At 42.9% G+C, this 52,595-nt stretch overlaps 6 protein-coding genes across 6 annotated transcripts; 3 read left to right on the forward strand and 3 right to left on the reverse strand. All coding sequences in view use genetic code 11, as the record gives it.

Annotated features, from left to right (window-relative positions):
* Positions 1–4,656: 4,656 nt before the first annotated feature.
* EGR_08691 (Heat shock cognate protein) lies at positions 4,657–6,504 on the forward strand (the record flags this gene model as incomplete). The annotated part of the gene is made up of 1 exon (XM_024497940.1): positions 4,657–6,504. One exon carries the CDS (start codon positions 4,657–4,659, stop codon positions 6,502–6,504), a length of 1,848 nt encoding a protein of 615 aa, XP_024347622.1.
* Positions 6,505–14,250: 7,746 nt separating this feature from the next.
* EGR_08692 (hypothetical protein) lies at positions 14,251–17,681 on the reverse strand (the record flags this gene model as incomplete). Its single annotated transcript, XM_024497941.1, has 5 exons — positions 14,251–14,340; positions 15,567–15,714; positions 16,876–16,942; positions 17,045–17,181; positions 17,578–17,681. The coding sequence occupies 5 exons, from the start codon at positions 17,679–17,681 to the stop codon at positions 14,251–14,253; spliced, it is 546 nt and encodes a 181-aa protein (XP_024347623.1).
* Positions 17,682–19,624: 1,943 nt separating this feature from the next.
* EGR_08693 (Zinc finger CCHC domain-containing protein 7) lies at positions 19,625–22,316 on the reverse strand (the record flags this gene model as incomplete). Its single annotated transcript, XM_024497942.1, has 6 exons — positions 19,625–19,806; positions 19,899–20,025; positions 20,471–20,563; positions 20,635–20,670; positions 21,591–21,764; positions 21,870–22,316. 6 exons carry the CDS (start codon positions 22,314–22,316, stop codon positions 19,625–19,627), a joined length of 1,059 nt encoding a protein of 352 aa, XP_024347624.1.
* A 2,986-nt stretch (positions 22,317–25,302) lies between these two features.
* EGR_08694 (40S ribosomal protein S2) lies at positions 25,303–26,134 on the reverse strand (the record flags this gene model as incomplete). Its single annotated transcript, XM_024497943.1, has 2 exons — positions 25,303–25,439; positions 25,480–26,134. The coding sequence occupies 2 exons, from the start codon at positions 26,132–26,134 to the stop codon at positions 25,303–25,305; spliced, it is 792 nt and encodes a 263-aa protein (XP_024347625.1).
* Positions 26,135–28,586: 2,452 nt separating this feature from the next.
* On the forward strand, positions 28,587–30,062 carry EGR_08695 (Agamous-like MADS-box protein AGL11; the record flags this gene model as incomplete). The annotated part of the gene is made up of 4 exons (XM_024497944.1): positions 28,587–28,610; positions 28,656–28,712; positions 28,761–28,955; positions 30,030–30,062. 4 exons carry the CDS (start codon positions 28,587–28,589, stop codon positions 30,060–30,062), a joined length of 309 nt encoding a protein of 102 aa, XP_024347626.1.
* Positions 30,063–34,991: 4,929 nt separating this feature from the next.
* Positions 34,992–52,100, forward strand: EGR_08696 (Serine/threonine-protein kinase SIK1; the record flags this gene model as incomplete). The annotated part of the gene is made up of 10 exons (XM_024497945.1): positions 34,992–35,222; positions 35,267–35,447; positions 37,033–37,194; positions 38,256–38,386; positions 40,393–40,516; positions 42,449–42,732; positions 45,315–45,458; positions 49,472–49,543; positions 49,622–50,410; positions 51,294–52,100. The coding sequence occupies 10 exons, from the start codon at positions 34,992–34,994 to the stop codon at positions 52,098–52,100; spliced, it is 2,925 nt and encodes a 974-aa protein (XP_024347627.1).
* Between the last annotated feature and the right edge of the window lie 495 nt (positions 52,101–52,595).

Genomic DNA, 52,595 nt, shown 5'->3' on the forward strand with positions numbered 1-52,595 from the left:
TTAGTTTGACTATTCTTTAATTAGGAGCTAAAACGGGTCTCAGATTGAGAACATCACGATGGTGGAGATAAAAATGACCGCATTCGAATGGGTCTACGAAAGTGGATGTTTTTGGTTTAGCCCATGCTCCAAACAAAGCTTCCCTGCCTAATTAAATTTATAAAACTAGTTTTTGACTACTTTTTCTTTTCTCCTATAAATATCGAGGATGTATCTCGGAGATCTGGAATTAATAGTAAGGCTGTAGCTGTGGAGTAGCGCTACTTCTAACAAGGGTCTGGTTGGAAATGAAGCCAAATGCTCACTTCTATTCAAAGTGGGAATGCAAACACGACGATGCGAGCTTTTCCGGCCGAACAAGAAGGTATAGCACAACATGTGCACGTCTTTGGAGACTCCATAAAGAGTCTTTTATCTTGTTGTTTTGGGCTATTTTTGCCTAATGACATCTTCAGTACCCTCCCACTTCTACACTCGACAAACCGCCAGAATTAGGCAAACTCTCATTTCACTTTCCACTCCTGCTGCGCTCCGCCATACAACTGAAAATTAAATCTGTTGTCTTTACTTCTCTCACCACAGCTTACTGTTCTAATTTATCCATTATGAAAATGTTACACCACAGAAGTGAATGAAGTTCTACACAAGCAATTATGGAAAAACGCGTTGTCAGGGTTTTGTTTGTTCTGCTATTTGAGACCTCCGCTTTATTTAGAGGATCAAATGAAAACAAGGATAATGTTTGGCGGGACTGAAAGCGCCGTAGAGTGATGAGAAAGAATAGGAAGCAGAATTTTAGGGCGCATTTTCATAGTTTGCGCATAACTAGATTTGCTTTGAGAAATCAAACCTCTGCCTCTACTTCATTACCAGCAGGATTAGTGCAGGTTGAGACCAAATTCGATTAATAATGTTAAATCGCATTCTTCTGAGATTTTCTTGGTAACGTAATATAATGTAATAAATCAAAATCACGTTTACTATGGGAAGTAAAACAAGCAGGCGGAAAGTAGATATTAATCGGTGTGCTGTGGGGCTCTTACATTCATCACTGTTAGCTACTCATCAGTAGCCTATGCATAAAGAGAAGTGTTTGCTCAGCCACATTTAAAATATGTATTTGTGTGCAAAGAAGACGTTCACGGGGGAAAACGAGGCGATCCTACAGAACATTCCTGAGGATAATCATGGTTATGTTTTGTGATTAAAGTAAGTTAGGTGGCAGGATAGATACTTTGACTACTCTAGGTTTTACAACAGACGATTGCCCATTACTACTGAACATTTTCAGCAATACCCCTGCTCTCCCTCCATTCAAGTGGCCACTCTCCTATGTCCACTTGTGTTTTCGCTTTCCAGCCGTCTCCTCCGGTCTCTTCTAAATACTCATCGCGCATTTTTTATTTTTATGTCTTCCACTCTATACCCGATTTTCTCACACAAACGCATTTGTATTTGAATTGAATGACTGTTGATGAAAGGAATTCAATGTGATGGCCCTAATTAGCCAATAAGCATGTGGTTCGCATGCTTTCCACACCTACTTTTTAGCTACCGATGTCTGGCATCATTCAATTTGGGTGTGACGAAGGCGCCTTCAAAATCGCAGTGCAAAGATTATTGTGCGGGAATGCATTCTACAAGCGCAAGTGTCTAAAATCACATTCAGTTAGCTTATGGTAAGTGGTGTCGGGAGACATTTGCGCAAGTATCAAATGCACCTCTTTATTGTATTCGCCTGAGTGAATTTGTCTCTTACTATTGTTTGCCGAGTCTGTGTGAATCGCGTGAGACATGGTTGCGAAGTGTCGAAGAATTGAATTTAAAGGAATATTTGTGAATTGAGGCTATAAATAGCAGCAAATCTTTGCCAAACTTCATGTTCCACTTGTTAAGGGTGTAAAAATGCGTTGAATGAGGTCACCTTAACAATGCTTTTGAGATCTTCCAGCGGCATATTCATTTGAGTTGACACCACTGCGCTCACCTCATGCATCCCTTAATAATGGGAACAAATCTTCTTAGTTTTTAACTTTACATTAACCTTTTCCACCTTTGAGTTTATGTCAAGGCAGATAACGTATGGAAGCGATTTTTAATGGAGTTTTATGCTCCTACGGGTCTATTTTCTTCCAGTAGGAATAGCTTCTTACACCTGCTCAGTGTTCTTCATTGCCCCAAAGCGTCAGAGGCAGTGCTGCAAAATTTATTGCCAAGGTTAATGTCTCAAATCTACAGCTGGTCGGCGAAGTTGACACTGGATTACTTTCAACTGTTTGTGAAACAGGTAAAATGCGGAATGACACACACCAACCCTTCATATGTCGACCCACATCTATTGCTCCCACCCTTATCCAAAAGTTTTCTAGACACTTTATAGATGCACCTTTCTGCCTTATAACCAATCTCAATACAATTACTGGAGGTACACCATCCTCCATTGCAATTACTACGTACTCCGCTGAGCTGTCCGCTATACGCTTAGGAGCAGGTCCACTTTCCAGAAGTGGGGCTCATCCCTCGCGTCTACACGGTACAGTTGAAAGGACTGGCGTGCTTGTATCCATCGCTAAACAAGGGACAATAGAAGACCAATTCGCAGTCACGAAAATAACTACATCATCATTGCTGTTAGTAATATTACTGATAATATTGACAGTCAACATGCCTCAATGGGCAGTTCACAAGTGGACTTACACTGTTCGCGCATCATGCATCATTCAAGACTTTGAATGAACACATTGTTACATCTTGGTAAACACATTCTGTAGTTTTGCAGAATACAGTGGAAGTAATTTGCCGTGCGTTAATCCATCCAAAAGCAGCGACCTACACACAACACAAGTCACACTTTCCCCCAGCTACATTTCTAGCTGTCGCTGCGATTCGCCTCGACCTTCAAAGGGATAGTTTATAACCCTTGACCCTGATTGCGTTGTCAATACCTTTCACTCTGAGAAGAGCATCTTCTTCACCCAAATTAGTGCAGTTATTTGAATGACCGACCATTCGGACGGCAGGTTAAATGATGTGCCTGTATGTGCAGATTATTTCCCAAGTTGTTAAGGAATGGGGAGAGGTAGAAGACGTAGGTGGAAAGGAGGATGAAATAGTGTAAGATTAAAAAAGCATATATTAGGCATCTTCTACCGTACGTGTAGCAGTGGACGAATTTGAATAAAGGTCATTATAATGTCTTTGGCATGTTACTGCAAAATGCTCGTGGGAAGGAGATAAGTGGTGAGCAAAGTCCAACTGAGTCAATCCCCTCAATTAAGTCACCAAACATGTATATACCGTGAGTTATAATAAAGTATTCGGTGATTTTGTGCCTCCATAAATGTGTAAATATGCTAGCACCTTGAGGAATGAATGATCTGAGATGGTATCAATTGTTCTACGACCATGCTGTAGGGTTAGACGCACAGACAGCCATCGCATGGAAATGAAGAGGAGTAAAATTATCACGTAGGGACATCACCCACAAAGACAAGACATGCCGACGGCAGATTGTTTTTAAAATTTCTTGGTACAATCCTAACCTGTGACAGAACGCTATAGGAGCGGTAATTATTTTATTTACGAAATCAGATCACTGCTTAGGGAAGTTAGTGTCGTGATGTCTAGTGATGGCAAGTTTGATTGACATTTTTTTTCTGATTGGAAAGAGTCACAAAATTTTGTGTGTAAGTGGGGCAAATTGCATATTGTAGAGCATCACAATTAAAGTAAGGAGAAAATAGATCAGCATAAAGCGTGGCAGGTGAACGATGACGGTGAAAGAGATGGTTGTGTAGTGGCACAATACTTCAACTCCTGCAATTCACCACAAGTATGATTTTAATGCAAAGGGAAATAAAGGAACCTAACTAATGCGTTGCATTCTATTTACTTTGCACTCTTGACCTCTCACCTTGCAGCGGGTTCCTAGGCCTTTTAAGAGTCGTTGTAAGTGATGTCAAGTGCGGACTAAACTAACATGCATTTTAATTGAATTCCATGAAGTTGCCCTTAAAAGCCACATTTCTTGACTAAAGCAAGGATACACAGCCCACTTTCAGGGGAAAATCTAATGTGCTTGAGGGAAGAACCAACTGGCTGTCGCTAAGGAATGTGCCTGTAGGTACTCGTATGCACATGGGCAATGCATGCGTGCAACACGGTAGTCGATGCTAAAAGGATTAGGGAAAATAAATCTTACATCCTACTATTGACTTGACTAATTCGTGGTAGAGGCAGCTGCGTCAGTGAGGGAGGTGATAACACTCAGGGAGGACATTCCCAACACATTATTCAGGACCGCTTAGCTATTAGGATATTTCCGTTCATGATTTTCGCTAAATTAGCTCCTGCCCACTGCTGCCTCTCTACCACGCACAACTCAGCATAGAGCAGGCACCACCGCTCTCCTCAGCGCTCCAACAGAGGCCTATTAGAAATAAGGGCTGGCACTGTGCCTGCAGTCGCCAACTGCTAAGCAAGCATTTAAGCATGTAAGGGTGGCACTTTCTGGTTGGATAAAGCATTCCTTGAATGTAGCACGCATCGTGAAAATGCTCTGGTAGACTAACTGTATTTGGTATAAAAGGCTGAGGCAATCATGAGGGTTATCATTATCCAACTGTACGCGTAAGCATTTGCGCATCCCACAAAAGCATGTCAACAGCTCCAGCCATTGGTATTGACTTGGGAACAACCTTCTCTTGCGTCGCAGTCTTTCAATTCGGCAAGGTAGAAATCATTGCCAACGAACAGGGTAACCGCACAACGCCCAGTTATGTCGCTTTTACGGATAAAGAACGTCTTATTGGTGATGCCGCAAAGAACCAGGTGGCCTTGAACCCCACTAACACAGTGTTCGGTGCAAAGCGTCTTATCGGGCGTGGCTCTTACGATAAGGAAGTGCAAGACGACATAAAACACTGGCCATTCAAAGTGATCGATTCGGAAGGGAAACCGACAATCGAGGTGGAATACTGTGGCAAGACAAAGCACTTCGTTGCAGAGGAGATCTCGTCCATGGTGCTGCTGAAGATGAAGGAGACAGCGGAAGCGTATTTGGGCAACAAGGTGACAGACGCCGTGATCACAGTACCCGCCTACTTCAATGATGGCCAGCGTCAGGCAACAATAGATGCAGGAAAGATAGCAGGCTTAAATGTGCTCCGCATCATTAATGAGCCAACTGCAGCTGCTATTGCGTATGGTATGGACAAGAAAATCGACAGACAGCGTAATGTGCTCATCTTCGATTTGGGTGGTGGCACCTTCGATGTATCCATCATGTCCGTTGAGAATGGAAGATTTGAGGTGAAATCGACTGATGGTGACACTCACTTGGGTGGTGAGGACTTCGATTCTCGACTCGTGGATCACGTTGTGGAGGTGTTCAAGCAGAAATATAAGGGAAAGGATTTGACGACCAGCAAGAAAGCCATCACTCGTCTGAGAAGGGCTTGTGAGGCGGCAAAGAGGACGCTGAGTTCGACTGGGTACACAGACATCAATGTAGACTCATTGTTTGAGGGCATCGACTTCAATACGAGAAATACGCGGGCCCGTTTTGAGCAACTGTGCGCTGATCTCTTCAGTAAGACACTGGATCCGGTAAAGAAGGCATTGTGCAATGCGAAGTTGAGCAAGGCTGATGTCCACGAAATAGTGTTAGTGGGTGGATCGACCCGTATTCCGAAGGTCCAGGAGCTATTAAAGGACTTTTTTGATAGGAGAGAGTTGAAGAAGTCCATCAATCCAGACGAGGCAGTGGCGTATGGCGCGGCGTTGCTGGCGGCCAAGCTGACTGGTGGCAGGTCAAATGTGATGCAGGATTTGATTTTGCTTGAGGTGACGTCGCTCTCACTGGGTTTGGAGACCGGGGATGGTGAGATGACGACGTTGATAAAGCGTAACACGCCAATACCGACAAAGCAGACAAAAATCTTCACCACGTACTATGACAATAGACCCACACTGCTGATCCGGGTGTATGAGGGTGAGCGTGTTAAGGCGAGTGACAATCACTTTTTGGGCGAGTTCAAGTTGTCAGGCATTCAAATGGCCCCGCGAGGTGTGCCTCAGATCGTGGTAACATTCCTTATTGACGAAAACGGCATTCTCAATGTGTCAGCGGTGGACACGACAACGAAGAGGCAGGAGAGCATCACCATCACCAACAATAAGGGTCGTCTGTCTGCGGAGGAGATCAAGCGAATGGTGAATGATGCAGAGAAGTTCAAGCAGGAGGATGAGGAGAAGAGGAGTAGGATGACAGCGAAGAATATGTTAGAGGACTACATTTACAGCATAAAATCGAAACTGGAGAAGGAGGAAGTAAAGGGAAAGTTAATAAAGGAGTCTAGGCAAACTCTACTTATGACGTGTGAAATGACGAGGAGGCATATAGACACCGATCCGGAGGCCACAAAGGAGAAATACGAGCAAATGTACAAAAATTTGGAGACATTATGCAGCATAGTTATGGCGAAGAATAATCTCCGTTTGTGAGTGCAAAGATGTGGAAAGTGAAGCGAACGGATTCGCACATTGAACCGCGTCCTCTTTACCCCACTCTGTAAAACACAAAGTAACAAGTCTCAGAAATGTGTTTTAATGGATGCGCTTATTTAACTCTAACCCACTGAATTGTTACACGTTCAGCATTTTGACGGCTACCCATACAATGGCATACATTACCCATCCATATGCACCCATTTATTCATAATATGGCACCCGCCTACTGAGCTCCCGAAGCAGACGACAGAGATTATTCCACTTCATAGTTTTGCTTGACCACAGCTGACATTTCCGTAACTGACCTTGTCATGACATTTTTGTTTGAGGTACTTCATTCTGAACTGTCTTTTTGAAGATATAGTTGTAGCTGCTTCGATTGAAGCTAATCACTGTAAATAACTAACTTGGTGCAACCATCCTGAGATTTCTCATTTAATGAGAGAGTAGGGGATGGGCCAGCAGCTGAGCACCGTCACACACAGCTCGTCATCGTTGCAGTTGGGGGTGCCTTTCGACCTGCACGCAACAATGCGATCCAAGTAGAAATTCACACCAAATGGACTGATCAAGTAGACATTAGCGCCTCAATCAGTGCTTGTACGAAATTCTTGTATCCGAGTGAGCGATTGCATATAAATTCCCCACAATTTTGTCTTATGCCACGGCAATGCCCCTATTGATGATGGTAAGTGTGCCATCAAACTTGTCCGAGGTAATCCTAGTAAGAAATCGTGATCTCAAAAACAGCCTATCTAATTGAGATTCGCTTTAAGTGCTGATGATTCTTTAGAGGATTTTTTCGTAAGCTTTGGAGAAGATGAGGACCAGTTCACTCAATAGTGTTCTTTGTGGAGCTTAAGTCATTGATGCTGTGCTTAGGTTCAGGGTTATAAAATATTCTCTTAGAAATCCAAGGTAAATCACTGTCTCATGATTAGGGTTAGGGTAATTACACTCATTTACCACCCTCAAACACTGTAAGTGAAAGGGCTAATTTCGATGGGACTGTGAGTTTTGTTGGTTGGCATCAGTGCACAAAAAATAAGTCTTGAAGTTCACTCTTTCGCAAAAATTCAATAACCAACGTAAAGGAGGAATTGACGCAAGTCCAATTAGACTACTTGAAAGCGCTCGTCTTGCATTTTAAGTAAGACTAGAAAATTACTCACGCCTCATCAAATGTGGATTTACTCACTAATAATAGTAGGCCTCAGTGGTGAAGTTGACGGCCAACTTCGCACTATCAGTCCTTGAGACTGTCACAAATTGTGAAATTGCGCAGTATATGATTGAAGGAAGAACTATTTGCTTGAAACGAATTATTGGTGCCCTTAAGACTTAAAAAGTGTCTTTGTCTATCTGAGGCTTGTAAAGTGCACCGCTAGAGATGTTTGATTATCTGCTTGCCTTTTGAGTGAAGTGTTTGTACAGTGAAAGCTCCTCTACTCGGAGGGCCAGACTAACCTACCTGACCACTCCTCAGCACTGTTATGTCTCTCTACACCACCTCTCATCATCTTGTTACTTCTGCCTTCACTGACACATCCTTGCCTATCTTTGCATTTCTCATATAAAGGCTCCTCAACCGCTGGTGATGAAATCATTTCCACTTGTATGCTGTAATGCTTGTCATGCGCTTCGGATCCTTGCATTTGTGTCGTGTGTGGTTGGCACAGCTCAGGGCACAATAGTAGGCGTCACCAACTGACAAGCTCATGTGGTGAAAAGATGCGAATTGAGAGATCTGTACAGGTGGAACGCATTCCCTTGCAATGATTACGGCACCCTCTCAATAAAGGCATCTTTGCCACATCCAAATCGAACGAAGCCAGCCAACGGTACCTGAAACGTAGGAGTGGATGTCATACAAATCACAGGTTGATTAGCTACAGGAAGCCATGTTATTCAACAAATTTCGTCAACAGTCATCGCATTCTCTGTGGCTGTTTGAAAATTTTATCCTTTGCCTTGCCTTTCACAACGTCGTAATATGCAAGAGTGTGGTTGGCAAACGTCAGCATGGGTAATCCAATCGCAGTGGTGGCGCGTTCAAGTGCGCGAATCTGTGATGAGCCTTAAGAGGGCGATAGATTACATGGTGTTTCTCTTTGTTATCTTTAAATCACATAAAAATGCAGTTAAGACTACCGTAATTCATAAAAAGTGAGCAGCAAAGTGCATGGATAAGTGAGATACCAATCCGCAGGGAAATGTTTGGCGTTAGGTATTAAAGAGACCAAGGAAATGCTGTTTGTGATTTGCCTTGGCTATTTCCCATGTTGTAGCTTCCGAATTTTCTACTTGCCACTTTCGACGTCGATGGGAATGAAGTTGTCTGCTATTAATTTCCCTTTGCTAGGTTGGGAGGTTGTCGGGCCATTGTTGTGGACAACGGTCCTACAGGTACATTCCTCTAGGGTAAAGGCTAAACACGAGGCAAAGACTACACCCACACCCCTGGATCACACCAGCATGTATTAAGCTCTTAGAAATAAATAAATAAATGGCTAAGTAAATAAATGCTTGAAATTGAGAATTGTATGTAACATTTGTGTAAAATAAGCGATTTCGATTAGTCATGTAAGAAGTGCGCTCAACTTCTTCAAATATGAACCATATTGGACTCAGCTTGGTAATAATCCACATGCTGGAAACGCGCCATCGTGGACCATTTGGCCGAGGTTTAAAACCAAATGGACTGATTAGTGTAGCCTCGTACATTAGAAGAGTAGTTAATTCAACAAAGAAGCAATGAATTGGATTGACAGTCAGTTTTTGACTGTACAGCACCGTAGAAAGTGCTGTTGCATCTGAATTTGATCTGCGTGTGAGGCAATACCTTGAATTTTCACCTCGAAGAGTAATGAAGTACGGTGAGGTTCGTTGCAACTGGTAAATCAGTAACTGCTCCGTGCTCTGAAAAGTACACACCCTATAAATCAAGTCACCAGATTTCACACACAAATGGCTCCTGTGTCTACCAGTGAATTTCCATATTGTGCCTCAGTCATTTGAGCAACACCAAATTAAGTATTTCTCAAATCTCTATAAAAAGTTGCCCTACGATATTGCCACCTTAAATATATTCACTCTGTAATGCGATGAGATATGCTACGGAATAAAGCAAGTCTTTGGATCATAAGGAGAGGCATATCATTGCATCAAAGGCGATATTCTCTATGCTGCTTGAATAATTGAAAGAGTGGGTTGACCACTGTCGAGCAAAACTGAATGCTAACTCGTCTACTTGCCATTGGGAATGCACCGATTCAAGTAGCCACCTTTTAACCAACTTATGTTCTTCAATACTACCGCTCATCTTCTTCATGCTCCTGTCATCATTAACACCTCCCCGTCCAACTGTGCGCTACTTATAGGAAGCCACCTCAACTTCTAGTTATGGGATCGTTTCCATGAGTGTGCCGCACTGCTTGTTCTGCACTTCGACACTTTCTAACCATGTTTTATGTAACTGACACAGCTCAGTGAATAATAACAAGCGACATGACCACTCGTTACACCCAAATCGAATGAAGCCACTAAATGACTGATGAAATGTGAAGGTAGATTTCAGATGAATCACATGCTGATTGGCAGCACAGAACCACCCCATCGAAATGCTCTTGTTGACAGTTGTTGCATTAAAGTGCAAATGCCTTTGTGTAATGTAAGAAATTTGAGTACGTGGAGGGGACTAAATAAAATTTGCATGAATGCGCAACATGTACTCAGGAGAGGCTGGGAGGGAAGAGAGGGATGTAGAAGCACAAAGACAGGCGATTGGGCAAGTGGGTGGAGAGATAGCAGTGGTAGTGTTGCAAATTTTCAGCGGTAATGAACAATCATCTTTTGTGCACTCGGGCATATTTCATGTAGCTAACATTCTAAATAACTTAGCTTGGCTATGAAAAATTTAGGACAGGCCATCCTCAAGGGTACTCTGTCGCATTGCCTCATCCGCTCCCATGTACCTCTTCTTTCCACGCAAAAGTAAGCTTTGTATGCATAGTTGAGCAAGTACTTCTCATTGCATATGGGATACTGTTAGGTAGGTAGTAGTGATGGATTTACAGGACTTGCTGTACGCGATTTGCGACTACGATCGCTACGCTCTTTCTTCTTTTTACAACAAATCATTACTTTACTTCACTATATCATTAAACTACACCAAATAAAATATAGAATAACTTAAGTATAGCACCGTTATTCGAGGCTGGTCCTAGTACGCAATAATCCCACTGATTATTAAGCAGAGACAGAGGCTTGACTTAGGAAAGAAGTTCTAGGGAAGTACGGTCTATGAAATGGTGCCTTGATCTTCTCGTTCCTGCTCCACCTCGCCTCTACATCTCATTGAATCCCTCTAATCAGATACTTTGATTTTACTTGATTGCTTAAATGAAGTGTAGGACTCGAATAGCCCAATAAACAAAACCCTGACAGCATGCTTTCCCATATTGGTGCATACAGAAAATCATTCCCTTCTCTATCCTCCATTTTTACATAACATTAAAGTCCGGATCACAAACTGGGGAGGTGCGAGGAGAAAACATCATGAATTACATTTCCATTTATTAGGTAGAGTGCAAACGACGTGGAGAAGGAAAATGGGAGTGCATTTAATTTTTCTGCTTTGGCGAGTTTGGAAGTTGCACAATACTGCTGGTGCATTAAGGAAATGGTGTGTAATGCAGGGAGAACCAGGGCGATTTAAGGAGTATGTGAGCCTGTACCAATGCAGCTCACTGGGGAGTGTGCCTGTGCCACACATTCATAATCGGCGGCAAACACTCACCACGTCCTGTTTTTTTTGCCACCTTGAGTAGAAGTGGACATTCAACTGCATTTCTAACCATCCCATGTTGAGGGCAGTGCAGACTTAGCAAAGAGCTACGTCAAGTCTGCCGTGATGTTCAGCGCTATAGGCTTGGTGCTAAGCTCAAACCATAGATATAAATTTTAAATAGATGTCAAGAAAGGGATAAAACCATCAACCAATGCCAACACAACTTACGTCAAGCGGTGAAACTTTGTCTAGAGCCTTTCTATAACCAAAAGTCTACTTTCGTAAACTCATTCGGATATCATCAATTCAATCTCCCCCATCACTGCGTCCCATCAACGAAGACCGAGGAAGAGTTATACCGCCATTTCTACCATCACATCGAGTGCACAGCAATGAAAATTATGGTTGAAGTGAATCTCACTTTCATTTGGTGTTTGCAGTGACGCAAACTCACCTGGCAGCATCGGCTTTGAAGGTGGTTGACTATTTGAACCTCAAATCTGGCTGTTGCATTACCAATGCGTGTCACTGGATTATGGGCGGTGGAGATGAGATTACGTGCGCAGGCCAGAGAAAGACCAAGCGTCGCATTTGTTGGATGTCTTGTTTTATGGATTTTGCACAAGGTCTATTTAGTGGCAAAGGAGATGTTACTGACATGGCTTCTTTCTAAGCCGCATCGTTAGAGGAGGTGGTGGATAAACCACTCCTCCTTCCACTACGCAAACGAAGCTATCCGGTCTATTCAGAAGGGCAGGTTGCCAAGCACGCCTGCTCATCCCAGTTTATGCTAGTGAACGTTTGATGATGCGAGTTCAGTCGTGTTACGTGAGGGTTTGACAGCAGTCGGAATGTAGAGTTCTCTTTTACTATTTTGCTGAAGGTGATGAATTATTTCACCCGGGTTACTTACCCTTCCGTAGTGCAATTTTGGGGAGAATCAGAGTAACATTAAAATTAGTACAAGAAGGATGCAGACACCGATGGCACTTTAATCCTCACTTTTATTAACCAGACGAGGGCGGTTTCCAAGACTAGCTAAAACACACATTTTTGTTCTTTTATGTAATGGCATCAATATCAGTCAATTTTGCAGACAAGTAGAGATCCATTCGTCATCAAGACTCGAACTAAAGTGAATGAGAAGACAGCTCTTCCAAAAGGAAGAAAATAATGTCAAGCAGTGGAATTCATGGATGGTTAACGGCCCTTGAACTTGCCATTTGAAGACATTTTAAATTGGACCAAACAAAGTAAAATGGATTACAGTGCCTAAAAGTGGTCATTTTTCACATTCCTTAGGTGGCGTAGTGTTCAATAGATCTCCAAGATTTCGTAGCTCTTTTGTCTCTTGGCAGGATGGTCAGGGATGAGGGAGGACGAGTGAGGCATGATTTATGCTTTTACGCATTACATGAATACTTGCACTTCCTCGTCGAGTGTGCCTCTGGTTGTCGACATCTGGAGCACTTTCTCTAGGCCGGAGATATTGAGAGACGAATGTTAAAAGGCTCACACCTTTTCCCTCCTCAGCTCAGCTTACTGCGAGTGTCGAAGTTTATCACAGTTTACCACACTTCTCCCAGCGGCAGCTAAAGAGCATAGTAGCATTACCAGTCCCAATTTTTTACTGCTGCTTGAGGGAGGCCTGTGAGAGGAAAATGTATTAACCTCAAGTATTTTTTATTGTTACTGATATCACAACATTCATGTGAGAAAGGTGATCTCATAGTGTCCATGATGTTTCAACTACAAAATCGAAATAATGGGGAAATTGTAAAAGTAGAGCCCCATAATCAGACTTGGTTTGACTGTCTACCAGCCAGTTAATGGAGAAGGCAAAATTTGCTGCAGTATTGGAAACATTGGAGAAGAGTATATGAATGCTGGCCACCAAAATATGCGAACGTATGCCAACTCGAATGATAGTAGTCAAGGTAGTTTATGGATTCACTGGTCACGTCTGAATTCTCTGTGTAGCACTGCACAGTGCAAACGGCCTACATGGAGATGGAAAAGGGTGGGAAGGAATTGTGATAGGCGTCGCAGGAATGTGGGCCTCTACTCCGGAAATTTGTCAACGGATTGGCATCGTGTATGCTCAGGAATGCTGCATAGGGCCGAAAATTTATTCAGGTGGGTAATGAGGCACTTACGCACTTACGCCACAGCCTTAAATGTGCGATGGTCTTCGCACAATGTTGCGGTCCCAACATTTGTTTGCCGTACGCTGTGGAAAGGTGACAGCTAGGGGCTGTTGGAAGATTACCCTGTACCCAAGGTCGGCATGTATTGAAAGTGTAGTTTGGCTACTTTGACTTTAGTAAGAGGGAGAAGTCATCTTCCAGTTGATCGGCGAGATCATTGACTAGAAGAATGTGATGCGCAAGGTGGTGTTGCATTGTCACAAAGGACATTGGATGCACGAGGCTGGTGAAGTGAGTAAGCAGGATAGGGGAATCTTAGTGAGTCTTGGAAACCGAAGGAAGGCCAATCGACTTGGTCGATTTGTCTAAAACAGTGATTGCAATAGCACTGTTGGGGAGCTGTCACACGTGAACACGACGCAGAGGCGTGAGAGGAAGTAGACACAAAGGTTGGGATGATGGATAATGAGGATTAAAAGCAGAAACAAAGAGGGGTGCAGCGGACTAATGTAAAGAGAAAAGCCTTTGTTGATGCCCGTGACCAATGACAAGTGATAGGCTGATGTGTGAAAGAGCGTTTTACTCTACGCCTAGAGAATGTAGCCTATGAGTATGAGATGGCATTGATTAGGTGCAAGTGGAATAGCATTAACTTTGTCACCAGCGTTGACAAAGAAATTCTGTAGGGTACCGATATAATGTAGATGGAAGGTGCAGCCGGAGATATGGGGAGTGGCATCCGTTGCCATCACAGATTTTGCTAATGTGATTGCTGAGTTCGTTTACTTTGGCTCGTTAGACCGATTAGCTTATTTCGGCTGGTTGCTGTAGAAGCATAGTAGTTGGCACTTCCTGCCTATGTGATTGAAGCGATGCTGATAGTAGAAGACCTCTCTGAAAAAAAAGAAGAAAGGGCTAAATAGACGGGTAGTGATTTGCTCGGCCGAAGAATCGCAATCTGGAATAAGACATAGAATGCACTAGTGTGTACAATTGAAATGCTTGTGCACTCACCCTCACTTGCAGTACTTCCAGTGTGGTGAGTTTTAAAGGCAGTTTAAGAAGTAACGACACTTGATGCATTAAGGAGGAAAAAAGGACCATTTTCGTATATCGTCGGCAAATACCTTTCAATAGGAATATTAACACTCTGTCACTGACATTTTTCTTGCTGCATGGAAAATATTCTTTGTCATTGTTGAACTTAAGGGTTACGGTGATAGGCAAAGTACCAAAGTGATTACTCTATTTCTCATAAATAAACAAGCCAGTCCTTCTTGTTGAAGGTTGGATGTAGTGAGCCTTGCCTCAATGGTAGCAGAAAGAGAAAAATTGTGTAGGTTTGTCACATTGACCGCAAACTAAGCACTTCGAATCTTTCTCTTATCGGTAGAATAAAAGCAACTCGTCTGCTACAGCTAAAGTAAGCGCGCCGAGATATCCCGGTTCCAGTTGCACGACTAAATTTCATTGTCATTTTATCATCTGAAGGGACGCTGAGACCCATCTGCCTGATTTATAAAAGCCGTGTCTTACAAGGGTGGGCAAAGTTATTTCTTCTTTTACATCCTTCCACTAAATGAAGTTAGAAGTCTTGGCTCCAAACTTCAATGTGCATCACCGATTCCATTGCTGGTGGTCATCTCATATGAGCAACTGGGGCCCTATCCGTATTCATTCGTATGGCCAGGTGGTTAAAAATAGATGCGTGTGGGGAGAAATCCACCAAAGCAGCACACTAGTCACCCACCTCCACAACTCAATTACAGAAGACTGTCATATGAGGTAACGACATTTCACCTAAAATGGCTATGACACCTGACTTCCTCCATTGTTACGACCCAAGTTGAGCAGCAGCAAATGATCCTTAAAAGTTCAAATTTATTTCAAGCATTATTACTAATGCTGAGTTTCCCACATCGAGAAGCCTAATATTTCTCGAAGTGTGTGTGAAGACTTCAAATCATCGGAAGTTATATTTGAAGACTTTAAGTTCTAAGCATCTGTGAAAACTTCTGCTGTAAACATGGTATGAGAAGGGTTTATATGGTTTAAATTTACACCTCTTTAAGTAACCCCGACTCCAATTCATTAACCAGTGGCCACATTTTTTGTCTTACTCCACCATAAACTGACAATGGATTTTCTAATCCTTGACTCTTTCCTGATCCATTCATCCACCCATGTGCCTGTTGTGAAGGATTCACTAATGTAGACTTCGTAGGTGGGAGCTGCAGCGATTGACGAGTGGTTGGATGGAGGGATGGTCTGAAAGTATTGTGATGTAGGCGAAATTTTTCCCGCATATTACAAGTGAGAGTCAATGAAACTGTGAGATTAGCGCGGTCGACAGGTCCAAACAACAATTTCAAGCCTCAGCTAAAAAATCAGCTGCACGATGGTCACTGTTAAAGGTGTATCAGTTTCTTCGGAGCTGAAGTTCTCTTGGTTTCAGCAAGAAAGAGGGTTGAACAGAACTTGGGAATCAGCTACTACAAAGTGATCCTGAACACCGATTCCCACAGCGTGTCTATTTCCGATCCGCTAATAAAATGCGTATCACAACCTCGAGATATCGGATGGATAGTTTGTTCCCTGCTGCAGTAATCCTGAAACATATCAACAAGCAAAGAGACGTTGCCTTACCTGCCTCTATAATTCACAAATTGCATTCTTCTCCCCACATATCTGTGACGATATGCCACTAGTCTTAGACACATCTGGGAAGAATCAGTCTACTTTAACTCCAATTATTTAGTTACTTGGCTCCATTTGAAGAAGAAATACTTCAAACATCCCTGAGTGATGCATGCGGGAATTAAAAGAAAGAACTTTAAAAGATTTTGTATAGAGGTATAAATTCGCCCACACATATGCCATTAGGCCAGCAAAAATAAAAAAGATGAGAGCAGACACCCAAAGTAAGGGGGTGGCTAAGGGATATGAGAAGAAAACAAGAGATTCTGAGCGGAAAGCAGAGGAGAGGATTTGTATTGCAACTTTTCCACAACTTAACCATTAGAATTAAAAAAGGAAGCACAATTGGCGAAACTACAATAATCGTAAATATTTTGTTGAAAAATAAAAAAATAGCTTTAACACGCTTTTTTAACAAAAGATGTCTTGTTTTATTAAACCGTGGAAAGGCCCTTGCCAGATATCGAGGTAGTTTTGGCTCCCAATCAAAGTAGAATGAATGCAGCACGGAGGGAATAATCATTGGTTAAAACATTAATATGTAGATTAGCATTGATAAAATAGGAAGAGGTCGTTTTGACTTAAAGAGACTGTATGATGTCGGCAAAGAAGGTTGCATCAAGAGACAGTTCCAAGACACGAACCATGGACAATGTCCAAATTTGCTGAAGAATCCAGGGCTTCCGTGTCAGACATTGATAGCACCAAAACTACACCTTGCTCGACCATCACCTTGGAATGAAAGTCTCCTGATTTATACAGGGTTGATCGCTATTCGCGTTGCTCTTAATTTTCATCACTGTATAAGGTACATTTTATGAATTATTCATCCGTTATTTGCATATCCTTCCCTTTACCTTTCTCTACCATATTGCCGCCGGCTTGATTGAGCAGTTATTACCAGCAATTGTGATGGGCATCTCTGAGGTTGTCGAAAAAGGAACTTGATCAGTTGTTGGTGGACTGCCTACTGTAACTTTCATCAGGGTGACCGTACGGTTGGCGCGAATACTGTCATTATAGGAAAATGGCTGTTGCCTAAACACTGTTTATTTTTTACGAAATCTATAGAATGAAGTCGTAAGGAATTCAAGCAAGACAAATCTAGGCAGCTGGCTGCACAAGCTACACTGACGCTTGCAGTGGGTCTTCGGAATCTCGCTAGGTCTGGTTAAGGCAGCTCTACCGTGACGTTTCAGTAGACTTTTTTTGCTATTTGAGGTTGGGAACATGCTGGTCCGAGTAGAGCATTGTCGCTTAGCATACCCAGCCCGGAAAGCCTAATGTTTCGTCCTACTTCCTCCTCCAAATGGCGCAGAATAATTTGGACCCAAATGAAGGTCATTTCTCAGTTGAATATTCTTCGATTTGGAAGTGCATGCTATCTTTTGTTTTCCGTGTCACCTGAGCTACGAATATTGTATCTCAACATACCTTGCATCAACGGTACATTTTTTTGCGTCCGCCATATTTCCTTCCATTAGTGTAGGCACTGCAGCCTGTTCTTCATATTTCTCTGGGTATGATTTGGCAGTCATTTCCTACACGTGGGCCAACGAACATTGAGGTAGCCATCGCAATAGCTGTGTGTTGTAGTTATCTGTCCGTGATTTTACGCGTAGCTCTGGTAACTAACTGGCCTTGACCTTCCAGTGGTTATCAGTAGAGTTGCAGTAAATCTCTGCTTGATATGCACCAATCAGGAGGGAGTAAACCGGCAAGAGGATGACCTTTTCGAATGTTTGGAGTTTAGCCACCAAGATAATCGTCAAGAGAATTGAGAAGGCGCTTAAACCTGCGGATGCTAGTGTCTCCAGTAAATTGCGGTGTTTTGATCATTGTGCTAGCTTCTGCCACAGTGATTCCATGTGAAGTTTGCCAACGATACTGAAGACCTTCCGATACATTTTCTGATATATCAAGACCCCCTCTTATTTCCCCATCGTACCATAGTATGTAATACTGTCTACTATTTTTGCTCTATTTTTTATATTCTAAGTGCGTGATTGTAGTTGAAACCTACGGACATAAGGCATTGACCACTGCACCCTTCCGAATTGAACCTATGCGAACAACAGGGAGGAAACTTAAGGCTAAAGGGCATTGATTCTAAATATTTCGCTTAGGCATTAGACTCCACCTCCCCAACTTCTCGGCCTGATTGAAGCAATGGCGTATGCAGACTTACAAGATGAGTGACCTTTCGCGACATTGACCATTCCCTTCGCCACAGGCCAAGTACATGGCTAGTCTACCCGCACCATCACACGAAGTCCCCAACCTTTCTCAATACAACTTGTTGTTCAGCTCATTGAGGGATCTCTATCCTTCCTAAGCCGGACACAAATTCTGCTATCTTTTAAGAGGCTATACTTCTTCCGTTATCGCTCTCTTCGCAACCAGCCTGAAACTTCCGGATTTCACTTATCTGGTGAGGACTGAAGCAGAAATACGAGCAGACTGGTGACTGTGTATTGAAGCTGTTTCCTGTAGGGTGTACAAAAGACCAAGATATGGCTTATTACTTCGGTCTTTGGCGTTTAGTAGTATCTTGAATTTAAATGTGATCTTCCTGCTTTGCGTATGCTGGTTTGCTACAAAGTTGGGGAGTGGGAAAGAGTGCTTCCATTGGTTACTTCAAGTCCACACGCTGTATTGCCACGCAAAGTAGTTTTAAGTGAAAATAATGATGATTGAGGTCTGTACCCTAAACTCAGAACAAGCGTGGTTTCCAAAAGCTCTTACTGCATGACATCATTTTCCCATCTTATGCGATCTATTCCAACCCTGTCGCATTCTGTTGGTAATGGCATATTACGCTGCCTCATTCTCCATGCCATATTTTTAACCATTTATACCAAGGAAATGTACTTCTAATCCACGATGACTCTACTAACCTAAATTCAAACACCTGGCAACGCTATTTAAACTGCATATTCTCGATGCCGACTGGCGTAGGTGGCTCAATGTTTTGTGTAAAAATTCGGGGGAAGTAGGAGGAATTATACGGGTACTGAAGATGTTTCCCTTGAACCTATGCAGCATCTCAACACCTACAACTGGTTGCCAAAATGAATGAATATTGAGGATTGCATTTGCAGGTAAATGTCTAATTCTTTGATCAGTAATAGAAACACATTTGCTGGAACTTATGACAAACCACGTTGATTAAACGCCTACATGAAATAAGTGGGATCCAGATGTGAAGACAATATGGTTCGATGTCAGAAACTGTTGTTAGCCACCAAGTGAGAATAAAAACAGACGTTTTCCATCATTTATTTGAAAGTGCTATTAATGCAAGAGAACTATACAATGAACTGGTCTTTTATTGTGAGCGTGCGTGCGAATCAGTCGATTAAATCAAGTAACCAAAATAAGAACCGTGATTACCTAACACTTGTCCAAATCAATATGCTGTCACTCACGCCAAACTATTACAAATCTTAATATAAATTAATAGCCAATATAATGGTGTGTATCAGAGGTAAAAATGACATGTGCGCAAATCAGATTGATCAGTTAACAGACCATAGGCTCGTGCTCCAAATGTGCCATAGGTCATCCACTCGGCATCCATCCATTCTCCATCCTCAGGTTGGCAGCTACGCTTAGTAATATCACCGTGGCTGCTTTTGGATAATCCAGCTCTCGCTGCCTCCGCTAGGAAAATGCAGAGAAATAGTGTAAAAGTGTGTTAAAGCAAAGAACGACGATGATACGAACCCCTGCTCCCCAACCCAATCAACACTCACCATATGTGTATGGCCCTATTTTTTTAGGCCTGTACAATCCATCCCGACTGTAGACGTCGTGGTCATCAAATTGACATATCGACGAAAGTGGCACGGGGCAGCGGGTCACACAACTTTTCTCGCAACTCTAGAAGGGTGTATCAAAAATGCGCCTTTAGAGACTGCTGTCAATTCACTCTATGAGCTGTTGAAACAAGCAGGTTGCTTCTTAACAGAAGTCTCCAGTCCATCGGATACACTTTGCTTCCTCTTCTTCCTCTCATGCAGCCCACACTGCTAAATGTTTCACTTATCAGGCTATTCTCTCTCCAAGCTCGCCATGTCCAAATGTCTTCGTCTATCACTCTGGAGTCGAATCAGAAATAGGCCCACACAAGTGATATTTCTGGAGAATTTGACTTTAATTTGATTAACTATCATTTGATGAAGAATATTTCTCCACCATTGAATCAGAAGTCAATTCTCTAGTCATACGCAGTTTTATCATTTTGAAGCAAAAGCTTCTAGTCGACTTCGAATTAAATGAATAAATAAGCAAATAGATAAATGAATGGCAAAATAAATCAACGTACGTCTCCTGTATGAGATGAGCTACCGCAGTTGCAGCAGGTTGTCGCTACAGGCTTACGAGGAGAATCTACCACCACTGGTTTACCGGGTTTCGTCTAATGCATATTTTGTAACAATTAAGCAGTCTCCACTAACACATTATAAAGGTGGGTCAAAGTTTACATACCGTGTGTCTGTACTGCCGCCAGATGTCTGGACAAGCCTAAAAGCGAGTAAGAGAGGGACACAGAATAAACTTGAGGTGCACCGCCGCCTCAGTTTCCCATATAAGAAAGAAAATATTTTGGGGTGACCTCGAGCCACTGTTGCCATTTAGGTTTGATCAAATTATGTCCATACAAATGAGCAGATTTGATTTAGGTAAATAATGCGTTAAGCACAACCGACAACATCTGCGTGAAGCGAACAGCCTGGGAATAGCTACAGATGGCCGTGAAATCATAACCGCGTGACCCGAAAATCATGTTGTGAAATGACCCCCTAACCTACCCTCCTTACTGCACAATGGATTAGGAATTAGCTTACATCCTGATTACATGAATGAAACAGTGGCAAGACACGAATGTTATGAATGACTGAGGGAAATTACTGACTGGTCATTTTATTTGCTGAATTGTAGTAAGCATTTATAAGCAGACCAACTCCGTACCTGTCCTCATAAAAGGCAGCATCATCTAAACCTAGACTATCTAACAACCTCCAGCCTAGAACCAACACCAACAAAAGCAACAAACAAGACCTCTGATATCATGTCATGTCATGTCAGTAAACAGTAGTCAGGATTATTCCAAATCCTGACTGATAACCGTGCGCCTAGATGATATATGGTATGTAGTCACCAGGTGAGAATAAATGTTTATTGGAGCATGATGTTCCCTCATCGGTGAATGCGTCTATAGTGGAAAGACAGTCTTGTAAGAACAAAACCATCACAACATAAGGGTGGTGTTATCTTTTGCTGTTAATAATAGACACGCATTTACATCCTACTGCTGCCGATCATGGACATTACCCACGTTTGGGAGGAAAGCCATACGCGATGCGGTGGTGTAAGTGAATCTCAGCTAGTTCAAATGAAAGGATAGCTCAGAAGAAACAAAGATGAAAGGCACATGAACTCACACTGCCTGTATGGCCCCGCCGTTTACATCGGCGACAATTAATTTTCCTCAGGAGTTTCCTATTTGGGCAGCAATAATATTCGTGTCCAGGTGAATGACATATGTCACACAATAAATACGTGCAGCAGTAGGAACTGTGGGTCGTCCAAGCGCAGAAGTGGCAAGGCTGGGGACCCTATTTTAAATAGAGAGAAAGGCAAAAATAAATGGCGACAATGGACTGCACTACAACGCTCTCCAATGCAATGCGAAGTGCTGCAATGGAATATGGCTCGCTTACCTTAGTACAGAACCTTGCTATATGGCCATCGCGAAAGCAACTGTAGCAAGGGCCTCTGTGGAACTCCCTGTCGTGCCTTTTAAGTGATGGATCCATGTCGCAGGGGTCCAGCCTCCATTGTTTTGGATCTGAGGGCATATCCTTGCATCGCTCTTCGAAAAATTTCTTTGTATCATCAAGGTCGACCATCGAGGATGGATTTCGACAGCCTATAATTACATCTAGTCCCTCCACTTTGATAAAAGCATTTTCATCATCAGCCTCCCATCGGCTTTCACTTACGTTACATTTATTACTTTCGTTCACGACGCCATTCACTCTTTCTTCAGCTTGTTTTAGCACATGTTTTGGAGCAATGCCGCTGAAGGTAAGGTAGAGAGCATCCATCAGACACGACTGACTGTCTGAACCACCTTCGCTGCTATACTTTAGTTCGTCGCTATACATTGCCAACCCAAAGGCCACAACACTGTGAAGCACAATGCGAACTGAAATGACCCCATCAATGGCAGTGTATAAGTACCCCGACTCATTGCGACCTCACCTTCACATTCCCAAATGATCGCGAATACGGTCGATTTAAACAAACTGTCCGCATAGTTACACAATAATTACCCACTTCTTAAGCTCACTGGTAGAAAATAACGTTTCGTTTTTGTTATAAAGTGTCACCATAATGTAGTGTCTATTTTTGTTACCACCTTAGCATTTGTCACTTTGTGCAACGTATACGCATTTCTAAGGTGTGCATTACAAGAGTAGTCAAGCAAAGCCGGTGAATCCCTTGAAATTAAATAATGAAGCAATTTTAAAGCACTTAACTTGATCGTTTTTAATCTCAATATTACACATGCTTGTTTGAATGTACACTCTAGAGTGGGCCAATTCGGTGACAAAGGCGGTGTCATCAATTGGCCAGTAGGAAAAGGAGGAGCCGGGCTCTGCTTCTTCCCTATAGGTTTGCTTATGTAACCCCGCGTCTCTTCAATGCATGATGTTTTGCTCTATCCACGACACTCTCGATCCAAGGTTATGAAATCGAGGGTAGGGGTGTGGCGTTCCGCGCCTTCACTGGGAGACTACTAGCACGGCCTAAAGACTAGTGGCCCATGAAATAGCGGGAGTGCATCCCGCAGGCTGAAGTACCTGGGTGGTTAAAATAATTGAACGTTTAAAATTGATGTCAAATTCTTACTAAGTTTATCTCTTGTTTTTATGCTGTCCACGACGCTCGTCTTGGTCAGCCTCCTACGCCAGCCAATTGATCTTTGTGTATGCAGGAAGGTAGTTTTTCCCAACGTCACTGAGGCCTCTCAACGAATTCGCTGTAGCTGGAGTTTTGCTCTATCTATGAGCTGAATTTTGGGAATGGAATTGCAATAGCTTCATAGAACTCAAAGTCGGACAATGCTTGACAGCAAAGGCGTAGTTGAGGTGGTATCTTCTTATGTAATGTACACCAGGAGATGCTCGAGGCCCTACAATCCGTTGCATTTGCGTCAACAATATGGAGGCTGATGGAAAAGCTTCCCTTTCTCCAGAAAAAGAACGGAGTCCTCCCGTTATTTTTTAACAACTTAATCGCTCCGCATAATTAGGAATAACACTTTGTCCATGAGTGTTGGATACCTAATGGCATGGTTACCGTTTTCAATACGGAACTATTCACTTGATGGAGAAAATCAAAACCGTCGGCGTCATTTCAAACATTCACTTAATTTGTACATCCCCTATTTTGTCGAGGTTTATCAAAACTACTATTCGCTCTTCTTTTTCCAGGTAGCAGAACTTCTGACAAAGACGGTGTACAACCCGCCACTTAAAGTTGCATGGATTTAGCACATAAGTAGTATATTCTGCATGTGTGCGTTTGTTCTTTTGCACAGACCGCAAAAGGATTTCTAAGCGCTCATCACGTGGACGGCGTCACCGAGCCTAGAGCTGATAACTGGCAATACTTTTGTCCTAGTCGTAAAGTGGAACTTCTGGTCCACTTTCGCATAGCAGAGTGGAAAGTGTTTTGGAGACGAAATGAGAGGCGGAGTGTTACGACAAGTTTCAATCGTTGACTACGCGACGCATAGTGTCTGCGCCTCTAGGAGTGCAGAAACCTAGTTCAAACCTACATTGAAGGGACTTTTATGGGGACCGGATTGTTGTACACGTCCTCCCAATCCTAATTTGTTGTGGACAAGCACTGCCACCCAATTTAGACCCTTTGCACTGTTTTTCTCACCCAAGGCATCATAAGACGAATGGGTGTGTGCGTCAAGATGGAGCTCCATCGTGAGTGCATAGAGGGGCCGCTAGACTGTCCGCAGAAATAACATGAAGAGAACCAAAATACCAAAAGAAATTTCGAAACCACGAGAAATTAAGAGCCCACATAACTACCTTAATGCTAAGCGTGACCAGCCTTCCGTTCGCGCGTCAACCACCACACTGTAATCTTTGTTGCTAAAACCAACGGTAGTCACGAACGAGCAAGACACCCCGGCGTAAGCGTGGGAACACTATTCAAAGTGGCACCGCCCCTATTCCGTCCACCCTCCTTTTTTTGATACCGTCCAGCCCTTTACATGGGTACTAGTGATGGACCAGAAACGCACGGTGGTAGCTGTTATCCCGCGAAACCCACTTCCCCGCACACATTGCCAGCAGTAAATGACCCAACCGCAATACCACTTCAGTGCCTGACCGATCCACCGTGAAACACATAAGACTTTTCAACCAGATACAGCCCCGACAGAGCTGTCCCGAGCATACACGAAGCTGGCCATCGGAACCACGCGCCCCAAGGGGGTAGCCCGAGCCTGGAACCCAACCATTAGATTCAGAATTTTGTTCCTTTTAGCTAATTCCGTCCAAAGTCATCACTGATTAAGTAGTCCGACGTCCCCAGCGGCGAGTAAACCCAGCAGGAACCTAAGAAATATGCTTTTTGCGGAGGGCGCATTCAAAGCAGAAACAACGCGAAGACCGAAGACCCACTTACCTTGCTTCACCGTCACTCCAAGAGAGGCCGAGTAACACGAAGCAATTAACCGAGGCGAACAGCTCGCGAAGAGAATCGGCACCGGAAACCAGATAAATCTCTCTAATAGAGAGAACGAACTCAAGAATAGAAACTCTAGCCATCTATCCTAGAAACCAGTAGCCCTGGGCACATCTCCGCTGCCGACTACTGAGCCGATACCTACCTCCAGAGTAAGAAAAGTCATGCATAAGACCAACTCAGAACTCATACATCAAAGACGAGGCCGACACAAATGGTAGACACACTGTGCACACCGACTCACATAACTGGTACGAAGACGCTTCGTTCTCGTTTGCATAAAGTGAAAAATTACCGACAATATAATAACTTTAGCAGCATAAACCCGTGATCTTAAGGAAACAAAACCACAATAAAGAATATATTTCCACTCCAATTTTACGCAGTCTGTTTCCCGATATTGCGGAGATACGCCTCATGCTCCACGAAAACGTGCTTCTGGGTCGGGACCACAGACCACAGATCAGGCGTAAGGTATTCGTAGGTTTTCCTAATAGCAACATAGGTGGCCTTGGCTAAAGAAATGTTGAGGGAATTAGTAGAATTTGATCATACCGAAATTGCCAAGAGTTGCGGTTTGTCCACGAGCGCTGGTGTATACATCTTCAATACCCGCCATCGAAAGCAGTTTTTTGGGAACTGGTGCACTGACTATCCCAGTTCCTCTAGGTGCTGGGATCAGTCGCACCAAGACAGAACCACATTTGCCAGTCACCTTGCAAGGCACGGTGTGTGGCTTGCCGATCTTATTACCCCAATAACCCTTGCGAACTGGGATAATTGAAATCTTGGCTTGAAGAATGGCACCACGAATGGCCGTGGCTACCTCCTTAGCACACTTTACTCCAAGACCCACATGACCATTATAATCGCCCATGGCCACGATCGCCTTAAAGCGAGTGCGCTGACCCGCACAGGTCTGCTTCTGCACTGGCATGATCTTCAGAACCTCGTCTTTGAGCACACTTGAACCCAAAAGCGTGTCGACGATCTCAGCCTCCTTGATGGGGAGACTGTACATGTAGATCTCTTCCAAGGAGGTGATCTTTTTGTCTTTCACCAGGCGACCCAGAATGGTGACTGGCTTCCACTCTGAATCCTTGCCCAGTCGGCCACGACCTCCACGCCCTCGACGACCACCACGACCTCTACCTCTCCCACCAAAACCTCCTCTAAAACCGCCCCTTTGTCCAGCAGGGGGAGCACTCATATCAAATTAAATGGTAAAGGACTACAAAAGTCAGGTTATAATTAAAACAACACATACCCCACGCGTAGAGCCTATACAAGTGCCGCCTGAGCACACAATACTTATTCAAACAAAGCTAGGGTCACTAAAAATATCTTTTTTATTTTCCACCCTAATAATTTTCTGTTGTTTCTTAAAGCCGTACAAAAAAAGGTTTTTAAGTCCTTTAAACTTTAAGGCATATTTTATTCCTTTTAGAAAAGGGTAATTCTGTTTACGGGAAGTTTTCTACATTTTCCGATTGTAGCGTACTAAATAAATGTCACTTTTTTTTTGTGCCCTCTCGGCTAAAACTTATTAAAGTTTCTTAGTGACAGTAATATTCCAGTTTTCACTTCCACCGTGATTTATACCTTGCACAAACTTGAAATTTTCCAATACCACCTATTATTACCATTATTCTAAGGAGGAATACTAACGGGTATATTGCTAGGACTAACTCTTTTTATTTATTGGTAGATTGCTTTAGATATTGTCAATTCTCCTTGAATACCTTTATTAATTTTGACTCAATCAAAAAGGATATTTCAACCTTGTTATCCGCCACTCAAGGATCGACCAGAGTATTGTAGCGTAGAAATGCCAGCCTACCCAGCGAGGTACAAGAAGGCGAATTTAAAGTACAAAAGTGGCACCTCACCAATACCGAGGAATAAACCGCCATCGTATTGCAGTATTGCATATTCTTCAGTTATTTTGACGAATATTTACTCCCTCCCTAGCTTTTGAGTAATCACTAGCATCTTTGACAACAACAACAGCTACGAATTTATGCAAAAATTATTAAATGCTGTTTATCAACTGAAGCCTTAAGCTGCATACTAATGTTCCATCATTTCGTGAAGAGATTCGGTGACGGTTCAAAATGTGGGAGCGTTCCACGTCAATATTATTCGTTTGGATTTGAAGTTTTAGGCTAGCCTTCGAGTTTATGGTATCATAATCATGGCAGCTTATTTATTAGAAATGCACATATGAGCGCAACCTAAAATCTAATAGTCAGGAATTAGGATTCCACCATTTGGCGGTCCATATAGCGAGGGATGACTGTGCACATTCATTAAATGGAGCAATAACTATGCTGCGGAGTTAACCGCAGTAGTGGAGCAATCAAATGGAAAGAAACGGCGGTTAGATGGCACCGGGTTTGTCATACTTTTCGCATATTGCTCGGACTTTCAATGAAATGGAAGGGTTGATCTCAATCAATTGCTTCTACCTCTGACCTCTCTTTTCCAGTCAAATAAATCATCTGTTTTTACGAGGTGCTGTTCTGCCAGGATAATATCGCATTTGTCTACATTTGTGGCAACAATCGACCAGAAGAACATGTTTTGCGGGGGCCAGTATCTGCATGGGACACCAGGAACAGTGTCACCAATAAACGTCACTCCTGCGTGGTGAAGAGACATGGGGATCACTTTCGAGTATCCCGCACCAAATTTCACCTGAATTGTGTGGAGCTAGGTAGGAAGACTAGGTGAGTTAACTTTTTTGAGCTCCCTTTGCTTCCACACCAGAAACCTCACATTTAATTAGGAAAAGTAGTATTATCCAACCGTAACCATTAGTTTTGATTGCAGTCTGTCAATGTCAGCAGCTAGACAAATGTACCTTTAAAAGGATGATCTGTTTGGGTATGTCACGATTTGTTTCTCATTTCCTCCGCACCATTTCCTGCTTATGACCAACAATGTGGATAACACCTGCTGGAAGGGACAAGTTGGAAACAAACCAAAAAGGGCGAAATTAAAATTCCAAAAAGGTATTCGCTATATCATCAGGGTAGAATAGATTTGCGTGGGAAATTGCCCGATTGGGCAGAACCGATGCAATTGAACGTATCGATGATAGTGGGAATCGCTTGAGCCTATCCTACAGGGCCACCATCGAGAAGACTACCTTCAGGGCTCGATAACGTAAATTGTGCCATAGAAAAAATGCTTGCCTCCCCTTTCCTCACAAATTCTTCACCTCACAATCAGCTCATTAGGTCACCCTTGCTCAAGTATAAATGTTTATATCTTCGGTTTAGAAAGATTATCATCTTGGAATGCGTGAAATGTACACTTAATGGTGCATCTAACTGCATTCTCACAAGTCCCTAATGAATATTTGTTTAGACACTATTTGGCTTTTGACCCATTAATGTCACTGCTTGATCAACAACTACTTGTCTTCCCTTGGGTGATGACTGAATGGTGATTTCGCAGTTCCTGACGTGGATGCATTGTAATTTTATTAAGTGAAGTGGTCATCGTATTGTCACGTGCAGTCAAAGGCTATATGGCAAACTTGAAACAGAAGTAACAGGCACATGCTCCACACCTATATATGCACGCACACAGCAAATGCTAATGCTATTTGCAGTGAACTTCCATTCTAGTATCCTACTCGTGTTTCACCTCTCCATATGGATCAGGATGACAAGATTGCGGTAATTTTTTGCCATCAGTAATTTGACATTATTTTTGCTGACTAGAAGAAAGGTCGCAACAAGATCAAAATAGCCCCAATTGCTAACAGCAAGGCGAGATCTGTAGGCTCTTTGTTTTGTATGCTTTCATTCTCCTCCTCGGTGTCACAGACCACCTTTTCCAAACGTCGCTTTGGGCTCTTTAAGAAGGCCTATGAATTGAGCGACCTAACCCGCAGCCATGTCAAGATCCTCGTCATCACCGACAAGGGTTGTCTCTACGAGTATGCCAGTCCGTGTTTCGAATCCAAATTAAAAAGTGTAAAAAAGGTCGTTCCAATGATGACAAATGAGAGGATTTTGAAGGTAGGTCCTATTTTATCACCCAAGTGTTTTAATAAAATACTATTCATAGCTTTGATTAATTGTGATTTATCTTAGTAAAATTTATTTAACCGTCACTAAATGAGCCGCTTTTGATCTTTGAGTGGTTGATAAGTTTTTAGCCAAAGTTGAATCTTTGCTTATTTCAAGGAAAGTAGGGAAGAAAAATGCAATTTCTCTGCAAGGCATGGTATGGTTCTAAACAATATCACCTTGACTGGGTTAAATTAGAGTCACTCATTATTTACTCCTCCATTTAATGGGCTGCTTACTTTAACTGATGTTTCAAGAGCTAAAAAGGTGGAAAAGCTTTGGTTACATATTTCTTAAAGCCTGTAATGAAACGATTTGGGTGGATATAAGGCGAACGTCTTTTACCCTTCTCGCCTCCCCCTGTTCCTTCCTCCATCCCTCCCTCCCATACAAACGTGAGCTAGGCCACTTTTCATCCCCAATTTTCATGCATAATTTAAGACCTTTTTAAAGTTTGATATACCTGTATGACATTCCGCATGACTGAGGCTAATAAATTTTTCTCTCAGTGTTTTCGTCTCCCACTCGTCTCCCCTCCTTCTATCAGCGTCGAATCACTTGCACGCCTTCTGTTTTTGCAAGAAAAAAAAAACAATTTGACAAGATTGTCACGTGAAAGCTCTTAAATGTTGTTGGCGTCTGTAGCATAAAATTGGTGAATTCCCCATTACAAAGACGTAGGAGAAGAACCTTGAGAGGCCTTCATAATTGTTGGGGTGAGAGATAAAAGGGCTACTTTTCTGTGCCTTAGTCATGCATTAAGGCATCCATTCCGTGACTTTGAAATGAAGAATTTCATCTCCTCCTACTAAGCCTATCAGAAACGTCACTCAGTTAAATCAAAGTAACGATTGAGGTCTCTCACTTCCAGGTTATTAGCACCGAAACCTTACTGTAGTGGTGCGCCCCTTCTGTGAGTTGGAAACTGACAATTTTGTGAGTAAATTTTGAAAAAAAAAGGAACAAATTCCCTTAAAATCAATATTCTGCTCGAAATTTTCATTATTTTTGCGATTTTCTTAGGTCTCACAAACACTGAATGGCTCCGGCTTATAGGACCCTCCTGCACGTCTTCACGTCTCCGAACTGTTCAAGCATTAGAATCAACAGCAAATTCGTCTTTATAAATGAGTAACTAGGTGTTTATCCGGCTATTCCACTAAAACAGACGTAATAATTCAGAATCTAGGCGGTAGGCCAGCAGCTGTCTTTGATCTCACCCTCTTTTCTAGACGGTGTAAACCTTTGTAATGCATTTGGAGTTGCAGTTTCGAGTGCTTGAATGTATTCTTGGAGACTTACGTCACCACAGCCCTACATTCCACTTTACAACCTGCCGTTTTAGTGAAGCCCATACCAACAACACAAAATTTACCCGCTCCTTGACCCCACCAAAACTTCTCAGGTTTACGCAAATCTAAAGTTTTTTTTGGAATGTAAAAATTCCTGACATGTATTTAATTCTGCAGTAAGAAAAGCCTTACTTTACTAAAGGAAGAAAAAATGAGCTGCCTCATTTTTGCTATTGCGCAATAGTAACTTCGGGGAGAAGGACGTATCAATTCAACGTAGCAGTGGCTTTATATTTCTAGTAGCATACTTAAGAAGTGCGTTGCTTAGCAAAGCGTACTTTAGATGACTGGCAAGAATTTTCCATTTAATAAATATATCATTTAAGTTGAAAGAGTTGTCTACACTTCCTTCGTGTTTTTATTCCGTTGAAGCTTGGGGATCAATACTATTAGTCATTTTAAGTAAATTGCTACTTATTATCCAGCAAACCATCCAAATTATTATAGCTCTCTTCCAAATGAATCGCATATTATTTATAATCACCCTTTATTTTGACAGCGTATAGAGCAAACAAAGCACAAAGGGGAGTACAATGCGAAGAACACCGGTCTCTATCACAATAACCTAGGTGGTGACTCGGATACCTCCTCCGCTGAAGAATCAGCTGATTCTACTGAAGGCCACGTGAGTAGTATATTCAGCTCAATTTCCCTTTGGTCTTTAAGCCAAATTGGCAGGGGTACGAAGAAAAACAAATTTATCTTAAAAACCCAATGGAAGAGTCAACTAGGAGCATCGATTATAATTATTTTCTAAAATACTTTAAATGGTAGGTTTTGCACGAATCCACCCGTCTTTCCAAAGTGTCGCTTTTTGAGTTATTTTTTGTCACCTTTCCCACCTTCTATTTTCTTGCATTAGGCAAGAAAATCGGAGATTAAGAAGCACATCATCACAGCTCCGCTTACGCAAATTACATCATCTTTAGTAGCATCCCCTTCTGCGGTTCTCTCAATGTCACAAGTCACCTACCTAGAAAGTTCACTCCAAAGCACCATCGTGGATAAGATAATGCACTATTGACAGTGACTTATAAAAGTGAGCATAACAAAGGTCAAAGAAAATGGGTTGAAATTCTCTGTAATTTAATCATCACCTTCTTTATTTAGTGCCAAGACAAAGTGGTAAAAGGCAAATATGAGAGAGAAGATGAGTATTTGCTTTTTCTTAAGGAGAAGACGTCTTTCACCTTGTAATCACTAATGCTTAATCAGTTCTCCTTTTAAAGAACAATGAACATGGTATAGCAGCCTTGGGTACTGCAAGTGCGGCCACATCAACTATGCCTCCTAGCTTTGAGGTGAGGTGGTCACCTTCCTTATCTCGGTATCCGCATTATTTTGGTGGCAAATTGCAAGCCCTATCTTACCTTGCCTCTTAATGCGTGTATACTTACGCCCTTCTGTTTAGGAGGCCACTTTTCTGAATTACTGTCCAGGTAAAAACGCCTTTTCTATGGTTACCTCAACACATTAGATAATTCCCTGCCAATGTATCACAACTTTCCCACATAAAAGTTGACTTTTTTAATATAATTAATTATTTCTTCAAAATTTAGACAGTATCTATGGTAGAGGAACAAATTTCTTCAATCCTTCCAGGGTCGTATCCGATCTCCCCCCGCCGCAATCCCCAAAGGTAGAGTCTTCAACTAGTTATCAACCTAGTTATTTAACTGTGCCATTGTTAGGACGGGAAGGAGGGAGGCTTTCTCATCAACTCACTGTAATTGAGTCCAATCAAAATGACAATGCATTTCGAGTCTTTGTTTACTGTGATCGGACAACAATGTGAGATGAATGTAGGGAGGTTAATGAGGCCTTACCCTCCAGTCTTTTTGTATGCCATGGAAAGAAAAAAAGAGTAAATGAAGGAATGAAGGAATTTATCATTTCTTGTAGCGATTTGGTACTGTAGGAGTTATGGAAAACGGGTTTTTTTGAATAGAGGTGGTCGGCTTTAAATTCGCATGAAATTAAGTCTCTCAGAGTGGCTAAGTTTTAACACCTCACAAAGTCTATCTACATTTAAAAAAGAGTCAATTTAAAAGGGTCATGGTCCTCACACCTATTCTGAAGTACGATGGGTCTAATGAAGCAACAAAAAATATTTCCAAATCCTGTGTAAAGCCCACAAACTTCGTTATTGAGAGGTCAGAGGTCAGAACCCTTATACTCAAAATTGTCAGGATTTTCCCATTTTTACCGTGCACGGTAGTCCCTTTGCAAGAAGTGACTTGATTGTGGACTGTGATCTCGTTCCCCAATGCTTCAAGGTTGGTTAGCTGACAAAAAACCACAACTTTTCTTCCCCTTGCAGAATGATCTCTACAACTCTCAGGTTTGTTTCGAATTGGTTTAAAATGTGACCTTACAATCTTTTCACACTTTCATTTAGAATATTTCACAGGGTTCAACTCACGCCATGACGAGCGCTTTACCGTCAGAGGCAAATCTGACAGGGCTGGATAATTTGCCCTAAAAAATACCCACAGTGCTCCACTCTTTAATCCACTTCAGTAATACAGCAAATGCTAGATTCTGATGATAATGCGTGGCCGGTTTAAACTTCCTAACAGTATTTGCCACCGCGATAGCAATGAGAGGTCGACCGTGGTAAGGTCATTAAACCATTCTCGGTGATGGTGGATATGCCTGACAGGTGACACTAAGGCACTTTCATTTCTGGCTAAAATTAATGTTACCATGGCCGTCACCGATTGCTGAGGTGCCAGAGATGTCAACATGTGAGTGCCCAAAAAACTTGCATCAGAAAAAAAAATCATGATTAATTACCCCTTAAAGAGGAATCAGAAGCGCCGTAGGCATCTAGAAATGTGAAGATATCGAAACTTTTGGCTAACTTGTGAATTAGGTAATTGGTAGGTGGAGAGATTACTCCAGTTGGAAGGTTAACCATATACTACTTAATTACAGGTGATAGGTTCGACAGAGGCAGAAGATCAAACAATTAATCAACCCCGCAGTTCACTGCACATACCTCTTCCCTTCAAAAAAAGAGGTAGGTTATTTTTGCGAATTTCGGAGAGTACAGGAATGCGCTGTAGTCGATGGCATTCATTTCTGTGAAGCCAATTGAGTAGAGTGGGGCGGTAAGTAACTCTCCCATCGAGTAGCCTAGAATTCGGTTCTAGACACGGAAAATTATTTAGGAGATTGATTAATTTAGAGTTATGTCAGGTATGCAAAAAAGGCATCAAATTTCCTACTCGGTCATAAACCAAATAGAAAAGTGCCGTGCAGTTTTAACCTGAATTCCCATTCACCTAAATGAGAGAGGCTGCATCACTTGGTTAACCTGAACTTTCAAAATTCACAGTAGGAAGGTCCAAAGGCTAGTTGGTTAAGTTATTACTTAAAAGTAATATTTAAAACCACTTCTCTTACTGTTTTGTTCCTAACTTATAGTTGTATTTCAGCCTTCCTTTGCGTATGGTGAGGTGGCATGCAGTACTACGAGTGGAATCATCGTGAGTAGTACAAGATTTGTGGTCAAACATAATACGATATTGAAAACGAATGCTTGAACATAGAAATTCCAGCGGATAAACTGCTATGGTGATATCAAACTCCCTAAAAATATGCTTTTATTGCCTCTAATTTGCATCATGGAGAATAAGCAGAATAAGCAATTCTGTCGCTGTTAATAAGACCTCCCAAGGCAACACGACGGTAGAGCTCTCCATCTTTGACCCAGAAAAATTTGTAATTTTAGCAATTGGGAGAGAATTCCGCAGCGACTGTACACCAGGGTTTGTTTATTTAAATTATCTTTGCTTTCACTAACGAACGTAATCGACAATATCACTGTTTTCATTGCAGAACTAGCAAGTGAACATACGGAAGTAATCCTATCAAATGTGATAGAAAAATCTCACTACCACTGTTTAATGACAACAATATTACATCTGTATAAACGGAAAAATCATTTGTTTTGCGTTTTCTGGTATGGAAATTGGGGTTTTGGCACCACGTCAGTCAGGACGTTAAAAAAAGGAGCTGAGGGACTTAAGCTTCTATTCTGCCCCGAAAAATAAGTAGCTGCCTGCAGGTTGTAGGCACGATCTGATGATCATGCACTAAGGGGGAAGCGCAAGCCGAAGTCCGAAGCCCTTTCATGTATAGGTGTGCATTGTAAATTATTGTGTTACAAAAGCTGCTCAAATTTGCGTAGATGTAGTCAACATTAGAGTGTAACATTTTCTATGTTTCAGTGATTTTATTTGTAGAAAGGAAATACTTGACGATGACTGTAATTTTACGCTAGTCTAAAATCGAATAAGCCAAACGGTTGTTAAAAATAGGCAAGTTCTTTGTTTTCGTCCTTTTTTTCCACGAGTGAATTAAATGGAGTTGTTTATATGTGATAATGTCGATCATGTTGGTTCTCAATTTGTTATAGCGCGCCGTTTCTTACTTGTGTGATTGGTTACTACGATGAAGAACTACAGCTGTAATCCAACCAATGGGCTGGCGATTTTTGGTCATGCGTTTTCCCGTAAACAGCACATCTCACCTTTTCGTGACGTCGTGTCGTTGTGCGTTGTTATGCTCTAATAAGAGATAAAACGTACGGCTATTTCATAATCAATCAGTTCTGGAATCATTCCTGATGGTTATTGACACCTCAAATAGTAAAGCCGTATCGGAAACGGCCAGGTCACCCAGAGCCGCAAAAGTGGACGAATCAAAGGATCTTGAATCTCCGAGCAGCACTTCATCCTCGACACAACAAACAACTGGAGGTCCTCAAAAGGTCGGTACCTACATAATCGAGAGGACTATTGGGAAAGGCAACTTTTCGTTTGTTAAGCTTGCTCGTCATACAGTAACCAATGTCAAGGTACCTAATTTTTGTTTCTTGTTTACATTCTTTGTTACAACAAGGTTGCCATAAAGATTATTGACAAAACTAAATTAAATGAGGAGAATTTGAAAAAGGCTCAACGCGAAGCGGATATACTCAAAACCCTTCACCACCCAAATATTATCAAATTGTACCAAGTTATGGAATCGGAGAAACTTTTGTGTATAGTCACTGAATACCTCCCTAATGGTGAACTTTATGGTAAGTGGTATACATTCTGCATTGCTCATCCCCAAACTAAATCAGAAGTCATGCTGTCTTTTCTGATAGATGCAATACCATTACACCTTGGACTGTTCAACTTAGCGTCCTTTGTACCATCTACTTCTCCCTTATTTGCTTCTTTGCCTTTGTGACTATTCCTTACTTTTTGTCCGACTCCATACTTTATATTGATACATTTCGATTCGCTTTTAGACCAACTAGGTGCTTTTTCATGTACAAGTTTCTCTGCATTGCCCTACGGCATGCAATTAAGGTTATGCCCGTGTTTAATGAAATTCCAAAGATGTTGTTAATTTTAAATCGCATTTTTATGTCGTGAACATGCAAACATTTTCCAATTCACACACCGTGTACTAGTCAAAAGTTCTATGACGCCTAGTGCCCCGGAAAACACCTTTGGTGTCCATGTTATTCATCTGTCAAAGATTCACCTCAACTCACTTTTGAGAGGCAAAAGTTAAGATTTAACGGACAGGAATTTGCTTTCATGCCCATCCGTGATACAAATTGCAGATCGAAATCTCTGCTGTTTTGCACTTTCAATTCCTTGCTCCGAGATCCATCCCGCTAGTCCCTTTAACAGTCAATTCCCTATTTCATGCTTCTCATTCGTAACGCAAACATTTTCCTTCTTTCTTTTTATATTTTTGCCTAACTAAGGTGTTAGTGTCAGATTACTTTTGCACGCAGCATAATGTTCCTTTATAAGACTTGAGACTGGCCTTTCCAAGCATATTCCAGGGATACAGTCTGCCCGAGTGTGCTATCATCACTATCTCGGACTCTCAGTGCCTTTTCCACCTCCCTCTCAAGTAACAAAGTAGATGGACTTTGTCTCGCCATGCTTACGCCCTCTGCATTGCTCGGTGCGCATGCACCCGTTCTTACTTAACTGCATCTGGGTAAAACAAGCTCAAAAGTCGAGTTTTCCCTACCCTCTTCATATGTAGTTGGAGCTCTATTTTTTGTGAATCGATGAATTTCTACCTATCAACTCGAAATGATGGTGTTACATGATGATCGGAATCAAAATAATGAGTATTGTTTGTCTATGTGTGCGCGCTTTTTGGACACGTGTTTGAATCATTTACTAGCTTGATAGAAAGTTTTGCATTGTGCGTCGATTGATGTAGTGTTTACAGTCGTCAATTAGCTGCCTAGCCACTTTTCGCTCTACCTGTCTCTCTTGGGTAGTGTAATTCAATTAGCCTACCCTAAGGTCAAGTCGTGACCGTGAATTCTAGCCGAAGCTTTTTGAATAGTCCTGCATCCGTGCGTGCGTAAGGGCTTGCGGGCTAACTAGCACTCCTATTCCTATGTGCCTACTTGTCTCTGACGTCACTCCTAGGCAGTACGAAGTATCCCACTGGGTGTTAATTCCTACCAAGGAGCAAGGAATTCTCTTTCCTACCGAATTCCCTTTTAGTCCATCATTTGTCCTCCTGCTAGCCCTGCAAATCTTCCCACTGGTGTTTTAAGGTCTGGTGGGTTGGATTTGTGGTCTTGTGTGACCCCCATGGCGGATGTGTAAATAAAAGCGTTATTCTTCGATTGGTTTTAGAGTACATAGCAAAGAATGGTTACTTGAATGAGCAGGTGGCACGACACAAATTCATGGAGATCCTCTCGGCGGTGGAGCATTGCCACCTCAACAGTGTCGTCCACAGGGACTTGAAGGCAGAAAACATGCTCTTGGATCAGCACATGTCCATTAAATTGGCTGGTACGTGGGGGTGATGTTATTGTTTTTTCGTCACGAACTGGTGATAATTACTAGCGTCCCACCACAGCAGTTAACTCGACCTCTTCCTCTCGACCTTCTCTCCTTTTTCCACTCCTCCATTGCTGTCTTGGCACCTATGTTGGTCACTGGGGCGTTTGTTTACGCGTCGCCTTCCAACTGACGACATTCCTACCTCCACTGGTCCTCCACCCGTTCCCCCGTGGCGCTGTTTTTGGACAATGTGTTTTACCGTTATATTGCTGTTTGCGCATGACGATCGCAGGGAGGCGGGATTTATGCGTTTGTCTGCTTTCCTTTGATGATTTCGGCACAGTGAAGTCCCGCAAATAAATGTTTAGGCACTGATTTTCACTTTTACAAGTTTGTCTATTCAAATGAAAATGGTTGAACTGTAGGGCTGCCTGAATTAGCCGTAGACTGAGCTCGTTTTAGTGCTCCATTCAAGCCAACAGAGCCATTAACTCCCATTAATTATATTTTTTACCCCATTTTGGACCTTTTTAGGCAGAGAAGGCATATCTAAGTAAAGAAGGGGCTTTATTGTTTGCTGCGTAATTCTGTAACCAGGATCGTCATTTGTTCTGTCCTAGCGTCATGCAAGAAGTGAGAATATTTCCTCTTATCTAAACTAAAGGCGGTTTAATTATAGAGCGGGTTCCTCCCTTTCTGCTGTCGTCATCATTCTCAAATATGCTTCAATAATAGTGCATGTTGTGCGTCAAAGATTAGTGATGTCACATACGAATCAGTTTGGAACTATGACGTAAATTCTCCTGTCATCTTTTGGCTAATCGCTTCTTCACAAAGTACGCAAAAAATTGACTGACTAACAAGTCATTGTTTCGTACGTCACCGATTTAAACAATTGCATATTTGAAGAGGTCAAATCTATGTTGTAGATTTGTTCTTGGCTAATCCTTCCTTCTCATAGTATCTATAATACATCAAAGAGTTAGCAATTTGCATCACAGTTGCCAATGATCTCACAGATAGTCTGCATGCCTCCTAAAGGACTGTGATAAACTTCGTCCCTTTCACAGACTTCGGATTCGGGACCTTCCAGCCCAGTGGACCCGATCTTCTGCTGACTACGTGGTGTGGCAGTCCCCCCTACGCCGCACCGGAGATCTTCAAGGGTGAGCCCTATCTTGGTGTATCGGCAGATATTTGGGTAAGTCTCCTCGTCCTCCTCGCGTTTTTGCGTGATGCTGAAGGAATCTCAATGTTGGCTTGATATTTTATAAAAATAGCTGTGAAGAGCTTAAAGCACTCTATTCGTTGAAATAACCATCATTGCAATCTACGATCTCTGGCCAACGAGACCCAAGTCTGCAGCGAACTTTAACTTTACAGGGCGTTTTACTCCTGAATAGTAGGAAAGTACCCAGCCCTAGTCGCCCGTTCTCTTACTTCAATTGTGTTTATCGCTTGGGTGGTGTCTGTTCCACTTTGCACGTGGCCGTATCATCACCGGTTGTTGATGTTATGAAACGTTATCGGTCACCACTTAGGGAAGTGTTGTGAGGAGAATAGGGGAGAGGATGAGGTTGATGATGGAAACGGACATGTATATGAGTGTAAACACGAGTATACCGTAGCATTTTTCCACTTTTTTTCCTTTCATTCCCCCTGTCCCTTCTACCGTAGAGAGCAAGCCTTCCCATGAGTCACATAGGTTTTGTATTGTGGTAAGTGGTATGCGGTAGGTGTTGCGTTGTCTCTACGGTTCAGGAAGAGGTTGTTCCTTCCATTAGTTGAATCACTGGTCCGATCTTATTTTTCTCATGGTGCAAGCTTTTGATTTCCCACCTTCTGGTTTGCATGAAGGGTTAAGTCGAGTCAAGCATGCACTTCGTGACACCCACAAGGGAAGCGTAGTTTCTAGGACGGAAGAGATGCGTGCCTCATAGTGTGCACTGAGGTTGATGGTGGTGTAGTTGATTGGCATGTTGGTTTGTTTGTTGGCCGAGTGGTCAGGAATTTGTGGTTGGCTGGGTGGCAGCTGCTGGTGTTTTTAATTGGGCTAACTTTGGAATACAAAGGTGGGGTAGGATTGGGAGTCAGTATGTGGAAGACTGGTTGGCTTTCGTGACTTTCCTTTTCAATTTGGTGCAGGTATAAACCAGTTGTTTAGTCATCACTCGGGCTAATTGGAGGTTGGTGGGTCAATTCCAGATGATTTTATCATGTCGACAGTGACGCGTATTTTGTGGTTATGCATGAGGTATAGCGTCTTCCTTCCTCCCTTAACTTGGGTGTATTCTCCTGACCTGTAGTGATCCATTACCAGAATCGGGTTACTCACTGAAAGCTTTGGACTTCGGGGAGTGCGTTCTACTGCCTTTACTGCTTATCGCGACCGCCCTAACTACTGTGCAGAAAATTGGATGAAATTTAGCTTCTCGTATTGTGCAGATGTACCGACGCATATTTGGCCCACTCACTCATGCCGATAGCCGAAGACAGTTTTTTGGTCATTTATTGTGTGTAGTCATCGGCTAAAATGGAAAGGAGTGGAGGTTCTGCTAAATTTGCAAAGAGGGGCTGCTAAAGTACGCCTTCGATTAACAGCTCCCCTGTGGCACTTTTGATGGGATTGCGTACCTGCGCGTGTTTATGTAGTTTATTCAAGCTGATGCTGATCCATTATGCGGCATTGCTATCAATATCTCAACTTTGCCTGTTTTTTTTCACTCAAAGAAAGTTTGGGCTAAAATTAGTGACTTACTGAACTGGGATGTCAGTTTTAATAGTGCCTCATACTGATTCTCTTTGAATTAGCTCCAACTATTATTTATGGTCCCACCTGTAGTTGTTACATAGATTTTACTTGAAATAAAGCTAATGTCTCAACTCTAAACCTAGAGCTAGGCTCTTAAAGAAAATTAATCTTACGTTACTGTGTGTGTTCAAATATCCATCTGCGTTTTTGGCTCAAAATGAAGTAGGGTAATTCAAGTTAATTGTGAGGAATGACGTCAGATTTGCGATAAGTGGCTCTATTAAACGGATGACTGTATTTATCCGAACATTTCCTGCAAAGAAAGCGGTTTCTACCTACCAAAACTACATCTTTGGAATCCTTTTTGGAACTGGTGATTCCATTGACTTGTGAATGATCAATTACATGATTGAGCTTATGGACTAATTAATTTGCTTTTCTTTGCTAACCTCTAGAGCCTCGGTGTGATCCTTTACGTCCTTGTCTGCGGTGTGTTGCCCTTTAATGCTCAAGAGGTCTCGTGCCTCCGACGCCAAGTCCTTGAGGAACCCGTCAGGGTACCCTACTGGCTTTCGATGTGTAAGTTTTCCTTGTCTTTTTGGCCGTCCTCAAACTCTGCTCAATTGGGTTTCTTCGCTTTCATGACTGAAACGACCTAGGAGGTCATTTAGTTTTCTAATTTATATTCCTGTCGGTTTTTGAACTATTTCGTGGGCTATTTGTATTAGTTATGAAGTTTGTAGGGTACATGCGGTCGCCAAATCGTTACCGTTGCCTCAACAACTATTCTAAATAAAGGATTTGTTTGTGGTTTTGGAGATCCGTAAAAGGGACTTTGTATTGTAAAATACGAATGCATTCTTTCTCACTTTCTCCAGCAGCTTTTCCAACTCAGAAATAAAGTAATTGTTATCACATTTTCAAAAGTGAACCTTTAACTCTTTTAAAATACACCTCGTTTTGTAACGACGCGTATCGTAATCACTTGCCCTCCTGACTAATCGGCAGCGCAAAATAATTTCCACAGGAGCGCCATCTTCGTAGTTCGAATTCACCTCCCCTAATTGAGTTAATAATGCGGCCTTTTGGAATAGGGATTCTCTCTTTTGCTATTGGCTTAACGTTTCACTGATGTCTCCACTAAAAAGGAAAAATCCTTCTTGTCGCACTTAGACAGTGAAACCACCATATTTTGGTTAAAGCCACGAAACTGACCCGCAACAAAAAGTATCTTGGCATTCCTTGTCCTTTTAAATATAACGGAGTTAGATTTTCTTAACTTACTTTTTTGCTTCAAATAATTGAGCAATTTTGTAAAATCTAGCTTTTAGGCGCTAGCTCTCCTCTCTTTACTGATAACTGACTTGTCTTCGGCTTTGACGTCATTGACCCTGACTACCTCCTCGAGAGTAGGGAAGCCAGTCAGCAAAACTTCGTCAACACCTTTTATATACCTGGTAATGTTGAGGAACCGTGATTGACGTCTTCTATCTAGTACGCTCATGTTTATCCCCTTCTATGCACTCACAAGCCGTGGTATACTGCTTAAAACCCACTTTAGCGTTGAATACACACGGTGGGAGCTAGTGACACTTGTAATCGCACACATCCGCACACCCGTAAAATCATCTTGGCTCATGTGTCCACTCATATTTGCATACGATTGTGCAAGCGCCTTGCTCTCCAGTGTGCGTCATTTTGGCTAATCTACTCTCCATCCAACTCTCCCTGCATTCCTACCTCTACTGCTTGCTGACGTCGCCTCTAGCAGTAGCATCGATGATTGAGTGCCGTTGTAACGCCTTCGTCAGCCATAAAGACATTACTGCGATAAGTGTATAAATGGATAAAGTGGCCGAGGGACTATTTTCTTAGGTGTAAAGGCCTGTATGGTTTAATATATAATAAAACTGGAACTGGTCAACATTATTATTAGAAAACAAAGAAAGAAAGACTCCATAATGACTGTTCGCTTATAAGACAGTCAGATCGACTGGACTTAGCCTAGATCTTGTCGTACTGATTTACTGAATCGCCAACATTCTTCATTTACTTTTTATCGTATAAATTCGATTCAAAGCAAAAGTGATAATTTTATTAATTCCCTTGCCAATTTATTCGACATTTGATTGCTCTCATGTCTGTTTGTGCGTGCCCGTTGACATCAGTGTACTCTCCACTAATCGTGGTACCAAGTCGATGACGCTCAACGTTGTCACATAAACACTTGCCAACTCATAAGCATGTACCGCAGTTGTGGAAACCAGCCGATTCCTGACAAGTAGCTCGTTTAATTGTCAGTTCTGCGTCATCATTTTCGGAAGAAGTGGAGAGTTTTGGAAGCCACGAGTTCGTACCCGCATGACAGGTTCTCTGTGTGTTTACCGAATTAGATAAATACGGGCTGCCTCTCGTGACTGTTATGGTTGGACCCATATTTGTCCCTCCAAAAGTTCATGCTAATAGCTTTAACCACACACGCCTATTCCCGTCTGTTTGCTTTTTCCCTAGCTTGTGAAGACTTGTTGAAACGGATGCTAGCCAAATCGCCGAGCAAGCGGCCTTCCATAGCCGAGATTTACAACTCCAAGTGGCTCTCAGAAATCATTGACCCTGGCTTGGTGCCCTTCCCCCTCGCTCTAGATGAGCCCGATTCGGCGGCGGGTCGTGAGCACCTCTCCGCCTCACTGGGCTCGACCTCCGCTTTCACCGCCACCGCCGCCTCCTACCTGTCCGATCGGTTGCGCTCCTCTTTTGTCTCGCCCCCATCTCCCACACTGGCAGCGGAGATGAAGGTACACGTCATGCCGAGTTGACTCCCTTTTTATTCTAACTTAATTTCCGCTCCCTGATTTTGTGTACGGATGTATGCGTATTTTCGCTAGCGCCTAACATCATCTTTCGCGTTTGGCATGATTTAGAGGCGATTCCTGTGCGTTAACCGTAGTGGTTTTTTGCACACTAGAGCCATCCTTTATCCATCCCCTGATTGGTTGAAGGCAGTGGACTGGATGACGTCATACGAGCTCAGGGCATATGATGATGAGGTCACAATGCTTTGCTTGTGTATATGCGTGCGTAGGTGTGTGCGTACGTGTCCACCTTAGACTTGGCAAACGCGCTTTCCTCTGGTCAGTTGATTGGTTAACGTATGGGAACCATTCGTGTTTGTCGTGATTTCTCTCGCTCTTGCCATCTTCCCTCCACGATCGATTATAACGAAGTGCGGGGGACAGGGGAAGAACAAGGAGCGCCACCTGAATCGGACCGTTTTTCATCCTCTTCATACATTACACTCTTAAAGGTTTAGCTCAAACTATTTTGTCTGGATGTTTGTTCCCCAGCATTTCCCACCATTAATTTAGTCGAGTTTCGGCTTTTGACAGCTTTCAGATGCACATGATATCATCCTAAGCATCAACCAACGGAGGATCTGTACTTTCTATTTCTTTTTGAAAGGTTTCACGCACTTAAGAACAATTTCCCTTTTTAAAGCAGTGAAACTTTTGCGCCTTAAAAGGCTGCATTTAGGTGTCCACACTCACCTTTTAAAGAGGAGGCATGGAAATATGCCATGATCTAATCTTTCATCGTGACTCTCTCTTCTGGCTCTGCGAGGTCATTTCCTTATGCTCTCAATTTTCCTGGGTTTACTGGCCCTTAGCGGCAAACTGAAGGCACAGTCTAGAATTACTTTTATTTGCTAATTGTACGAAATTCTTCTAATCAGAATTTAACTTAGATGCGGACCAAATACTTATCTAAAATTCAAAGTTTTTTCGTCCATCTCCTGTGCTCATTTCATTTGTTTTTTCAAAAGCATCGCAACTGTCGATGATATTGGTACTACTTCCAAAAGAAGCACTCATGAACGCGCTCGTTCAGGTGGTTCCTTCAGTTAGGGGGATTCTGAAGGCGGGGGGAGGCGGTGAGAAAGGCAGAGGAAAGTAGGGAAGGAGGCGGAAATGCGCATTTACACTGACATCATGTCAGCGTGTGTTAGTGGCAGTGGCAGTCCGATCCCGAATGACGACAGGGAGCACTGACACCACCACAGGCATTACTTACCAGCGTTGCTGTGCCTACGTCAACCAACGCGTAGCTGCGTGCGTGCGTGTGATTTTTCTGTTCGTCCTCCTCTCGCACACCGCTGCCTGTCCCACAGTCGTCAGCCCACGCTCTGATTTTGCTTTCCTACCAGCCACGCTTCGATGTGGCCGCCTCCATTGGTCGGATCGAATCCCCTCTCACCCACTTTCCCTGTCGTAGGCAAATTTGTCAGCTAATCCGTTTCCGCTGTGGTTGTTAATCATGTTGCTGATTCCTTATCATCAATAAATAGAAGTTTGTCGGAATGCCTTGATCTTGGCTCTCAGCCTTCGTTTTCAGCCAATTTTTCTCATTATTGGCAGATCTATGATTAATTATTCCTTGAAACCTTGAAATGTGGTAAAAAAGATAGTCACTCGAGGGCAGAAGGGATTATGAATGCTTCTGATCCATGAGAAAGAATGATTTAAGTTACCTAAAAGGTGAATAAGTATAACGATTGTTTTCAAGTTGATTTTTATCAAAACGTCACCAAAACTCTTTGCCTTCTAAAGAAATTGGGAAGCCATTTTTTACCGTTAAGTTGCATGTTTGAATACAGCGGTCTCTATTAGCCGGGTCGACCGTCACACTCCCATGATTGCAAGCAATTGCATCAGTATGGAGGCACATTTACGTGCTTCTAGTTTCAATATTGATGATATCAATGGTTTGTTACATTCTGTAGACTGAAAAAGGGATTGACGAAAGCCATTGGTCTCCTTATTTACTTTTTGCCTCAAAATTTTTGGTGGATATCATAATGTAGCCTCAGATTAGCAGTTTGGACAGTTTGTTCGAAATCTAAGGAGGTCTGACAAGTATCCTGTGTTCCTGTGAAGCTAAGTTTGCCCCACTTCTCTATTCCCTGACATTGAAGGTATTTCTCTTCTTTACCGGCAAACATGCAATCTAGACGGAACTTGACTTAAATTTGTCTGTCACCATTGATCGGGTCGAACTTCACGCTTTCTTGATGTTTGGTAAATTTTTACACTTTTTTTACGTTTTAACAACGAAACGTAATCGCATTATCTATGGAAATGTTTGCTGTGATCAAAATTGTCAGGAGAAACACGCAGCAGATGTGGCAACAATTTGGACGAAGCAGTGCCGGAGGGATGATCATTAGACGTTGACATTTCCATGTTGACTTTATTTTTAATCGCAAAGTCTAATCAAATGTCTTTCCATCATTTGAATTCTATATCTATGCAAGTCCCACCGCACTCATAGGCCAAACCTCCTGCCTAGATGTTGACGATCTTCCTTTTTTCCTTTCTCTTAGGTGGACGTGTATCTTTACCTGGTAAAAGCCATCACTACACTTACCCTTACTGTCAGTTTCCACGTTAGGGGCATGCAACCCATTTTAATTGTAACTAACCCTGGTACCGGTGATTCTATTGACAATGCTTTCCTCCTGATTTGGGTGACTGGGTAGAATAGGTAATACCTGTCTTCTGTCCGCATCAAATGCATCGGACTTCTCTACATTGAAGATGTCGTATATATCACCTATCCAATCACCCGCCCAGTAAGTATTCCTTGTGGGAATTCAACCTCTCTCTATTGCGTACCGCAACCATCTGATTTCGTCCCTACCTTACTTGTCTATTGTTTTTTACAATGGGGAATTTCAGGGCACATGAAATGATCTCCAAACTGTATTCTGGAATTTTTAATTTGGACAACACCTCCATGTAGCCTGAGGCATCCTCCCGCTGCATTTATCAGACATGCGAGTCTAGGTGGCTCTATTATAAGCGGACGAATGGTGTGAAAGTCCGACAACTTAGGAGAGTTGGGCAAGCCCACTGTGGTAACCGAGTCGTAGTAAATTGTACGATCAAAATAGTTATTATACGGTACTTCTTTTCGCTGCGTGTATCCACCTTTATCATCAGTTTGCTCGTACTTTGTTTTCGCCTCGGCAACTTTAAGAGAATAAAAGTTGAGGTCGTCTTTTCGTGCTTAATCTCTAGGGTACAATATTATGAGTTGGTCAAATATGAATACATTCAGTAGATTTTACTGCACTACACAAAATCGGGGTTATAGGTGTGCATTATGGTTATAGCCGTACTTTTGTTTACAAAGCACTTGTAGTCCTGCATCTATTTGTTAAACACAAAAGATCTTATTACTGTTATTACTATGGCTACTTGTCAGAATTGGGGTTACGTGTACGAGCGTGTGGATGACGTGGTTGAGGCGCCATTATGGAGTTTTTGGGTGTGTGTGTGTGTGTGTGTATGTGTATGTGCGCCCCCTGTGACGTCGCAGGTGTGTATCCATTACCTTGACGATTGTTCTCTCCATAGATTAATTGTCAACTTCTCTCATCATTTACTTCAATCCTTCTCCTTGCCAAACTGCTGGTCTAATTCGTTCTTGTGTTGATTGTGATGTTGGATGGGCTCTGCATGCTATTACTTGACTAAGATGTTTGAGTTATTGCAACAAGAATGCAACTACAGTCTCATGGTACAAATAGCACATAAAATCATTGTGTAATTGACTAGCTCTGTAGGCCTTCTTTTCCACAAAATATTTAATGTGTTAAGTGCTTCATCAAAATTGTTTTAAAAAAATCCTGATTGAGTCATTTGTTTCGTCTGTTCATTTGACGGCGGAAGTCCACAAATGGGTTACATTTCCTTGTCGTCAACTTCTGAGTTGAGCTTGCCCTGGCTTTGAATTTCTTTACGGAAAGGTCATTGCCAAAATCCAAGCGTTCTCTCCTCATCCAAAGTACCAGCATCATGTCACCTTATTGTCGGTTTATTTTTTTTTCGGACAACATGTGGAGCATGTAAAATCATTATGTAGTAGAATTTTCGCATACTATTTTGTCCGGTGGAGGCGTTGGAACATTTCCTTTTCTTTTCTGCCTTCTTCATTCATGTTCCAATGTTTTTGCTCCTGAGCGCGGCTCGCTCGGCTCTTTTTCTGCTTCGCCGAAATCGCTCGTCTGACAAATGGGCCACAGTGATCAGTCCTGTTTGGTTAGATTTTCACAACTTACGCATTTGTGGGTGTGCGTGTGTGTGAATGATACGACACTACGCCCATTTCTCTTTCTCTCGCTCTCTTGACGTCATTCGCCGTCATCCACTTTCGTGCTTGCGTGTATTCTTTATCATTTTTTCGATTGCAGAGCAGCGTTTTTGGTGCTCTTCGTTAAATCCCTCCACTCCGTTTCCATTTCTAAAACATTGCTTTGGATCCACTCCTGCGCATTTCGTGAGCACGATCCTGTATGCCAGCATGATGAGGCCCCCTAGTCTTGCACATTGAAACATCTAATGTGTGCCTTATGCGTCTACTATCCAGCTGACCACATCCATGGGAATATTTGATGACAAAGATATTCGTGATGTAAAGGTAGAGAAAGACGGTAGATTCCAACGGCTGAATTATTTCTGATGAGTTTAGCAGTGACTGTACTAAGAGGTAGCGAAATGAGCTCATGAATTTCCTTATAGTTATAATTGAATGACTTTAGAAAACCTCGTAAAGTATCTTATTTAGTGTATCAATCGGTACACCTGAGATTCCTGCTGCTAAATCGAACTTTACAGGTCGTTTTGCTCTCAAATACCGAGGCTGTATCCAGCCCTAACCGCCTGCTTTTCTATTCCACCAATGTTCACCAGTTGCGTGCCGTCTATTCCACTTCACACGTGGTCATGTAATTGTCTAATGTTGTTATTATAACAGTGGTGACCACCACGCAGAGAAATGCCATGAGGGGAATGGGGAGGAGGGAGTGTGGTAGCATTATTCTATTTTAGTCCCTCCTTCTCTCCCTCTCTTCCCTCATAGAGAGCAAGTCTTCTCATGAGTCAAATAGGCTTTTTGCTTTGATATGCGCTGGATAATGGGCCATAGGCAGTCGGGGTATGCCGTAGGAGGTGTTGCATTGTTTTTGAAGACTAGGAAAGGGCCGTTCTTCCCACTGACTGACTCACCTGTCAGGCCTGATTGTTTTCATTGGTGCTTCAACTCTTAATGATTTTACCATGTCGACGGCGACACGTATTTTGTGGTTATGCATGATGTGTAGCGTCTTCCTTCCTCCCTTAACTTGGGTGTATTCTTCTACCCCGGTATGATCCATTAATAGAGTCAAGTTACTCGCTGAAAGCGTTGGGCTTCGGAAAGTACGTTCTGTTACCCTTGCCACTAATCTCAGCTTCTCTAAACTTTTATACTTTCTACAAAAATTGTTTCTGTAGCCTTGGAACCGATTTAACAATTACTCTTAAAGCTGTCAAGCTCCAACAGCATGTATCATGTCGAACCGACTTGTGGTAGAGAGAAAGTTGGTTTAAATTGAACTGAAAATAGTAGAGATCGTACTAGGAAGCACTGTATTAATCGGCTGCCACATATCTATGCTTTGTAATTAAGGCATATAAATAATCGTATGTATCTAGCATGTCCCTATGATGTGCTTCAAGCCCCTCCGATGGGTCAAACCGAAAGTCACACCAACTTTTGTGGCCGCCTGATGCAAATATACAAAATGACCGGAAGACTGATATGACATGGTTGAAGGGAGGCTGATGATAGGATTTGCGTAATTGTCGATACAGTCAGAACAAATTCCCATCTGTTATGAATTTCCTCTTCTGTGTCAAACCCCATTCAGCTGTCTAGCTTATTTGTCCTATCGCTGTTGCTAGAATGATATCGCTTCACCCAGTAAAGAGTGTCAAATCATCCATTCTGTCCACTTTGTCACTGCCCAAATTATGGTCTTCTCCTTAGTCGATTTACTTGGGAAATTAAAATCACTTGCCTAAATGCATTCTTTTAAGATATTCAGCATTCACACTACCGAAGTGTAGAGTTAGGACAATGGAAACACGTCTTCACGTGGAGACTTCATTGAAAGGGCAATTTGTAGAATGGTCACCTTATTCATATCAGCTTCTTCGAGGCTCCCGTGAAAAGCGTCAAATCATTCACGACAAGTGTAAAATAATTATTGCCTTAAACGTTGTACTTTTTCATTCCTCCCTCCCTCCCAACATCATGTTCTTTTGGACAGTGAGGCAGACCCTTTTCGACTGAAGTGTAGACGATTATTCTGATTCAAGTCGTCCTGCCTACTGTCTCCCTTCACCTGCTTCCTTGCCTCTCCTCAGGCCTTTCTATCCACAGGTGTTTGTGACGGCCTCTGATACACCCTGGTTTGAGTGTGAATACACATATACAGTCACTTAACTAGCTACCCAAGCAGTCGGTCACCCGGCTATCTATACAGGCACTCGAGAAAGCAGGTGGTGGTTGCATTTTTAGTCCGCCACTTTCGGAAACCACTTGGCGCACACGTGCTGCGACTGGTCACATGATGCCTTGGCTTTTTCTAACCACACTCTTCCTCTTATCCTCTTCGCCCTTCTCTCCTCTTAACTATTCCTCTTATTTTTGTAGGCGGGGAAACTCGACCAAACAGTAATTCAAATCATGGAGAACTCAGGCATCGATCGTAGCCAGCTCCTCGAAGTGAGTTCATCCCCCCTCCCCTCCCATTCAGTATGCTAAATTTTATACGTGTTCGCCTCTTTTTGTTACTTCTTGTAGTCTCTGGGACGTTGTGCCTACGATCACCTAACCGCCACCTATCTGCTTCTGGGCGAATCACTTCGCACTAATCGGCATAGTTTGCCGCAGACCCTTGCCCCACGCACCGAAGAGATTGAGGTGCTACGTCAGGCACGCAATCGGCAGCCACAACAGCATCATCATCACCACCATCACCACTACCACTACAATCACCACCAACAGCGGCCACACGCTCGTTCCTCCTGTCCTTCAGGTGGAGTTGCCGTGGAACTGCTCCTTCAACAACACCTCCCCACGTGGTACCAGCACGAGGTGTCGGAGCGTCGGGGACTCTATTTCGGTGTGAAGGACTCGCCTTCCATCTCCATTGCTACTACGGCTGCCGCTAATGCCGGTGGTGCTGCTGTCGACCCTGGCAGTGGCAACAGCAGTGCAAGTGGTGGAAATCCCACTGGTAACACTTTTATGAGCCCCGGCAGTGGCGGTGGCGGCGGCGATAGTGCTGGTAATGGTGGTGGTGTGAGTGAAGTCTCCATCTTTCCCTCTTCCCATCCCCATCAGGGCTTCCTCTTCGGACCGACTCTGCCCCGTGTGGCTGAGTTTGCAGGGCCCAGTGGTGGTGCTGCAGTCGGTGTCGGTCTCCGACGCACCGACGCTTCGCCCTCACCACCTGCCTCGCCGATTAATCTGAGCAGTCGCAATGCTGAGGGTGACTGCTTTGAATCCGATTGGTTTCCTTACCAATCGGAGGGTGTGGCCTCCTCGCCTGCGCCTATCTTCTCTTTCGGGGGTGAACTAACTCCTAGGGTGGGTCTCTAGCTAGTATGCTCTCAATTCATTCTTCCCATAGGATGGTCTTATAGTATAATGGTATTGGATCTGATTTCGGTTTAGCTTTACGCGCGTTGCTGACACATAGGTATAAGTTGGTAGACGTTTAGAACTTAACGGTAATTGGTATTTAGCACTCTTATTGACTGGAGCCATAAATAGGTCCACGCCTATAGTAACAAGGGTATTTTACGAACATTTTCTTGCCTTCTCATCTATTTTAGTGATTTAAACTCAGCCGGTCTATTTGAGATGCGATTTGGTACAGCTAATTGTCGTGAATATGACTAAAGTCCACCTTCCGCATATTTGTAATCCAGCGCTGAGGCAGGGGAATTGGGGCGTCGCACATACGTGACTGGTACCCAATGAGTTAAGATACTGGTTGAAAAAATGTCAATTGGAAGGCAATGTCATTTCCGGTAGACCTTCCAATGATCCTTTGTATGCGTCTCCATAGACGCTGAAAACATAAATTAGTTGAGCTGTGTAGCACCTTTGCCAACTTGGCTCCTTTGATTCAAAATTAAAGTTCCCATGTTTCTTGGCCCATACATTGGATTTTCTTCGAAACTTGAGCTCACGATTGCCCGGCCAGCCAAACGATTTGCAAAGAATCATGTAGCTTTTTCTCTTGATAACTATCCTTTAATCAAGGTTTTGACAACTGTTTCAAATATCTGAATGTAGACTGTTGAATTGGTCCCAGCACTGATTTAACGCAATTTTCATCTATGCGTATTTGGGCTTGCTGGCCGCAGAAAGTATGCTTCCTTTTGGTCAGCGGAGATAGATTTCCTTGCTGATAGCATTATCCCACTGCGTTATAATGCTGCAGCACTGTATCATTGTATTACAGCAAAGTAGTCGCTCGATATTCGGAGCCCCCTCCTATACAGTGAATCCCCTCCGCACTGCAAACGCAGTATTCTCCTTCTCCGCTAATCCATCGGAGTCAGTTGAGGTGTGTACGACGGCCCTCCAACACGCCAACGTCTCGAATCCCTTCGGTGGGCACCAGACTGCTGCACACGAGACCGATCTCGCCTATCCTCTGCCCCCTCCGACCATGCCTCCAACCTCAGGCGACGCCAATCCTCACTCTCACCATCAACAGCGTCGGTACAGTGCTACTGGTGCAACTACCCGCCTCCTCCATCTTCCCCCACCCCTTCTACAGTGCGCTTGTGAGTCTCAGCACCTATACGAGAAGTCTGTCAACGATGAACACACCAGTGGTCTAGGCAGCTCCATCGAGGCTGACTCACATCACTCCAGCTTCTCCCAGCCCACTGCTGTTGCTCCTTGCCTTGCTGCCACACATTTTACCCCCATGGAGACGAGTTTCAATGAGGACGGAGGCATCGACATCCCTGCTCGTGCGTCTCGTAAACATATTTCCGCACACTCTCCACTCCAATCGTCCTCCGCCTCGTCGTCTGCGGCGGCAGCTGCTGCCGCTGCAGCGGCGGCGGCGGCGGCTGCGGCACTGGTGATTGGATGTCCACGTCGCAAGTTCGGTGTGAGTGAGCGTCCACCGGCACTGGCGGAGCAACTGAGCCGGTTTCAGGGTTTTGCGCAGTTCGGCCAGTTGCATCAACTGGCAGCTAAGAGTGTGGGCGATCAACAACCACCGGCTCAGCCCTACAACGGCATGGACTTTTGAATGTGTTTGTTCGTGTGCTTGTGCGTTCGTGCTTATATAAGTTATTTTCATTTACGTATCTACTCGTTCATTCATCGACTCCGTATTCGCCTCCTTCATCTTATCTTCCTCTATTTCTCTACCTCTGCTCACGCTGCTTCTCCTCGTGATCCTACAAATGCACCTGTTACTTATGTAAATATACTTACTTGATATTATAGCACGTGTCGCGTTATACCGAATGACCTTTATCGTTTGTTCTCGTGTTTAGGGATCGCAAAATCGCAAGCAGTCAGTCAGTCAGTGCCCACTAATTAATTTTGGGTGCTTTCGTGTCTACACTCGCGGTTGTTGTAAATACCCGTTTCCTAGTCTCCATTAGTGAATGAATGTCGAGTGTTTGTTGATGTGTAGAAAGATGAGGCACGAGTGACCTTTGATCGGCGGCTTCACATCAATAGAATTCACAAGAGCGTTGAATTGGGACGCTGAAACATGTACTGGTGAATGCACGTT

This window comes from Echinococcus granulosus, assembly GCF_000524195.1.
Source record: "Echinococcus granulosus chromosome Unknown EG_S00116, whole genome shotgun sequence".
In the NCBI taxonomy this organism is placed as follows: Eukaryota; Metazoa; Platyhelminthes; class Cestoda; order Cyclophyllidea; family Taeniidae; genus Echinococcus; species Echinococcus granulosus.